General features: G+C 43.7%; 1 protein-coding gene across 1 annotated transcript; it reads left to right on the top strand.

Moving 5' to 3' along the window:
- Positions 1–28,906: 28,906 nt before the first annotated feature.
- LOC123407892 (2,3-bisphosphoglycerate-dependent phosphoglycerate mutase 1-like) lies at positions 28,907–32,063 on the top strand. Its single transcript, XM_045101132.1, has 9 exons — positions 28,907–29,164; positions 29,489–29,724; positions 29,819–30,042; positions 30,131–30,249; positions 30,338–30,494; positions 30,824–30,925; positions 31,025–31,144; positions 31,698–31,745; positions 31,841–32,063. The coding sequence occupies exons 2-8, from the start codon at positions 29,490–29,492 to the stop codon at positions 31,740–31,742; spliced, it is 1,002 nt and encodes a 333-aa protein (XP_044957067.1). The 5' UTR covers positions 28,907–29,164; position 29,489; the 3' UTR covers positions 31,743–31,745; positions 31,841–32,063.
- The last annotated feature ends 40,026 nt before the right edge of the window (positions 32,064–72,089 follow it).

Raw genomic sequence — 72,089 nt, 5'->3', positions numbered from 1 at the left:
AAATTCGAATCATCTTTAAAAATTAGGAACGTTTTGAAATCCTGAATTATTTGTTAAAAAATGAAAAAAGGGGCAGGCTAACCGACACATGGGACGGGCCAAAGACTCCTTGTCTTTCTAGTTCGGTGCACATGTTTTCCTCTTGGCCGCGAGCTTTTCCCCCTAGTGTCCAGACCTAGGGTTTCGCAGAGCTTCCGGCGTCGGCGCCACAATTTACATACCTCCAAAGGATCGTCGTAACCTTGTTAGGTGCAGCGATCGATCGGGGGCGATGGACGAAGGAGACACATCCTGCACTAGCCGTGGAAAATAAACACCGGAGGAGCTCTTGGCTAGGTTAAATTTATAGGAGGAAGAGGATGACGATTTCATTTGGGAGGAGGAGGTGATGGAGGAAGGATCACCCGCGAAGTGGCTCACAATTGTTCGGGTATATAACTGAGAACTTTTAGTCCTAATGCTCTTTACGCCGACATGAGAAGCACATGGAATCCGACAAGGACAATGGTGTGGCGGAAGGTTAAGGAAAATTTGTTTACTACACAATTCTCGTGCCTTGGGGACTGGAACAAAGCAATGGTTGAAGGCCCTTGGCTCCTCAGGGTCAGTGTGTTGGGGAACGTCACATGGGAAACAAAAAATTTCCTACGCGCACGAAGACCTATCATGGTGATGTCCATCTAGGAGAGGGGATGTGAGATCTACGTACCCTTGTAGACCATACAGCAGAAACGTTAGTGAACGCAGTTGATGTAGTGGAACGTCCTCACGTCCCTCGATCCGTCCCGCGAACCATCCCGCGATCAGTCCCACGATCTAGTGCCGAACGGACGGCACCTCCGCGTTCAGCACACGTACAGCTCGACGATGATCTCGGCCTTCTTGATTCAGCAAGAGAGACGGAGAGGTAGAAGAGTTCTCCGGCAGCGTGACGGCGCTCCGGAGGTTGGTAATGATCTTGTCTCGGCAGGGCTCCGCCAGAGCTCCGCAGAAACGCGATCTAGAGGAAAAACCGTGGAGGTATGTGGTCGGGCTGCCGTGGAAAAGTCGTCTCAAATCAGCCCTAAAACCTCCGTATATATAGGTGGGAGAGGGGGAGCCTTGCCTTGGGGCTCAAGGAGCCCCAAGGGGGTCGGCCGAGCCAAGGGGGGAAGGTCTCCCCCCCCCAAACCGAGTCCTACTTGGTTTGGTGGGAGGAGTCCTTCTTTCCTTTCCCACCTCCTCCTCTTTTTTTTCTCTTTGATTTTCTTCCTATGGCGCATAGGGCCTTCTTCGGCTGTCCCACCAGCCCACTAAGGGCTGGTGTGCCACCCCCAAGGCCTATGGGCTTCCCCGGGGTGGGTTGCCCCCCCGGTGAACTCCCGGAACCCATTCGTCATTCCCGGTACATTCCCGGTAACTCCGAAAACCTTCCGGTAATCAAATGAGGTCATCCTATATATCAATCTTCGTTTCCGGACCATTCTGGAAACCCTCGTGACGTCCGTGATCTCATCCGGGACTCCGAACAACATTCGGTAAACAACCATATAACTCAAATACGCATAAAACAACGTCGAACCTTAAGTGTGCAGACTCTGCGGGTTCGAGAACTATGTAGACATGACCCGAGAGACTCCTCGGTCAATATCCAATAGTGGGACCTAGATGCCCATATTGGATCCTACATATTCTACGAAGATCTTATCGTTTGAACCTCAGTGCCAAGGATTCATATAATCCCGTATGTCATTCCCTTTGTCCTTCGGTATGTTACTTGCCCGAGATTGGATCGTCAGTATCCGCATACCTATTTCAATCTCGTTTACCGGCAAGTCTCTTTACTCGTTACGTAATACAAGATCCCGCAACTTACACTAAGTCACATTGCTTGCAAGGCTTGTGTGTGATGTTGTATTACCGAGTGGGCCCCGAGATACCTCTCCGTCACACGGAGTGACAAATCCCAGTCTCGATCCATACTAAGTCAACGAACACCTTCGGAGATACCTGTAGAGCATCTTTATAGTCACCCAGTTACGTTGCGACGTTTGATACACACAAAGCATTCCTCCGGTGTCAGTGAGTTATATGATCTCATGGTCATAGGAACAAATACTTGACACGCAGAAAACAGTAGCAACAAAATGACACGATCAACATGCTACGTCTATTAGTTTGGGTCTAGTACATCACGTGATTCTCCTAATGACGTGATCGAGTTATCAAGCAACAACACCTTGTTCATAATCAGAAGACACTGACTATCTTTGAACAACTGGCTAGCCAACTAGAGGCTTGCTAGGGACAGTGTTTTGTCTATGAATCCACACATGTAAATGAGTCTTCATTCAATACAATTATAGCATGGATAATAAACGATTATCTTGATACAGGAATTATAATAATAACTATATTTATTATTGCCTCTAGGGCATAATTCCAACAGTCTCCCACTTGCACTAGAGTCAATAATCTAGCCCTCACATCATCATGCGAATTACATTGTAATAAATCTAACACCCATACAGTTCTGGTGTTGATCATGCTTTGGCCGTGGAAGAGGTTTAGTCAGCGGGTCTGCTACATTCAGATCCGTGTGCACTTTGCATATATTTACGTCGTCCCCTTCGACGTAGTCGCGGATGAGGTTCAAGCGTCGTTTGATGTGGCTGGACTTCTTGTGAAACCGTGGTTCCTTTGCTAAGGCAATGGCACCCGTGTTGTCACAGAACAAGGTTATTGGATTCAGTGCGCTTGGCACCACTCCAAGATCCGTCATGAACTGCTTCATCCAGACACCCTCCTTAACCGCCTCCGAGGCAGCCATGTACTCCGCTTCACATGTAGAATCTGCTACGACGCTTTGCTTGGAACTGCACCAGCTTACCGCACCCCCATTAAGAATAAATATGTATCCGGTTTGCGACTTAGAGTCGTAAGGATCTGTGTCAAAGCTTGCATCGACGTAACCTTTTACGGCGAGCTCTTCGTCACCTCCATACACGAGAAACATCTCCTTAGTCCTTTTCAGGTACTTCAGGATATTCTTGACCGCTGTCCAGTGATCCACTCCTGGATTACTCTGGAACCTTCCTGACATACTTATGGCCAGGCTAACGTCCGGTCTGGTGCACAACATTGCATACATGATAGAACCTATGGCTGAAGCATAGGGGACGGAGCGCATATGCTCCCTATCCTCATCAGTTGCTGGGCACTGAGTCTTACTCAATCTCGTACCTTGTAAAACTGGCAAGAACCCCTTCTTGGACTGTTCCATTTTGAACCTCTTCAAAACTTTATCAAGGTATGTGCTTTGTGAAAGTCCTATCAGGCGTTTTGATCTATCCCTATAGATCTTAATGCCTAGAATGTAAGCAGCTTCTCCTAGGTCCTTCATAGAGAAACTTTTATTCAAGTAATCCTTTATGCTCTCCAAAAACTCTACGTTGTTTCCAATCAATAATATGTCATCCACATATAATATTAGAAACGCCACAGAGCTCCCACTCACTTTCTTGTGAATACAAGATTCTCCAACCACTTCTATAAACCCAAATGCTTTGATCACCTCATCAAAGCGTTTGTTCCAACTCCGAGATGCTTGCACCAGTCCATAAATGGATCGCTGGAGCTTGCACACCTTGTTAGCATTCTTAGGATCGACAAAACCTTCGGGTTGCATCATATACAATTCTTCCTTAAGGAAACCGTTAAGGAACGCCGTTTTGACATCCATCTGCCAGATTTCATAATCGAAAAATGCAGCTATTTCTAACATGATTCTGACAGACTTAACCATCGCCACGGGTGAGAATGTCTCATCGTAGTCAACTCCTTGAACTTGTGAAAAACCCTTTGTCACAAGTCGAGCTTTATAAACGGTCACATTGCCGTCAGCGCAGTCTTCCTCTTAAAGATCCATTTGTTCTTAATAGCCTTGCGGCCCTCAGGCAGTACCTCCAAAGTCCACACTTTGTTCTCATACATGGATCCTATCTCGGACTTCATGGCTTCTAGCCATTTGTTGGAATCTGGGCCCACCATTGCTTCTTCATAATTTGCAGGTTCATTGTTGTCCAACAACATGATTGATAAGACGGGATTACCGTACCACTGTGGAGCAGCACGTGGTCTCGTCGACCTGCGTGGTTCGACGGTAACTTGAACCGGAGTTTCATGATCATTATCATTAACTTCCTCCTCAACCGGCGTCGCAACGACAGAGGTTTCCCCTTGCCCTGCGCCACCATCCAGAGAGATGAGAGGTTCGACAACCTCGTCAAGTTCTATCTTCCTCCCACTCAATTCTCTCGAGAGAAACTCCTTCTCGAGAAAAGCTCCGTTTTTAGCAACAAACACTTTGCCCTCGGATTTGAGATAGAAGGTGTACCCAACTGTCTCTTTTGGGTAACCTATGAAGACGCACTTTTCCGCTTTGGGTTCCAGCTTTTCAGGCTGAAGCTTTTTGACATAAGCATCACATCCCCAAACTTTAAGAAATGACAACTTTGGCCTTTTTCCATACCACAGTTCGTATGGTGTCGTCTCAACGGATTTTGATGGCGCCCTATTTAAAGTGAATGCAGCTGTTTCTAATGCATAACCCCAAAACGATAACGGCAAATTAGTAAGAGACATCATAGATCGCACCATCTCTAATAAAGTACGATTACGACGTTCGGACACACCATTATGCTGTGGTGTTCCAGGCAGTGTCAACTGTGAAACAATTCCACATTGTCTTAAGTGAGCACCAAACTCGAAACTCAGATATTCACCCCAACGATCAGACCGTATGAACTTGATCTTCTTGTTACGATGCTTTTCAACTTCACTCTGCAATTGCTTGAACTTTTCAAATGTTTCATACTTGTGCTTCATTAAGTAAACATAACCATATCTACTCAAATCGTCAGTGAAGGTGAGAAAATAACGATATCCGCCGCGTGCCTCTACGCTCATCCGACCACACACATCGGTATGTATGATTTCCAACAAGTCACTTGCACGCTCCATTGTTCCGGAGAACGGAGTTTTGGTCATCTTGCCCATGAGGCATGGTTCGCACGTGTCAAGTGAATCAAAGTCAAGTGACTCCAAAAGTCCATCGGCATGGAGTTTCTTCATGTGCTTTACACCAATATGACCTAAGCGGCAGTGCCACAAAAATATGGCACTATCATTGTTAACTCTAACTCTTTTGGTCTCAATGTTATGTATGTGTGTATCACTATCAAGATTTAATATGAACAATCCTCTCACATTGGGTGCATGACCATAAAAGATGTTACTCATAGAAATAGAACAACCATTATTCTCTGACTTAAAAGAGTAACCGTCTCGCAATAAACAAGATCCAGATATAATGTTCATGCTCAACGCAGGCACTAAATAACAATGATTCAAGTTCATAACTAATCCTGATGGTAACTGAAGTGAAACTGTGCCGACGGCGATTGCATCAACCTTGGAACCATTTCCTACGCGCATCGTCACTTCATCTTTCGCCAGCCTTCGTCTATTCCGCAGTTCTTGTTTTGAGTTGCAAATATGAGCAACAGAACCGGTATGGAATACCCAGGCACTACTACGAGAGCCGGTTAAGTACACATCGATAACATGTATATCAAATATACCTGATTTTTCTTTGGCCGCCTTCTTATCTGCCAGATACTTGGGGCAATTACGCTTCCAGTAACCCATACCCTTGCAATAGTAACACTCTGTTTCAGGCTTAGGTCCAGCTTTGGGTTTCTTCGTCGGATTGGCAACAGGCTTGCCGCTCTTCTTTGAATTACCCTTCTTGCCTTTGTCGTTTCTCTTGAAACTAGTGGTCTTATTCACCATCAACACTTGATGCTCTTTACGGAGTTCAGATTCTGCGACGTTCAGCATCGCAAACAATTCGCCGGGTGACTTGTTCATCCCTTGCATGTTGTAGTTCAACACAAAGCCTTTTTAGCTTGGTGGCAGTGATTGAAGGATTCTGTCAGTGATAGCCTCTTGCGGGAGTTCAATCCCCAGCTCAACTAGACGGTTTGAGTACCCAAACATTTTGAGCACTTGTTCAGTGACAGACGAGTTCTCGTCCATCTTGCAAGCATAGAATTTATCGGAGGTCTCATACATCTCGATCCGGGCGTTCTTCTGAAAGATAAACTTCAACTCCTGGAACATCTCAAATGCTCCATGACGCTCAAAGCGACGTTGAAGTCCCGGTTCTAAGCCATACAAGACTGCACATTGAACTACTGAGTAGTCCTCCTTACGTGCTAACCAAGCGTTCTTAACATCCTATCAGCCGTAGCGGGTGGTTCATCTCCTAGCGCAGCATTAAGGACATAATCCTTCTTCCCAGCTTGTAAGATTAGCTTAAGATTACGAGCCCAGTCTACAAAGTTGCTTCCATCATCTTTCAACTTAGCTTTCTCTAGGAACGTATTAAAATTCAGGGTGACTGTCGCGTGAGCCATGATCTACAACACAAATATATTCAAAGTGGACTTTAGACTATGTTCAAGATAATTAGAGTTTAACTTAATCAAATTATTCGCCAAACTCCCACTCAAAAAGTACATCTCTCTAGTCATTTGAGTGGTTCATGATCCACCTACACTAGCTCAAGTCCGATCATCACGTGAGTTGAGCATAGTTTCAGTGGTAAGCATCCCTATGCTAATCATATCATCTATATGATTCATGATCGACCTTTCGGTCTCATGTGTTCCGAGGCCATGTCTGCACATGCTAGGCTCGTCAAGCTTAACCCGAGTGTTCCGCGTGCGCAACTGTTTTGTACCCGTTGTATGTGAACGTTGAGTCTATCACACCCGATCATCACGTGGTGTCTCGAAACGACGAACTGTAGCAATGGTGCACAGTCGGGGAGAACACAATTTCGTCTTGAAATTTCAGTGAGAGATCACCTCATAATGCTACTGTCGTTCTAAGCAAAATAAGGTGCATAAAAGGATTAACATCACATGCAATTCATAAGTGACATGATATGGCCAGCATCACGTGCTCCTTGATCTCCATCACCAAAGCACCTGCACGATCTTCTTTTCACCAGCGCCACACCATGGTCTCCATCAACGTGTCTCCATCGGGGTTGTCGTGCTACTCATGCTATTACTACTAAAGCTACATCCTAGCAAAATAGTAAACGCATCTGCAAGCACAAACATTAGTATAAACACAACCCTATGGCTCCTGCCGGTTGCCGTACCATCAACGTGCAAGTCGATATTATCTATTACAACATGATCATCTCATACATCCAATATATCACATCACATCGTTGGCCATATCACATCACAAGCATACCCTGCAAAAACAAGTTAGACGTCCTCTAATTTTGTTGTTGCATGTTTTACGTGGTGACCATGGATATCTAGTAAGATCGCATCTTACTTACGCAAACACCACAACGGAGATATATGAGTTGCTATTTAACCTCATCCAAGGACCTCCTCGGTCAAATCCGATTCAACTAAAGTTGGAGAAACTGACACTTGCCAGTCATCTTTGAGCAACGGGGTTACTCGTAGCGATGAAACCAGTCTCTCGTAAGCGTACGAGTAATGTCGGTCCAAGCCGCTTCAATCCAACAATACCGCGGAATCAAGAAAATACTAAGGAGGGCAGCAAAACGCACATCACCGCCCACAAAAACTTTTGTGTTCTACTCGAGAAGACATCTACGCATGAACCTATCTCATGATGCCACTGTTGGGGAACGTCGCATGGGAAACAAAAAATTTCCTACGCGCACGAAGACCTATCATGGTGATGTCCATCTAGGAGTGGGGATGTGAGATCTATGTACCCTTGTAGACCGTACAGAAGAAGCGTTAGTGAACGCGGTTGATGTAGTGGAACGTCCTCACATCCGTCGATCCGCCCCGCGAACCGTCCCGCGATTAGTCCCACAATCTAATGCCGAACGAACGACACCTCCGCGTTCAGCACACGTACTGCTCGACGATGATCTCGGCCTTCTTGATTCAGCAAGAGAGACGGAGAGGTAGAAGAGTTCTCCGGCAGCGTGACGGCGCTCCGGAGGTTGGTGATGATCTTGTCTCAGCAGGGCTCCGCCCGAGCTCCGCAGAAACGCGATCTAGAGGAAAAACCGTGGAGGTATGTGGTCGGGCTGCCGTGGAAAAGTCATCTCAAATCAGCCCTAAAACCTCCGTATATATAGGTGGGAGAGGGGGAGCCTTGCCTTGGGGCTCAAGGATCCCCAAGGGGGTCAGCCGAGCCAAGGGGGGAAGGTCTCCCCCCCCCAAACCGAGTCCTACTTGGTTTGGTGGGAGGAGTCCTTCTTTCCTTTCCCACCTCCTCCTCTTTTTTTTCTCTTTGATTTTCTTCCTATGGCGCATAGGGCCTTCTTCGGCTGTCCCACCAGCCCACTAAGGGCTGGTGTGCCACCCCCAAGGCCTATGGGCTTCCCCGGGGTGGGTTGCCCCCCCCCCGGTGAACTCCCGGAACCCATTCGTCATTCCCGGTACATTCCCGGTAACTCCGAAAACCATCCGGTAATCAAATGAGGTCATCTTATATATCAATCTTCGTTTCCGGACCATTCCGGAAACCCTCGTAACGTCCGTGATCTCATCCGGGACTCCGAACAACATTCGATAACCAACCATATAACTCAAATACGCATAAAACAACGTCGAACCTTAAGTGTGCAGACCCTGCGGGTTCGAGAACTATGTAGACATGACCCGAGAGACTCCTCGGTCAATATCCAATAGTGGGACCTGGATGCCCATATTGGATCCTACATATTCTACGAAGATCTTATCGTTTGAACCTCAGTGCCAAGGATTCATATAATCCCGTATGTCATTCCCTTTGTCCTTCGGTATGTTACTTGCCCGAGATTGGATCGTCAGTATCCGCATACCTATTTCAATCTCGTTTACCGGCAAGTCTCGTTACTCGTTCCGTACTACAAGATCCCGCAACTTACACTAAGTCACATTGCTTGCAAGGCTTGTGTGTGATGTTGTATTACCGAGTGGGCCCCGAGATACCTCTCCGTCACACGGAGTGACAAATCCCAGTCTTGATCCATACTAACTCAACGAACACCTTCGGAGATACCTGTAGAGCATCTTTATAGTCACCCAGTTACGTTGCGACGTTTGATACACACAAAGTATTCCTCCGGTGTTAGTGGGTTATATGATCTTATGGTCATAGGAACAAATACTTGACACGCAGAAAACAGTAGCAACAAGATGACACGATCAACATGCTACGTCTATTAGTTTGGGTCTAGTCCATCACGTGATTCTCCTAATGACGTGATCCAGTTATCAAGCAACAACACCTTGTTCATAATCAGAAGACACTGACTATCTTTGATCAACTGGCTAGACAACTAGAGGCTTGGTAGGGACAGTGTTTTGTCTATGTATCCACACATGTAAATGAGTCTTCATTCAATACAATTATAGCATGGATAATAAACGATTATCTTGATACAGGAATTATAATAATAACTATATTTATTATTGCCTCTAGGGCATAATTCCAACACAGTGATCATGGAGGAGTATGATGGATTTAGAGACCCGTCAAATTTTAAGTTGGACAAATTGTCAGTCTGGGCACAAATCCATCGCCTTCCACATAAGTGTTTGAACAAACCAAGTGTACGAGCTTTGGCGTCTCGCATAGGTGTAGTGGAGGAAATTCAACTCAAACTCCCACCCAGCTTCTTTGGAGAATTTGTAAGAGTCAAAGTAAAGATTGAAATTCGTGCCAAGATAAAGCGATTCGTTACAGGGAGAAAAGGGGAAGAAAGAGTGAGATACCAGCTTAAGTATGAAAAGCTTCCATCGTTCTTCTTTAATTGTGGTGAATTTGGCCATTGGCATGAAGAGTGCGGAGATGGAGAGCATGATGAGACCACATTTGAGTGGGGAGAATTCGATCTAGCAGAAACTGCTATGTCTAGAAACACTGGAAGAGGAAACTTTGGAGCCCAGAGAGGCCGGGGGGTGATGCCTTTGGGAGGGGACGTGGTAGAGGCCGTGAACCATATAACCCAAACCAGAGTTGGAGATTCAATGCTCAACAGCAAAACCAAGCGGGGAGCAGTGACCAGATGGTTGGAAGAGGAGGAAAAGATGATTCCCTGGTGAGAGCTGAGACTCTGCCAACACAGAAGAAGGATGGGGTTCAGGGAAACAAACGTCTTTCGGTGGAAAACTCCATGAGTTTCTCTAAAACTCAGGAGGAAGCTGCGTTGAACAACCAGGCTGAGTACAATAACTCGTTGTTTATATTGGGAGATCAATCGGTGCCTCCTTTGCCACCGGTTTATGTGTCTCCAAGGAAGGACAATAAAAGGCCAAAAAAACTCACGAACAAGGCAGGAGTTTTGGAGAAGGATGATATTTTGGAGATGGAAACTAATCCAGGAGGTAGCGGGAGAGAACATAAGTCAAAAACCCCAATAAAGGCGTCATCCGCGGGTTCCCTCGAGGAGTATCATCGGGCACAATGAGTATCCTCTGTTGGAACTGCCGTGGTGTGGGTAACCCCACGACAGTTCACGAACTTCGTGATCTCGCGAAGAAATTTACCTCGACTGTACTTTGTATTGTTGAAACACAAATTGACAGAGTACGGGTCGAACGATTGAAAGGAGAGTTAGGCTATAATAAGAACTATGTCGTTAGTAGTGATGGCAGAAGTGGAGGTCTAGGTATGTTCTAGAATGATGATATAAATTTACAAGTTTCGGGTTACTCAAGGTACCATGTAGATGGAATGATCCAAAACGCAGGCCCAGTTTCATGGAGGATAACGTGTATCTTTGGAGAAGCTCGAGTCCCTGATAGAATTAAAACTTCTGATACTATGAGAGGACTAGCAGGACAATCAGATAAAACTTCAATGAAGTGCTTCATACCAGAGAACATGATGGAGTTAATTGAAGGAGCCACAACCAGATATAACTCTTCAGATTGGCAGTGAATGATTGTGCATTGATGGACTTGGGTTTCACCGGTTTGCAGTGGAATTTCGAGAAGAGGGTAGCTGGGGGATCCTATACTTGAGTTCGACTGGATAGAGCGTTGGCTTGTGCTGCATGGCGAGCAATTTTCTCCCAAGCACAGGTGGGGCATCTTTCGGCTGGGGCATCGGACCACCAACCTATCTTACTTCGGATGCAACCTGGAGATCATATGCCAAGGGAGAAGTTGTTTAGTTATGAGTATATGTGTGAGTCCCATTCATACCTGCATGTTATAGTAGCCGATGCATGGGGTGGATAACAAGCAGAATCTACTATGGCCATGTCTGAGAAGCTGAAGCATCTGGCTAGTTCATTGAGCGCTTGGGACAAGCAGACCTTCGAAAGTGTACGTCGTGGTATCAGAAATTTAAAGCAAGAGTTGGAGTACCTCAGAAGCGTTCCGGGTCGGATGGAACCTTCTGAGAGGGAAGATGAAATCAAGAATACTCTGTTTGAGCTTTATAACCGTGAGGAAGTGATGTGGAAACAGCGAGCCAGGCTATAGTGCCTTCGGGCGGGTGATAGGAATACACGATATTTACATATGCACGCAAATATGAGGAAGGCAAAAAACAGAATTAAGTCTCTTCTTTACCCGGGCGGATCTAATACAGATGATGTGTTAGAAATGAAAGAGCTGACTAATACTTTTTATAACACCGTGTATTCCTCCGATGGAACGGATGATATGGAAGTTGTTCTTGAAACAATTCCGAGGAAAGTGACGGACCAAATGAATGAGATGCTGAATGCGGCCTATAGTTCAGAGGAGGTGAAGAAGGCACTTTTCCAGATGGCTCCGCAGAAGTCACCATGACTTGATGATTTCCCAACTCAATTCTTTCAGAAACATTGGGATATTTGTGGTGAGGCGGTCACTAAGTTGGTATTGAGAATAGTGAAAGGGCTGGAGAATGCAAAGGATATCAACAATACTATCCTAGTTTTGATACCCAAGGTAAAAACTCTGATGTTACTCTCTCAGTTCCGACCTATAAGCTTGTGTAATGTCCTATATAAAATCAGCTCTAAGGTCGTAGAAAATTGTCTGAAGATTCTGCTACCTGAGATAATATCTGAGGCGTAGTCGGCTTTTGTTCCTCGTCTTTTAATCACTAATAATATTATTGTTGCTTATAAGTGTCTACATTTTATGAAGAGGAATAAGGCTCCGAAGCATAGATATTGCGCGCTAAAATTTGATATGATGAAAGCTTATGATACCGTCGAATGGAGTTATCTAAAAGCTATTATTTTGAAGTTGGGCTTTACACAGAGATGGGTTGATATTGTGATGGGAATGGTTTCGTCTGGCTCTTTTTCTATTCTTTCCAATGGAGAGAAACTTGATGATTTTGCTCCAACTCGTGGTATCCATCAGGGGGATCCAATCTTACCTTACCTCTTTTTGCTGGCAGCAGAGGGCCTTTCGTGCCTTTTAAAATCCAGAGTTCAGTCATCCAATCTTGGAGGAATACAAGTGGCTTCAACGGCTCCACCGATCAACCATTTGTTGTTTCTAGATGACAGACTGCTGTTTTTTAAAGCGAAAAATGAGGGAGCAGAGGAGGTGTCCCTTTTGTTGGAAATTTGTGCAAGAGCCTCGGGTCAGAGAATAAACAAGGAAATTTTTTCTATCTTTTTAGCAAGGGCTGTCCAGAGGAGATTCGGGTGGTAATAAAAAATGTTCTTGATGTTCCTAATGAACAACTAAATGAGAAATACCTAGGTATGTCGTATGATGTGGGAAGCTCGAAGAATGGTGCTTTTAAATATCTCAAGGACAGACTGTGGAGCAAAATTCAGGGATGGATGGAGAAATTATTGTCACGAGCTGGTAAAGAGGTGCAAATTAAATCAATAGCTTAAGCTATTCTTGTGTACTCAATGGCTTGTTTTAAGATTCCAAGAGGACTATGTAAGAGCCTCACTTCCATGATTAAAGCCTTTTGGTGGGGAAGTAAAAGGGGCCAGCGTAAGCCATACTAGCTCTCTTGGGACTGTCTGAGTATGCCAAAGTATATGGGAGGTATGGGCTTTAGAGATTTTGAGATCTTTAATTTGTCTCTTCTAGCTAGGCAGGCTTGGAGAATCCTACAAAATTCAGAAACTTTGAGTGCTAGAATCCTTTAGATTGTTTACTACCGGGGGGGTTTCCTGTCAGCTGAGCTGGGCAACAATCCTTCCCAAATATGGAGGTATGTTGTGGAAGGCAAAAATACATTAAAATTGGGTTTGATTCGAAGGGTGGGCAATGGACAGACTACAGAGAATTGGAATATGAACTGGATTCCAACGAAGGAAAATATGCGGCCTATTATGTCTTTGACAGCCCAACCACCACAATTAGTCTCAGAACTATTGGATTGGAGCAATGCTTGTTCGAATGCAGGAGTGATAAGACAGGTTTTCTTGTCAGGCGATTGTTGGGGAACGTCGCATGGGAAACAAAAATTTTCCTACGCGCACGAAGACCTATCATGGTGATGTCCATATACGAGACGGGATTTCCGATCTACGTACCCTTGTAGATCGCACAACAGAAGCGTTAGTGAACGCGGTTGATGTAGTGGAACATCCTCACGTCCCTCGATCCGCCCCGCGAACCGTCCCATGAACCGTCCCGCGATCCGTCCCACGATCTAGTGCCGAATGGACGGCACCTCCGCGTTCAGCACACGTACAACTCGACGATGATCTCGGCCTTCTTGATCCAGCAAGAGAGACGGAGAGGTAGAAGAGTTCTCCGGCAGCATCACGGCGCTCCGGAGGTTGGTGATGATCTAATCTCGGTAGGGCTCCGCCCGAGCTCCGCAGAAACGCGATCTAGAGGTAAAACCGTGGAGTTATGTGGTCGGGCTGCCTTGGAAAAGTTGTCTCAAATCAGCCCTAATTGCTCCATATATATAGGAGGAGGGAGGGGAGGCTTTCCTTGAGGCTCAAGGAGCCCCAAGGGTTGCGCCACCAAGGGAGGAGTCCTCCTCCTCCAATCCTAGTCCAACTAGGATTGGAACGTGGAGTCCTTCTCTCCTTTCCCACCTCCTTTTTTTTCTTTCTCTTTGATTTTCTATCCTTGGCGCATAGGACCATCTTGGGCTGTCCCACTAGCCCACCAAGGGCTGGTGCGCCACCCCCAAGGCCTATGGGCTTCCCCGGGGTGGGTTGCCCCCCCCGGTGAACACCCGGAACCCATTCGTCATTCCCAGTACATTGCCGGTAACTCCGAAAACCTTCCGGTAATCAAATGAGGTCATCCTATATATCAATCTTCATTTCCAGACCATTCCGGAAACCCTCGCGATGTCCGTGATCTCATCTGGGACTCCGAACAACATTCGGTAACCAACCATATAACTCAAATACGCATAAAACAACGTCGAACCTTAAGTGTGCAGACCCCGCGGGTTCGAGAACTATGTAGACATGACCCGAGTGACTCCTCGGTCAATACCCAATAGTGGGACATGGATGCCCAGATTGGATCCCACATATTCTACGAAGATCTTATCGTTTGAACCTCAGTGCCAAGGATTCATATAATCTCGTATGTCATTCCCTTTGTCCTTCGGTATGTTACTTGCCCGAGATTCGATCGTCAGTATCCGCATACCTATTTCAATCTTGTTTACCGGCAAGTCTCTTTACTCGTTCCGTAATACAAGATCCCGCAACTTACACTAAGTCACATTGCTTGCAAGGCTTGTGTGTGATGTTGTATTACCGAGTGGGCCCCGAGATACCTCTCCGTCACACGGAGTGACAAATCCCAGTCTCGATCCATACTAACTCAACGAACACCTTTGGAGATACCTGTAGTGCATCTTTATAGTCACCCAGTTACGTTGCGACGTTTGATACACACAAAGCATTCCTCCGGTGTCAGTGAGTTATATGATCTCATGGTCATAGGAACAAATACTTGACAAGCAGAAAACAGTAGCAACAAAATGACACGATCAACATGCTACGTCTATTAGTTTGGGTCTAGTCCATCACGTGATTATCCTAATGACGTGATCCAGTTATCAAGCAACAACACCTTGTATATAATCAGAAGACCCTGATTATCTTTGATCAACTGGCTAGCCAACTAGAGGCTTGCTAGGGACAGTGTTTTGTCTATGTATCCACACATGTATATAAGTCTTCATTCAATACAATTACAGCATGGATAATAAACGATTATCTTGAAACAGGAATTATAATAATAACTATATTTATTATTGCCTCTAGGACATAATTCCAACAGTCTTCCACTTGCACTAGAGTCAATAAGCTAGCCCTCACATCATCATGTGAATTACATTGTAATAAATATAACACCCATACAGTTCTGGTGTTGATCATGCTTTGCCCCTGGAAGAGGTTTAGTCAGCGGGTCTGCTACATTCAGATCCGTGTGCACTTTGCATATATTTACGTCCTCCCCTTCGACATAGTCGCGGATGAGGTTGAAGCGTGGTCTGATGTGTCTGGTCTTCTTGTGAAACCGTGGTTCCTTTGCTAAGGCAATGGCACCCGTGTTGTCACACAACAAGGTTATTGGATTCAGTGCGCTTGGCACCACTCCAAGATCCGTCATGAACTGCTTCATCCAGACACCCTCTTTAGCCGCCTCCGAGGCAGCCATGTACTCCGCTTCACATGTAGAATCAGCTACGACGCTTTGCTTGGAACTGCACCAGCTTACCGCACCCCCATTAAGAATAAATACGTATCCGGTCTGCGACTTAGAGTCGTCCGGATCTGTGTCAAAGCTTGCATCGACGTAACCCTTTATGGCGAGCTCTTCGTCATCTCCATACACGAGAAACATCTCCTTAGTCCTTTTCAGGTACTTCAGGATATTCTTCACCGCCGTCCAGTGATCCACTCCTGGACTACTCTGGAACCTGCCTGCCATACTTATGGCCAGGCTAACGTCCGGTCTAGTGCACAACATTGCATACATGATAGAACCTATGGCTGAAGCATAGGGGACGGTGCTCATATGCTCTCTATCCTTATCAGTTGCTGGGCACTGAGTCTTACTCAATCTCGTACCTTGTAAAACCGGCAAGAACCCTTTCTTGGACTGTTCCATTTTGAACCTCTTCAAAACTTTATCAAGGTATGTGCTTCGTGAAAGTCCTATCACGCGTTTCGATCTATCCCTGTAGATCTTAATGCCTAGAATGTAAGCAGCTTCTCCTAGGTCCTTCATAGAGAAACTTTTATTCAAGTAATCCTTTATGCTCTCCAAAAACTCTACGTTGTTTCCAATCAGCAATATGACATCCACATATAATATTAGAAACGCCACAGAGCTCACACTCACTTTGTTGTAAATACAAGATTCTCCAACCACTTGTATAAACCCAAATGCTTTGATCACCTCATCAAAGCGTTTGTTCCAACTCCGAGATGCTTGCACCAGTCCATAAATGGATCGCTGGAGCTTGCACACCTTGTTAGCATTCTTAGGATCGACAAAACCTTCGGGTTGCATCATATACAACTCTTCCTTAAGGAAACCGTTAAGGAACGCCGTTTTGACATCCATCTGCCAGATTTCATAATCGAAAAATGCAGCTATTGCTAACATGATTCTGACAGACTTAAGCATCGCCACGGGTGAGAATGTCTCATCGTAGTCAACTCCTTGAACTTGTGAAAAACCCTTTGCCACAAGTCGAGCTTTATAAACGGTCACATTGCCGTCAGCGTCAGTCTTCCTCTTAAAGATCCATTTGTTCTTAATAGCCTTGCGGCCCTCAGGCAGTACCTCCAAAGTCCACACTTTGTTCTCATACATGGATCCTATCTCGGACTTCATGGCTTCTAGCCATTTGTTGGAATCTGGGCCCACCATTGCTTCTTCATAATTTGCAGGTTCATTGTTGTCCAACAACATGATTGATAAGACGGGATTACCGTACCACTGTGGAGCAGCACGTGGTCTCCTCGACCTGCGTGGTTCGACAGTAACTTGAACCGGAGTTTCATGATCATTATCATTAACTTCCTCCTCAACCGGCGTCGCAACGACAGAGGTTTCCCCTTGCCCTGCGCCACCATCCAGAGGGATGAGAGGTTCGACAACCTCGTCAAGTTCTATCTTCCTCCCACTCAATTCTCTCGAGAGAAACTCCTTCTCGAGAAAAGCTCCGTTTTTAGCAACAAACACTTTGCCCTCGGATTTGAGATAGAAGGTGTACCCAACTGTCTCTTTTGGGTAACCTATGAAAACGCACTTTTCCGCTTTGGGTTCCAGCTTTTCAGGCTGAAGCTTTTTGACATAAGCATCACATCCCCAAACTTTAAGAAATGACAACTTTGGCCTTTTGCCATACCACAGTTCGTATGGTGTCTTCTCAACGGATTTTGATGGTGCCCTATTTAAAGTGAATGCAGCTGTGTCTAATACATAACCCCAAAACGATAACGGAAAATCGGTAAGAGACATCATAGATCGCACCATCTCTAATAAAGTACGATTACGACGTTCGGACACACCATTACGCTGTGGTGTTCCATGCGGTGTCAACTGTGAAACAATTCCACATTGTCTTAAGTGGGCACCAAACTCGAAACTCAGATATTCACCCCCATGATCAGACCGTAGGAACTTGATCTTCTTGTTACGATGATTTTCAACTTCACTCTGAAACTGCTTGAACTTTTCAAATGTTTCAGACTTGTGCTTCATTAAGTAGACATAACCATATCTACTCAAATCGTCAGTGAAGGTGAGAAAATAGTGATATCCGCCGCGTGCCTCCACGCTCATCGGACGCACACATCGGTATGTATGATTTCCAATAAGTCAATGGCACGCTCCATTGTTCCGGAGAACGGAGTTTTAGTCATCTTGCCAATGAGGCATGGTTCGCACGTGTCAAGTGAATCAAAGTCAAGTGACTCCAAAAGTCCATCGGTATGGAGTTTCTTCCTGCGCTTTACACCAATATGACCTAAGCGGCAGTGCCACAAAAACATGGCGCTATCATTGTTAACTCTAACTCTTTTGGTCTCAATGTTATGTATATGTGTATCACTACCAAGATTCAATATGAAAAATCCTCTCACATTGGGTGCATGACCATAAAATATGTTACTCATAGAAATAGAACAACCATTATTCTCTGACTTAAAAGAGTAACCGTCTCGCAATAAACAAGATCCAGATATAATGTTCATGCTCAACGCAGGCACTAAATAACAATTATTCAAGTTCATAACTAATCCCGATGGTAACTGAAGTGAAACTGTGCCGACGGCGATTGCATCAACCTTGGAACCATTTCCTACGCGCATCGTCACTTCATCTTTTGCCAGCCTTCCCTATTCCGCAGTTCCTGTTTCGAGTTGCAAATATGAGCAACAGAACCGGTATCGAATACCCAGGCACTACTACGAGAGCCGGTTAAGTACACATCAATAACATGTATATCAAATATACCTGATTTTTCTTTGGCCGCCTTCTTATCAGCCAGATACTCGGGGCAGTTGCGCTTCCAGTGACCCATACCCTTGCAATAGTAGCACTCTGTTTCAGGCTTAGGTCCAGCTTTGGGTTTCCTCGTCGGATTGGCAACAGGCTTGCCGCTCTTGTTTGAATTTCCCTTCTTTCCTTTGCCGTTTCTCTTGAAACTAGTGGTCTTATTCACCATCAACACTTGATGCTCTTTACGGAGTTCAGACTCTGCGACTTTCAGCATCGCAAACAACTCGCCGGGTGACTTGTTCATCCCTTGCATGTTGTAGTTCAACACAAAGCCCTTATAGCTTGGCGGCAGTGATTTAAGAATTCTATTAGTGATAGCCTCTTGCGGGAGTTCAATCCCCAGCTCAGCTAGACGGTTTGAGTACCCAGACATTTTGAGCACATGTTCACTGACAGACGAATTCTCCTCCATCTTGCAAGCATAGAATTTATCGGAGGTCTCATACCTCTCGATCTGGGCGTTCTTCTGAAAGATAAACTTCAACTCCTGGAACATCTCATATGCTCCATGACGCTCAAAGCGACGTTGAAGTCCCGTTTCTAAGCCATACAAGACTGCACATTGAACTACTGAGTAGTCCTCCTTACGTGTTAACCAAGCGTTCTTAACATCCTGGTTAGCCGTAGCGGGTGGTTCATCTCCTAGCGCAGCATTAAGGACATAATCCTTCTTCCCAGCTTGTAGGATCAACTTAAGATTATGAGCCCAGTCTACAAAGTTGCTTCCATCATCTTTCAACTTAGCTTTCTCTAGGAACGTATTAAAATTCAGGGTGACTGTTGCGTGAGCCATGATCTACAACACAAATATATTCAAAGTGGACTTAGACTATGTTCAAGATAATTAGAGTTTAACTTAATCAAATTACTTGCTAAACTCCCACTCAAAAAGTACATCTCTCTAGTCATTTGAGTGGTTCATGACCCACTTACACTAGTTCAAGTCCGATCATCACGTGAGTTGAGTATAGTTTCAGTGGTAAGCATCCCTATGCTAATCATATCAACTATATGATTCATGATCGACCTTTCGGTCTCATGTGTTCCGAGGCCATGTCTGCACATGCTAGGCTCGTCAAGCTTAACCCGAGTGTTCCGCGTGTGCAACTGTTTTGCACCCGTTGTATGTGAACGTTGAGTCTATCACACCCGATCATCACGTGGTGTCTCGAAACGATGAACTGTAGCAACGGTGCACAGTCGGGGAGAACACAATTTCGTCTTGAAATTTTAGTGAGAGATCACCTCATAATGCTACTGTCGTTCTAAGCAAAATAAGGTGCATAAAAGGATTAACATCACATGCAATTCATAAGTGACATGATATGGCCATCATCACGTGCTCCTTGATCTCCATCACCAAAGCACCGGCACGATCTTCTTGTCACCGACGCCACACCATGATCTCCATCGGGGTTGTCGAGCTACTCATGCTATTACTACTAAAGCTACATCCTAGCAAAATAGTAAACGCATGTGCAAGCACAAACGTTAGTTTAAAGACAACCCTATGGCTCCTACCGGTTGTCGTACCATCGACGTGCAAGTCGATATTATCTATTACAACATGATCATCTCATACATCCAATATATCACATCACATCGTTGGCCATATCACATCACAAGCATACCCTGCAAAAACAAGTTAGACGTCCTCTAATTTTGTTGTTGCATGTTTTACGTGGTGACCATGGGTATCTAGTAGGATCGCATATTACTTACGCAAACACCACAACGGAGATATATGAATTGCTATTTAACCTTATACAAGGACCTCCTCGGTCAAATCCGATTCAACTAAAGTTTGAGAAACCGACACTTCCCAGTCATCTTTGAGCAAAGGGGGTTACTCGTAGCGATGAAACCAGTCTCTCGTAAGCGTACGAGTAATGTCGGTCCAAGCCGCTTCAATCCAACAATACCGCAGAATCAAGAAAATACTAAGGAGGGCAGCAAAACGCACATCACCGCTCACAAAAACTTTTGTGTTCTACTCGAGAAGACATCTACGCATGTACCTAGCTCTGATACCACCGTTGGGGAATGTCGATGGGAAACAAAAAATTTCCTACGCGCACGAAGACCTATCATGGTGATGTCCATCTACGAGAGGGGATTTCCGATCTACGTACCCTTGTAGATCGCATAGCAAAAGCGTTAGTGAACGCGGTTGATGTAGTGGAACGTCCTCACGTCCCTCGATCCGCCCCGCGAACCGTCCCACGAACCGTCCCGCGATCCGTCCCACGATCTAGTGCCGAACGGACGGCACCTCCGCGTTCAGCACACGTACAACTCGACGATGATCTCGGCCTTCTTGATCCAGCAAGAGAGACGGAGAGGTAGAAGAGTTCTCCGGCAGCGTGACGGCGCTCCGGAGGTTGGTGATGATCTAATCTCGGCAGGGCTCCGCCCGAGCTCCGCAGAAACGCGATCTAGAGGTAAAACCGTGGAGTTATGTGGTCGGGCTGCCTTGGAAAAGTTGTCTCAAATCAACCCTAATTGCGCCATATATATAGGAGGAGGGAGGGGAGGCTTTCCTTGAGGCTCAAGGAGCCCCAAGGGCTGCGCCACCAAGGGAGGAGGAGTCCTCCTCCAATCCTAGTCCAACTAGGATTGGAAAGTGGAGTCCTTCTCTCCTTTCCCACCTCCTTTTTTTTTCTTTCTCTTTGATTTTCTATCCTTGCTGCATAGGGCCCACTTGGGCTGTCCCACCAGACCACCAATGGCTGGTGCGCCACCCCCAAGGCCTATGGGCTTCCCCGGGGTGGGTTGCCCCCCCCCCCGGTGAACACCCGGAACCCATTCGTCATTCCCGGTACATTCCCGGTAACTCCGAAAACCTTCCGGTAATCAAATGAGGTCATCCTATATATCAATCTTCATTTCCGGACCATTCCGGAAACCCTCGTGATGTCTGTGATATCATCCGGGACTCCGAACAACATTCGGTAACCAACCATATAACTCAAATACGCATAAAACAACGTCGGACCTTAAGTGTGCAGACCCTGCGGGTTCGAGAACTATGTAGACATGACCCGAGTGACTCCTCGGTCAATACCCAATAGCGGGACCTGGATGCCCATATTGGATCCCACATATTCTACGAAGATCTTATCGTTTGAACCTCAGTGCCAAGGATTCATATAATCCCGTATGTCATTCCCTTTGTTCTTCGGTATGTTACTTGCCCGAGATTCGATCGTCTGTATCCGCATACCTATTTCAATCTCGTTTACCGGCAAGTCTCTTTACTCGTTCCGTGATACAAGATCCCGCAACTTACACTAAGTCACATTGCTTGCAAGGCTTGTGTGTGATATTGTATTACTGAGTGGGCCCCGAGATACCTCTCCGTCACACGGAGTGACAAATCCCAGTCTCGATCCATACTAACTCAAGAACACCTTTGGAGATACCTGTAGAGCATCTTTATAGTCACCCAGTTACGTTGCGACGTTTGATACACACAAAGCATTCCTCCGGTGTCAGTGAGTTATATGATCTCATGGTCATAGGAACAAATACTTGACACGCAGAAAACAGTAGCAACAAAATGACACGATCAACATGCTACGTCTATTAGTTTGGGTCTAGTCCATCACGTGATTCTCCTAATGACGTGACCCAGTTATCAAGCAACAACACCTTGTATATAATCAGAAGACCCTGACTATCTTTGATCAACTGGCTAGCCAACTAGAGGCTTGCTAGGGACAGTGTTTTGTCTATGTATCCACACATGTATATAAGTCTTCATTCAATACAATTACAGCATGGATAATAAACGATTATCTTGAAACAGGAATTATAATAATAACTATATTTATTATTGCCTCTAGGGCATAATTCCAACAACGATGCACATGCTATCATCCAAGTCCGTGTACGTACAAGAAATATGGATGATTTCTGGTCGTGGGGTTTTGAAAAGAATGGACTCTTCTCGGCCAAGTCAGCATATAAGATGATGTTTAAATAAAGAAGAGGAGGGAAGACTGGTTAGAAGGGCGACCAGGGGCGTCTGATGTTAACAGTATGAGCAAAGCTTGGGTCTCTCTGTGGAAGGTTATGGTTCCTGCTAAAATCAAGTTGTTTCTTTGGAGGCTAGCCAAGAATTATATCCCAACATAAGATGTGAGGAAGAACAGGAATATATCGACGAGAGATGTATGTGGGGTGTGTGGTGCCCAGGACTCTTGGTGACATAGCCTGCTTGAATGTACAATGGCGCGATGTGTTTGGGCACTGGTCGATCCGGGGCTGCTGGAACACATGATTGAAATTACAACTGAGGTCTGCTAAGGCATGGTTGTTTGCTATGATGGACGTACTGAAACATGAAGATTTTATTCGAATGGCTCTCACTTTGTGGGCAGTTTGGTACGCAAGGAGGTAACTGATCCATGAGGATATTACTCAAAGTCCTTATGAAACATAGGCTTTCGTCCAGAGATTTCTCTCAGAACTTGACCAATTGGACAATGGTACAAAAGGCCATGCAATAATAGACCGGGGAGTAAGATCAGATCATAGGAGATGGATTTCAGTGTCAACACATCACAATATGGGAGCGGCAACGACTGTATGTAGGAGTCGGGAAGGAAAGTTTCTTGGCTCCTGAGTGCTCACAATACAAGGATTAGTCGATCCGACAATTCTTGAAGCTGTAGCGTGTAGAGAAGTTATTGCATTAGCTCAAGACCTCGGATTGCAAAGAGTTCGGACGGCTTCACACTCCCAGGGGTGTGTGAAGCATATACCCAATGAGGAAGGAGAAGATGGAGGCATAATAAAGGAAATCTTAGTTAATCGTCAAGCACTTAAGTCATGTAATTTTTGTTTTGAACCTCGAGCAACTAATGTTGATGCTCATAGACTTGCTATGTTCGGTGTGTCACTCCTTCCTTGGAGGCACATTTGGTTAGGTTTTCCTCATGATCCGGTTGTAGTTCTTGTAAACATTCTGGTCAATCTATAAAGATCGCCGGTTTTGCTAAAAAAAAGTATTTTCCTCTTGACGACTTTTCTGTTTGGTTCTTCTTTTTTTTTTAAAAAAAAACTGGCTGGTGATTTTTTGATAGATTTACAAATAATGTATTGGTGCGAGATTGTAGATGCATTAAAAGTCTTGTGGGATTGTGAGACATCTTGTCGCAATGAACGCCAAGTTGGACTTCCTCCCTCACCCACTTGCCGCTGTCGAGGTAACGAAGGGACCACCATAGAAGTCTCACGTTTCAAACCCAAAAAAATACATTCTCGGCCTCGCGGCATTGTGAGCAAGCTAAAAATTGATCGCAACTGTGTGTTCTTAGAAAGTGGGGCGTAAAAATTAAATGATTTACGAAACAAAAGCGGGAGCAGATTTTTTTTCCACAAAACATAAACAAGACCGTACATGCTCAAGTATATTTTTATTACTTGTCTACATATAGCCTATGTACACATTTTGGCCAGCTCCATCATATCCAACTAAAAAGTACTTCCTTTGTCTCAAAATAAGGGCTCCTTCGATTCAAAGAAATTCTATAGAATTTTTAAAGGATTCGAATTTTCCCTACATTGATCCTTTGATTCATATGATTGGATCAAAAAAATAAAATTCTATGAAATCTTTTGTACTGCATTTTATAGAAAATCTAACATCCATTTCAACCTTTTTTTACGATTCCTTTGTTTTTCCTGTAACATCAAACACTCCTTGTTGATCCTATAGGATTCAAATGGACATACCATTCCAACCCTCTACTTTTCTTGTTCCCGCGTTTTTAAAATCCTGCAAATCAAAGAGGTCCTAAGTGTCTCATTTTATACTAACTTCAATATAAAATTATACTAAGTTTAAAATACTTATTTTAAGACGAAGCAATAGCTAATACACTCTCTCATAATGCTTCTCTCTCACAGACCATACAAATCGTCGTTTGACCCATTTCACTGTTGAAAGTTCGCGGCGATTTATGTGCTTGTAGCCAACGTTCCCTAATTGCCTCATCAATTGAACGAGTTTGTTAGCTTGGTTGAGTTTTTGGGTATGGGTCAGTGGTTTTATAGACCCTGTATATTTTCCCTTTGAACCTGTGTTTGTAATCGTATTTGTGATAAAAAAAAACTACAACACAACGCCTCAAACGATACCTCATACGTCCGCAAACATGTCCAGTCAATGATCGAACAGAAGAGAGAAAAAAAATGATCCAATCAGATCCCTCGTATCATCTCTATACGTTCGGACTATTCGCAAATTTTTATATCCATCTCAAATATAGAAAGAGTATGAGGTTGAGGACGCGCACGGATGGGCCTGGTCAGTCTACCACGTAAGACCCGACCTCATCCCAGACCATTTTTTCCTTTTCTTTATTTATTCATTTTTTTACTCCTCCTCTTCACCAATCAGGTAAAAGTGATCGGACATATTAAAAATAAAATAAAGAATGTAGCTACGCGAACAGACAAATAAAAGACATATTCGGTCATTGACGGGATGTCCGCATGTAGATGCTTTAACAGTCTACGATAGTATATTCATTTTCCAAGATTTCATACTTCTTTTCTCTTATGCAAAAAGATACAACGAAATGTGACAATGCTCCCACTTCGTTTCATTTCCAACCCGGTCTCTCCATTTTCAAGTTTATTACAGATATAAGACTTTTAAAGGCAAACCATGGTCTTTTAGAAAAGAGCCGGTGATCCTCAATTCTCCGTTCGCGCAGCCCATTCTCACTTCTTCGCCCAACCTAACACCATCTACAGCCGGACTGAATAAATCCGTCTTCTATATGTTCGCGGATGCGTTCAGATACGTCTGCGGATGCATTCAAATAATCGCTTATATTTCGTTTCGTGCATTCAGATACCTTTATACAAAGTCATGCACGTTGATCATCCGATATAAATTATCTAAATTTAATAGTAAAAAGAAACAAATGATATCATAGTTCAATCAAACGGACATGCCAAAATGAAATGAATGTTCGACCGACAAGTGATGTCAGATCACTGGCTGGACGAGTTCGTCCATGCCCCCTGCTTCGCCAGGGCATCCATCTCGGCCTCCATCCGCACTGCCTCCTCCGCCTGCATCCTGGCAACGATCGTCGCGTGCATCCGGGCTGCCTCCACCGCCTGCATCATGGCCTCATGCTCCGCTACCGCAGCCGTAGCCGCCTCAAACGCTCTACGGTCGTTGATCTCCTTCTTCCTATCCATAAGTCATTTTGGCATGTTCATTCAAAGTGGGTTCATCCGCGAGCATGATTTTTTGCATCCTCCGCGTCACGTGAGAGTTGCAACCTCTCGAGCTCAGTGTCTCCAAATGTCCTGTCCTTCTGGAGTTTCTATTTGATCGCGACCTCTTGCTTCTCCAATTCGATCTTCTCCATCTGAATTTCAAGCCACCTCTCTGCCCTTGTCCGATACAACTCCATCCTCTCTGTCGTGTTTTTTGTCACAGCAGATGTCCTCGTGAACGGACTTACTGATGAGGCCATCGTCGCGGTATGGTGACTCGAAGGGTTGATTGGGGACGAGATACGGATTTACCCAGGTTCGGCCCCTCCAATGGAGGTAAAAGCTTACGTCTTGTTTTTGTATCTATATTGATGGGAATATCGATTAAAGGATGCAGAATCGCTAACCTAGCTCTCGAGGATTTTCTTACTTGATTTCTTTGGCTCGGGGGCTCCCCTTTATATATAGGTAGAGGCCCGAAGTTTACAACAGAGTCCGGGTCGAACTAACACCCATGACCTATTACAAATCTAGCATATCTTTCTTCCCAAGTTAGGAAAACTTCTAGCGTCTTCTGCTCTCTGGGTCTTAAGTCGCCGTTTGGTCTTGGGCCATAAGGCGGTTTGAGTCACAGCCCTTGGCAGCCCACCTTTCAGCTACTCCATACGTGCTCCCCTTTTGCTCGATGCCACTTATTGGATCCAATGTTGTGTTCAGCCCAGATTTGACCAACACGATGTCCTCATATCTTGAGAAAGCAATCCCTCTTGCCTTCGTCGTCTTGCCCTTCTTCTTCTTCTTCTTGGTAGGATTGGGATCGGATGTTGCCCCAATCACAAATGCGCCCGTCTCCTTCATTTCCTATTCCACATGAGCCGGATCTTCATTCTCATTTATCATACTTGACAAGTATGTCTCCTACACTTTCATGGTTTGCAAGCAATCATCTTGTGCGAACTAGTGAACCATACGAAACATTAATCATTAGATCGGACATGAGCAAACATACTCGGTCTTGTTGAGACATTTCGTCGAACATGTCGAGTGCAGGCCGGGCGGTGGGGTTGAACGTGCTCACCCGTTCCCGAACGAGTTGTGGGGACTCACACTCATGGACCGACGGCTGCTGCGTGGCCGAAAAGCTCTCCGAAAGGGTCCAGCTGGCCGTCTCATCCTCCTCCTCCTCGGTCTCGACGGTGCCGGACAACACAATCCGCGTCGGCGCTTGCATGGATGGGGTGAGGGGAGCCCGACGCGCCGGGGGAGACACCTCGTTGACGACGCCTGCTTGTACATGTGTGGCCAACCCCCTCTGTCGCTGCCGACGACAGTGCAGCTTACGTGCAATGTCCTCCGGCTTGCAAGATGAAGCGTAGGAAGGGCCACCAATGAACGAGGCGGACTGCGTCTCCGTCGCGGCGGTCGGGACGAGGTGGAAGACATCACGGCAACAGATCAGGGCAGGTGGTAAGGATGGAGAGCAAGGGCACCGGATGTCGAGGGGTCAGGTGCGGAAAATGTTGACGGGTGGCGAGAGGAGGAGGAATGGTTTGGGGATTTGATGCAATTTGAGGTAGGGTCGGGGTGTCGAGTCCGACGTGGCGGGCATACTCAGGCTCCCCATATCCGTCCATATTAAGGTTGAAAATGTGATCTCGGTCAGCCTGCGTGTTTAAACCGACTTAAGAGACCCATTTGGGTCGGATTTTTATGACCTAACAACCTGTTTGGATGTTTTAAAAAGGTTTGAAAGATTGGGCTGTAGATGTTCTCGTCCAGTCTGGTCACCGTTGGAGGCCAGCCATGTCAAAAGCTCGAAAGCTTGTGACATGTGTGCACGCACGACCCAATTTCGGAACGCCACAAGTTGCAGGTGCGCTCCCCGAATCTTCGGGAAATAGGAGAATATCCGTGGGATAGGAAGAATGGAACAGGTTGGCAGTTGGTGAACCAAGAGATGCTGGTCATGGGAAATGGCTCGAGCTGGAGCACACGTCCAGCTGCGCAGCACAACTCACAAAGCTGGTGGTGGTTCCGCGGATAAACAAGGCGAGGGAGAGCATCTCAAATTCTGAATAATCTAGTGGGTCTTCATTTTTGAGCTCGTGTTCAGATGCATACATAGCTCGTATCGTATCATACACGTACACCCTCCTCTCTGTCCAACTTAAAATTGAACGAAGATTCCATTAAAGAAAATATTGAACGAAGATACTGCGAATTCAATAACAGCTCAAAGACCGTTGTTTCTGAAATAGGCTTTTGTCCTGTTTTATACGTATAACACAAACACGAGGTAAGACTGAACGATACAAGGTATGAGGAGACCCTCGTACAAACAGATCCTAGGATAATCGGGCAACGTAAACACACGCGACTACGTTGTCGAGGAATTGCATAACCCAAATACTCGCTGTTTGGATGGTTGAGAAATTCAAATATTAAATCTAACCTTGATATCGAACAGGTTTTTGCCTCATGCTATTGCGTGCAGACGATCAGGTACCATCGGCCTCATCCACATGAATGGTGAAGGATGTATTGAGTTCGGGGCAAGCTTGTAGGTGCTTGAAGCAGAGGAGGGTATCGTCATGCAAGCCGTTGAGGTTGTCACACAGCAAGCAAGCCCATGCCCGATGCTCCAAGTCGATACTATGGTTGAAGTAAGTCCAACAACGCTTGCAATGCAGAAAGATGGTCACTGCAGCTACACGGATGGTTGTCGATCGTCCAAACTTATCGCTCGTAGCGAAGGGACATCACGGAGGTGTCCTACTAAATGTTGCACTCGTGCAACACTGCACGCGTCATGGGAAAATGGATGACCATAGCACGCACCACATGGCGACGAGTCCGAAGCTCCGGTTGAGATCAACAAGATTGGAACGAAGGAGGCGAGAGGCACACGAGAAGATGATTCCACCTTCACCGACCGCCACGGGCATTGCCCGGCGGTGTCACTACGGCGGCAAGGGTGATAAGGAGGAAGGTGTGGTGACCATGACGACGCGGTTAATGCCATTTTTTTAAAGGATAACAAAGCCACTGGTTGGTTCCACGCGGTTCACGTGGTAATAGCAACCCTAACACGGTCGTTGCCAGTTTGCTCCAACCCCTATTTTCCCATTGTCCCTCCCAACAGGGCAATGCCCGTTTCTTCCTCCTTCAAATAACCAGAACCAGCGAGCCTCCCCCCTCGATCTACACAAGACAGAACCAAACAAGCCCACGCGCCTGCGCAAACAAGAACTGAAGAGCGCGCGGGGACAGGCTTTTCCTCGATTTTCTCATTGCTGTCCTCGGCCCTCTCGCCCCCGCCGCCCTAGATCTCTCCGACGACCTCCCCTCCACTTGGTTTCGCCGAGCCCGTCAATTCCAGCGCTCCAGCGAGGCCTCCACATTGGGTTCTTGAGGTGCGCTTACTTGAGGTCCCGGTTCCTTCTTTCTGAAAGCTTTCTTTATCTCGGGCCTTGGGGCGGTCTGTTCTTTCTGAAAGCTTTCTTTATCTCCGGCCTTGGGGCGGTCTGTTCTTTCTGAAAGAACTGCGGCTGAAGAAGAGGTTCATTGCTATTGTTTTGGGCTGCACAGTTTGAGCTGTGATTTATTGCGTCAATTTGTTCATCCAAGAATTGCTCGCTTCAGAAAGAAAAATCAAGAATTGCACAATCCTAGCTGCGAATCAGGTATACAGATGCAGCCGACTGATGAATTGTTTGCTTGTATTTTGCTGGAATCAGAATGGCAGCGGCTACATCTCACAATGCCATAGTGTCCACACAATCCCACCGGTGGGACGGCAAGAGCTCTAGATTGGACAAGGGAAGAGCCAATGTGCGTCTGGTTTCAGTTGGAAGTTGCTGCTCAGGCAACAGAAAGTTGGGTCTGGTTTGTGCATCGGGCTCCCAGTCTTCAGTCATTGACCCGGTTCACCTACCCTCGAATGGCAAGGGTGCCCACAGCCCCAAGAAATCAAGTAATTCTCACGAGTTTATTGTTAGAATAGACTTTTTTTTCAGCACATAGATGCAGTTCCATAAAGCTGTTATCCTTTTGTTTTCTGAATGTAGGTGAGAGTTCCCTTATATTGATCCGGCACGGTGAGTCGATGTGGAACGAGAAGAATCTGTTTACTGGCTGCGTCGATGTGCCCCTGACACCGAAGGGCGTGGAGGAGGCCATCGAGGCGGGTAAGAGGATATGCAATATTCCAATCGATGTAATATTTACGTCGGCGATGATTCGTTCTCAGATGACTGCAATGCTTGCCATGATGCAGCATCGGCGCAAGAAGGTTGTTTGTCTTTGCTTTAATAAAAGTGACATATATATATCCACTGTCATGGGCAATTGTACTGAGGGGACTGTTTATGTTTCTGCAGGTTCCAATCATCACGCATAAGGAGAGCGAACAAGCTCAAAGTTGGAGTCAGATATACAGTGAAGATACAAAAGAACAGTCCATTCCTGTCATAACAGCTTGGCAACTGAACGAACGGATGTAAGAGTTTCTCCCCTGTTATTATGCTCTAGTTTGCCAATCAGGTAATGTGCATAGCAACTTAAAACGACCACATGGCATTTTCCAGGTATGGTGAATTGCAAGGTCTCAATAAGCAAGAAACTGCAGACAGGTTTGGCAAAGAACAAGTTCATGAATGGCGCCGTAGTTACGACACTCCTCCCCCTAATGGTGAGAGCCTAGAGATGTGTGCAGACAGAGCCGTTTCCTATTTCAAAGATCAGGTAAGGATGTCTACACTGTGCATATTCACTCTCTATGCGATGATATGAGCCTTAAAGAAAGAAAAATAAGTTGAATCACGAACATCAAAAGCTATGCTGAAGACTATAATGCAATATATGTTGTTAATTTCGTTTCTATTTGTTAGAACTTAGAACTGCCCAACCTGATATCAAATATTTGACCAAACAAGTATTAGTACAAAGTTGAGTCACTTTTGAGTCACTTATTTTGGGACGGAGGGAGTATTAAACTGATTTTTGTAGTTTGTTTTGTACTTTGCAACTGTTGTTATACTTCCTACCTAATCTTTGAAGTGGTTGTCTAATAGGTTGTTCCCCATCTCACGGCTGGAAAGCATGTGATGGTTGCTGCACATGCAAACTCGCTTCGATCAATCATAATGCATCTAGACAAATTGACTTCTCAGGAGGTGATCTATTCTTGTATAAATAGTTTGTATTCCACCCCCCTTTTGATTTGGCTTCTCATTGCATTATGCTGAAATTGGGGTCGACACTCTTCGCTCTAGGTAATCAGCCTCGAGTTGTCAACAGGCATTCCTATGCTCTACATATTTAAGGAAGGTGAGTTTATTAGACGGGGGAGCCCAGTGGGACCTTCTGAAGCAAGTGTTTATGCTTATACAAGGGTAAGGGTCTTCTCCATTTCCCATCCCTCCATAAAACAATTTGTATCTGCAGTATATACTAAAACAAACTGATTGACACCAATATATGTATATAACTGCCCTAGTGGCTGGATCTGAATAATCTCAAGCGACATGATTTCAATCAGACATCAAGTTGACTATAAAGTTGATTTGATACATTATTCAGTGTAAGCATTGTGATTGATGGCATTGTTTATTTTAAAATGTAAAACCAAAAGGCGTAGAAGCATTTGGTTGAAGTAAGGTCTGCCTTAACATTTGATGCCGATAAGTGATAGCTTCCATTTCTGCACGAAAACTTTCTAATAGCATTTTATTGTCACTCTTGCTTACACTGTTAACCTTAATATAGAAGACGTACTAACCTTTATATAGAATCTTCAGTTGCAGTACATATCTCCTGCATTATATATAAGTTTGGTATTAAGTTCATACCCGATGACTGTTTAATTTTAAGGCTTCTATTTTTCTGAATTTTTCTTTAGCTTTGTAGTGTTTTTATATGTGTGTTTGAAACTTGGCTCTTATGCAGAACTTGGCTACGTACAGAGACACGCTTGATAGTATGGTTCAGTGAAAGGTCAGTAAGTTGTAAGAATGTGATGCTTGACTACCAATGAGTATTCCAATATGGCTATCTGCTAATTTTGTGTTTTTCAACTGCTGTATTTTCAGGCCTTATAGATTACCGTGACATGATATTTGTCGAATATGCCATTACTTAGCTGAAAACCGGTTAGGGGGGTATCAGATTACAAGCATTCTTTTTGCTAGGAGCTAGAAGGGGAAGGTCACAATCTGAAAACTTTCTTCTGTAACACTGAAATCCATGTAACTGATCTACAAAGGGGGTAACCGAAGGCCCCCATGTTTGTATATGTCAAATGAATTTATTGGAGAGGGGTTGCATTCCCTTTGAGCCGTCTTAATATGTGTTTGATGAGTGGGCTCATGCATGGCCCTCATCACCATTGGTACGCAGGCTCCTGCAGAGGGCACCTTCTCCGTTGTCAGGGAGGGGGAGGCGCCGCCTAGGGATGCAGAGCGGCGCCCGATCCGCCCCGCTTTCAGTTCAAAACGAGAAAAATATGTTTTAGCTGGACCAGAGTGTGTTAGAGTAATTCGTACTAGCTGGGTGCTTTTGCGAGACTTCGCAGGACGCTGCTCTACACCCCTAGCGCCCCCTGCTGCCGTGCGGATGTGGTTATATATGCTCCTTCGTCGCCTGGGTCAGGCCTTGCGCCTCCGTGGGTCTCGCCGCCGGCTGCACGACCCCGACACACGCCATGTTTGATACCTCGTCGGGGAATGTGCACGAAGCATCTCCAGTTGCCACACCGGTGACCTTGCGCGGGGTTGCGGGCTGCACTGCTCGCACCCTGGTATGGGTGATTGCTTTTGTATTGAGCATTGTCAATGGGAGGTGGTATTAAGCCCGGGCGTTTGGTCTTATTGGTTAGCTCGGTTCGGTTTATTATTCTTTTTGGTCTTTTAAGAATTTTGTTTTCAATAATTGACGACCGGAATTATTTCGGTTCTTGGTTCTCACTACTCGATCTTTGGTCTTTACACGATGGTGTCTGGCTCCAACTAAATGAACTAAATTTCGTTACAGTACATGCTTACGCAAGTAGAATTCGGACAACAGGTATGTGTAGTTTTTTTTTTTTTGACAGTGAGGTATGTGTATTTGTTTATGCAACTAAAATTCAGAGTTCAAACATGTGCATGTAGTAGGTGTATTCAACAACAATTGTGTCATAAACATATAGAGAATTGTGCTAATTCGATTTATCTTGATTTTTTTTAAAAGAACAGGGAACCTTTTCTCACCGGTTCCTTTTCATCAATGAAACCACAACGTTATAACATCAACCCACTAAGAGGGGTAGTTCAGCAGAAAAGCAAAGGAAAACAAACTTTTATCTGAAGTTATTACATCCAACGAATCTAACTAAGACAGACAGGAAATGAAAAAAGCAAATCACACAACAAAGGCATGTTGGAGTTGGGATGGCTTCACAATCTTCACTGGGGCGTCATCACAGCTTGTGGAGACCAGCAAACATCCAGGGTCGACACTGGGCTAAATATTGTCATTTCACCCCCAACATCGCATTTGTTCGTTGGTGGTGTAGCGCAGCCATCATTGAAGGTCTGAATTTGGCACCTGGGGTCTTCAGCGGCATCATCAGCAGTGTTTGAGCTTAGCCACTGGTGAGCAGGAGAGGACGTTGAAGAAATTTGGCTAATTGGAGTGAGAAGGCTTCGAGTCTTGCACCACTCAGCTTGGGGGACAGGATAATCCATGATTTTAACATTCTCAAGATCAGCCTCAAGACCTGTTTAACAGAGGTCCAAAGAGTATTGTCAAAGATCATAGAATTTCTAAATTTCCATAGCCCCCATAAAGCATTAGAAGTAACAGTGTTTAAAGCGGATTTTTTGTTGTTGAAGACCCAAAATCTAGCTACAGATTCAAAGTTTCCCCAACATCAACCTGGAACTGTTCTTTGATAAAAGACCATACAAATTTTGCCACCACATACTCAAAGAAGAGATGTGTGATGGATTCATGCTCCTTACAGAAAACACAATCAAGAGGTTTGATAATGTGTCTTTTCCTAAGATTATCTCTAGTCATTAGTTTATTATGATAAATAATCCAGAGGAAGACATGAATCTTGGAGGGACTCTTAAATTACAGACACTAGGAATGAAGACTGGCTACACCCCCGTGAAATTGATAACATAGTACAAAGAACTAGTAGAGTATTTGCCATTATTTTGAAGTTGATAGACTAAGGAGTCAGGGTTAGCATTGAAGGTAATGCTACCATCAATTTCAACTAATTGGTACCATTGTTCCATCATTTTACTATCAAAGTTTCTTCTAAAAGAAAGTTTCAGCCGGTGACCATCCCACACCTCATTAACACACTTAGTGGAGTCATTACAAATAGTGTAAATAGGCCATAATTGAACTGCTAGGGGGGGGGGGAGGTGCCAAGCCAGGTGTCTTCCCAGAATCTAATTTTTTCACCAACACCAATCTTCCATTCGTATCCAAATTTAAGGCATGAAAGATAGATTGCAGACCTTTCCAGAATTTGGATGTAGCATGGTTAGGATTTGGGAAGAAGAGGTTAGGTTTAACATCCATGTACTTATGATCAACGATCATTTTCCAAGGTTTTCCCTCTCCCTCATAGTATATTTTAATCCAGGAGCCTAAGAGGCAAAGGTTGATATCTTGAAGATTAGCAATTCCTAAACCTCCAAAATCTTTTTTGATACAAACTAGTCTCCAGTTAGCAAGGTGAAGTTTCATGTGTCCCTCAAATCATTCCAAAGGCAGTGGGCCATCTGAGAGTTGAACATCTCAATGGCCCATTTGGGGAATTTGAAGAAGGATAGAAGGTAAATAAGAATACTAGCAAGACACGCTTGGATAAGAATAACTGTGCCTTTGTAAGAAAGAAGCTTACCTCTCCAGACATCAATCCTTTTCATAATTTTGTCAATAAGAGGTTGTATATCTTCTCTCCTAAGCCGGTCATAATGCAGTGGGATACCTAGATATTTAATAGGGAAGAATCCTCCACTGCAAGCAAGAACAGTGAGGAAGAGCTGAAACCTATCACTATCCATATCGATAGGGAGCAGTTCACTCTTAGAATAATTGATCCTCATACCAGAGACTTGTTCAAAGTAGGTTACAATTATTTTAAGGTTCTCTGCATGAGTGACATCATCATCCAAGAGTAGGATGGTGTTGTCTGCATATTGGAGGCAAATGATGCCCCGAGGACAGACCTCACGACAGACACTAGCAATTAAATTGCTATTGGCAGCTTTAGCAAGCATCCTGGTAAGGACATCCACTACTAAATTGAAAAGAAGGGGGAAATGGGATCTCCCTACCCAAGCCCTTTTATCTAGATTATTCAATCATCTAGAGAAGGAGACCGCCCCGATTAAATTTAATTGGGTCTTGTAGTTTTGACAAGCTATTTTAGTTCGGTTTATACGGTCCAGGTTTCGATCTTTGGATTTTATGGTCGGGCTTAGGTGGGATGATGGGACCGGTGGATGATGCAGGGGAATGCCAACATGACAATAGACCTGCTGTCGTGAATAGTGGCGAATCTAGCAAGAAAATGAATGGTGTGCTCAGTTATAATAAAAAAACTATATAGCCTTTTAAAGAGCAAAACTATTATCTCAAACTTTCACACATTACTACTAAAAACATGTACCGGCTCCCATTCAAAATTTAACTTAGTTAGTTTAAAACTGCCACGGTTATTATGGATCGGATGAAGTACTATTTAATAGAACTTTTATAAATGTTTTGAAAATATATCAATTTTGAATTAAAAATCAGATATGTCTAGCTAAATAGTCATTGTTTCTCAATCCTTTTGTCCATAAACTAAATAATTCCCTAATTGCTACTTAAAGCATGTAATATCTAATACTTAGATTGATGGATGTTTTTAAAATATCAATTTTTGAACGAAAGTTTGGATCTAGGCATTATCTCTCAAGAGTTTTACCCAAATATACTTAAAATTTCCCGAATTACTACTTGGAACACGTATATCTACTCGATTTTTACCGATTTTCAAGAACAGGGAGGGCGCCATAGCCCGGGCGTGGGCGTGGCCGCATGGGGCGCATGACACTGCCTTGCTGGCCGCTAGCTGCAACTTGCTACATGTCTACTCGCTAGGATTGGAGGTCCGTGGTACAATCCCCGTGTTCACTCCTCCTGGCGGCTATGCATGTATGTGTGTGACAACCGTGGAAATGTGGAGCATATGGGTTGAGACATGAAAGCTTGACTAAGTGTCTGAGTAAAAATGGTACTAGTAAAAACAATTGGGCTTATGGAGGGTAGGCTTCAGCCTGTTGAAGTCTCCCCAATAGACTCTCCACTCGTCGTGAACCTTGTGGTACAAACCCTATTAGGGTAAGATTTGGAGAAATGCATACTTATGGAATTATAAATGGGAAAATTATATTCATTGGGTAAGCTAGGAATGGATAGGGGAAGGCAATACCCATACGTCGCGTACCTGCATACTCGTATACTAATTCTGAAAGCACATATGCTCCCTTGGTGGTTTTGATAATTCATGAAAACATACATTGTCTCTTGGACTAACACTTTTACCTAGTATATTTCAGGTATAGTCCACAGAGAGCCTTGGCTTAAGGATTGTGAGGAGAAGCCCCTTGATGAAGGAAGGAATAGGATTGGCTCAAGCTTCAAGCAAGAAGACTCTTCATTTTATACTTTGTGAGAAATCACTTTGAGTCCATAGAAAAGACAATACTATTAAAAGGCGATGAGGTATTATGATGAATTGGTTGCTCAAGTGCTTAGAAGTAGCCACCAAAATACTCAGCCATTCTCCCACAAAATATCTCTGTCCAAACCCAAACCATCAAAATCGATGCCACCAACAATTACCATTCGTCCCTACCGATTTTACACTTGATAGAACCTATGCCAAACCCTACCATCTCGGTACCACCAACATTCCTATCGGTGCCACCGAGATTCAGTGACCAACTTTTTGTTGAGAAGATTTCAAGAATCAGAATTTCTGGGTTTGAAATCGGTCTCATCGAGTTTTGGAAACTGGTCTAGGACACCCATATTGGTACCACCGAGATTTACATATCGGTCTCACCGATAATTCAAAAGTTGCCACATTTAGTGCAACTCGGTACCACCGAGATTCATTTCGGTGTCACCGAGTTGGGCAATAATGTTGTAACAGTTGGATTCTGGGGGATGCCTATATATACCCCTCCACCTCCTCTCATTCGTAGGGGAAGCACTGAGAACCCACTTACACTTGCCAGATTCATTTTTTCTAAGAGAGAGTCACCTATTCATGTGTTGAGATCAAGAGATTCCATTCCAACCATTTGAACCTTGATTTATAGCCTCTCCAAGTTGCTTTCCACAAGATAAATCTCTCCTACCCCTGCCAAATCTGTGAGAGAGTGATTAAGTGTTGAGGAGACTATCTTTAGAAGCACAAGAGCAAGGTGTTCATCGTTCTACTACATCTATTACCTTTTGGAGGGTGGTGCCTCCTAGATTGGTTAGGTGTCGCTTGGGAGCCTCCTACTCCGTGTTGTGGAGTTGAACCAAGAAGTTTGTATGGGAAAGGAGATCGCCTACTTCGTGAAGATCTACCGTGAGTGAGGCTAGTCCTGTGTGGACGGAAGTTGTGGTGGAATAGACGAGGCCGCTTCTTCATGGACCCCTTGTGGGTGGAGCCCTCTGTGGACTCTCGCAGCCGTTATCCTCTGTGGGTTGAAGTCTCCACTAACATGGATGTACGATAGCGCCACCTATTGGAACCATGCAAAAAATCCCCGTGTCAATTTCTTCACATTTGATCTTCCTAAACTCTACTCCTTACTACATGTGCAAAGTCTTTACTTTCCGCTGCCATATTTGTTGACTAGCATGTGTAGGGTGCACTAGACTTGTTAGAATTGCTAAAATTTGCCAACCACTAAATCGTGAAAAGGCTAGGATTTCAATTCTATGCAAGTAGTCTATTCACCCCCTCTAGACACCTCTTCTATCGATCCCAAAATTGGTATCAGAGCAAGGTCTCAAAAACCTTGGTTTAAACACCATTGGAGGAAGATGGATGTGCCTAGTTTGGGGAATATTAGTTGTAGAGTGCCTATTCTTGATGGGGAATATTATAGACAATGGAAAGATGAAATGCTTGATATATTTGATAAATTCCATTTGCGCAAGTATGTTGAATATCCCTATGAGCATTCCATTGATCCCTTACATCCTTCTCATGATGAAGAACTTGATATGCTTGGTAATCTTAAAACTGTAAATCTAATCATTAGAGGACTGCCAAGAAATGTGCTTAATCAATTGAAGTTTTTTGAGTGTGCTTATACTTTGTGGAAATACAAAGAGAAAAGATATCCCGACTATTAACTGAAAAATCTTGAGATCATTTTCAATAAATGCATTGCCTTTCACAAAATGAAGCCAACCGATCCTAATTTTGATAAATGTCTATTTGAGCTTCGTGACCTCATGTGTGCTAAAGGAGATGTCATTACCATTAACAATGTCATTATGGAAGCCATTCACATGCATAAATATGAATATTGTCATAGTCAAAATTCTTATGAAATTCTTGTTTCTTATGACGAGGACATTTCGTCCGACGATGACAATGTGGAGCATGGCTACTACGAAGAATATGAGGAGTTTGACATCGAGTATGAGAAGACCATGAGAAACCTTAGTCTTATGGCGAACCTTAGAGACTACATGGCCGGAGGAAAGGAGTGGGTTCTTGATAGTGAATGCACCGATCACATAAATGGAGATAAAGACATGTTCCATGAGATGACACCAAACCCTGGACCTCGAAGGTATGTGACCTTTGGAGAACTCCAAGGGTGAGTTACTTGGTCTTGGTAAGGTGTCCATATCTCATGATAGTTCTATTCAAAATGACATGCTTGTTAAATCTCTTGGCTACAATCTTCTTTCCGTATCTAGACTAGCAGACTTTGGTTTCAATGTGCTATTTACGAAAGTTGACTGCCAAGTGTTTCGTCGTGATAACTATAACATGGTCTTTACTGGTTTTCGTAGAGGTAATCTATACATTGTTGATTTCACTAAAAAATCCAAATCATGTACATGTCTTATTGCTAAATCTTCTAATGGTTGGTTATGGCATAGAAGGTTAGGACATGTAGGTATGCGTAACCTTGACAGGCTTATCAAAGTTGATCATATTATTTGTGTTAAAGATGTTATCTTTGATAAAGATAGACTTTGTAGTGCATGTCAAGCAGGAAAGCAAGTTGGTGGAAGTCATCCGTGAAGGACATCATGACTACAAGAAGGCCACTCGAGCTGCTTCAGATGGATCTTTTTTGGTCCCAACGCTTACAAGAGCCTCGGTAGAAATTCTTATGGTCTAGTCATTGTTGATGATTTTTCCAGATTTACGTGGGTATTCTTTCTGGATGATAAGTCGTGGGTACAAAATATCTTCAACAACTTCGCTTGGAAAGCCCAAAATCAATTTGAAGTGAAGATCAAGAAAGTTTGAAGCGATAACGGAACGAAGTTCAAGAACACTAATGTGGATACCTTTCTTGATGAAGAAGGTATCTCACATGAGTTGTCAGCGACGTACACAGCTCAACAAAATGGAGTTGTTGAGAGTAAGAACCGAAATCTCATAGAGATGGCTGATACGTCTCAAACGTATCTATAATTTTTTATGGATTCACGCTCTTATCTTGTCTTCTTTGGTTGTTTTATGTACCTTTTATATCTTTTTTGGGACTAACTTATTAATTCAGTGCCAAGTGTCAGTTCCTGTTTTTTCCGTGTTTTTGACTCTTTTCAGATCTGATTTTGGAACGAAGTCCAAACGGAAGAAAAACCCCGAAATGATTTTTTCCCGAAAGGAAGAAGACCAGGGGGCTTTTGGGCCAAGCCAGGTGGGCTCCAGGGAGCCCACAAGCCCCCACTCCACCAACAGGGGGGAGGCGGCGGTGGGCAGGCTTGTGGCCTCCCTGGCCACCCCCTGACCTAGGTCTTTGGCCTATAAATTCCCAAATATTCCGCGAAAAATCAGGGGAGCCTCGAAAATACTTTTCCGCCGCCGCAAGCTTCCGTTTCCGCGAGATCTCATTTGGAGACCCTTCCGGGCACCCTGCCGGAGGGGACTTTGGAGTTGGAGGGCTTCTTCATCATCATCACCGCCCCTCCAATGACTCGTGAGTAGTTCACTTCAGACCTACAGGTCCGTAGTTAGTAGCTAGATGACTTCTTCTCTCTCTTGGATCTTCAATACAAAGTTCTCCATGATCTTCATGGAGATCTATCCGATGTAATCTTCTTTGGCGGTGTGTTTGTCGAGATCCGATGAATTATGGATTTGTGATCAGATTATCTATGATATATATATTTGAGTCTTTGCTGATTTATTATATGCATGATTTGATATCCTTGTAAGTCTCTCCGAGTCTTGGGTTTTGTTTGTCCAACTAGATCTATGGTTCTTGCATTGGGAGAAGTGCTTGGTTTTGGGTTCTGCCATGTGGTGACCTTTCCCAATGACAGTAGGGGCAGCAAGGCACACATCAAGTAGTTGCCATCAAGGGTAAAAAGATGGGGTTTTTATCATTGGTTTGAGATTATCCCTCTACATCATGTCATCTTGCTTAAGGCGTTACTCTGTTCTTATGGACTTAATACACTAGATGCATGCTGGATAGCGGTCGACGTGTGGAGTAATAGTAGTAGATGCAGAAAGTATCGGTCTACTTGTTTCGGACGTGATGCCTATAGAAACAATCATTGCATAGATATCGTCACGACTTTGCACAGTTCTATCAATTGCTCGACAGTAATTTGTTCACCCACCGTCTACTTGCTTTCATGAGAGAAGCCACTAGTAAACACTACGGCCCCCGGGTCTATTCACATCCATCGTTTACACCTCTGCTTTTACTTTGCTTTGTTACTTTGTTGCTTTCAGTTCTCACTTGGCAAACAATCTATAAAGGGTTGACAACTCCTTCATAGCGTTGGGAGCAAGTTTTTGTGTTTGTGCAGGATCTTGAGATACTCCTCCACTGGATTGATACCTTGGTTCTCAAATTGAGGGAAGTACTTACCACCGCTACGCTACATCACCCTTTCCGCTTCGAGGGAACACCAACGCAAGGCTCCAAGGCCACGGGGGAAATCCTTTGCATACTTGCCTAGGAAGTCCCTTAAGGCGTAGCCGCAGCTGAAGGATTCCTGGTGCCGTTGCTGAGGAGTATCAAGCAACACTCCTATTTCTGGCGTCGTTGGAAGGTGTTTTGTTGCAGTAGCAGAAGTATTTCTGGCGCCGTTTCCGGGGAGGAGAAAACAAGATCTATCCAAGTAGGTCTCACAAACTCTTCTCTTGCATTTACTTTTGTTGCGAGTTGCCTCTCGTTTTCCTCTCCCCCACTTCACATTTTCCGTTTTCATTTGCCTTTTTCCGTTCGCCCTTTTCTCTCGCTTGCTTTCTGTTCGCTTGTGTACCATGTGCCCTCAATATGCTTGCATCTTCGCTTGCTGAAAATCTACTGATATGGATCCTCATCCACTTGCTAGTCTCTTTAAGAGACCCACTCGTGTGGAACAAGTTGCTATTGAGTTGAGGGCAATTGACTATTTCTTTGGAGTTTTGTGTAAGATGCGTGAATCTGAAAATTGTGAGGAAGAAATTCATGAAGTGATTCACGAGGGCTCCTTGGATGAAAAGCATGATTGCAATGATTTCACTATAAATCCTATTAGTGACAATCATGCTAAAAATATGCAAAACCCTAAGCTTGGGGATGCTAGTTTTGCTTTGTCCACTACTTGTTGCAATAATCATGATTGGGGTGATGATCTTTCTTATGATCTTGAAAATTTGTTCAAACCTCATGATGAATATGATATTTGCAACAATACTGAAAGTGGGATTGGAGAAGTCATGACTTTAGTTGATGATAATCCCACTATTTTTGAAGAGCGTCAACTTTGCATGCATGTGGATCATGAAAAGAATATCCTATGTGATAGTCACATTATTGAATTTGAATATGATCCCACATGTAATTGCTATGAGAGAGGAAAATATTTTGGTAGAAACTTTCATGTTACCAAATCACCTCTCGTGATGTTGAGATTGCTCTTGTCTCTTTCTTCTTCCTTGCATATGGTAACTATTGGTTGTCTTGACAATCTGTTTTCCTATAAAAATGCCTATGCATAGGAAGTATGTTAGACTTAGATGTGGTTTTCACATGCTTTAGGATGCTCTCGTTGTACTTCAATTCTTGTCTTTTGTGAGAGCATCATTGAATGCCTAGCTAAGAGCGTTAAACAAAAGCGCTTGTTGGGAGGCAACCCAATGAATCTATCATTTTTCTTTATGTTTTGTGTTTTCCACACTTTCATAATTCTGTTATGATTGTGTTTTTTGTGTTTCTTTTTGCGTTTGTGCCAAGCAAAACCGTTATGATTAGTCTTGGGGGTGATCGTTTGGTCATGCTGGAAAAGACAGAAACTTTCTGCTCACGAAAAGAATTTTCTTTTTTTTCTGTAAGAGCTTTTGAGTTGATTCTTTTTGATGCTGATTTATACGCAAATTATTCAGACTGTAGTAATGTTTCAGAATTTTTGAAGTACCAGAGGTATACGAAATATACAGATTGCTATAGACTGGTCTGCTGTTAATATATTCTGTTTTTGTTGTGTTGGTTGCTTATTTTGATGAAACTATGGATAGTATCGGGCGGTATTAGCCATGGAAGATTGAAAGTACAGTAACCCTACATCAGCACAAGTAGAATTTAAGTTTGGTACAGTACCTAAGGAAGTGGTGGTTTGCTTTCTTGTACTAATGTTATCACGAGTTTTTGTTTAAGTTTCGTGTTGTGAAGTTTTCAAGTTTTGGGTGAAGTTCTTATGGACAAAGAGATAAAGAGTGGCAAGAGCTCAAGGTTGGGGATGCCCAAGGCACCCCAAGAGATTCAAGGATGCCGTAAAAACCTAAGCTTGGGGATGCCCCGGGAAGGCATCCCCTCTCTCGTCTTCAATCCATCGGTAACGTTACTTGGGGCTATATTTTTATTCACCACATGTTATGTGTTTTTGCTTGGAGCGTCTTGTATCATAGGAGTGTTTTATTTTTTTTGTGTCACAATCATCCTCGCTGCACACATAGAGAGAGAGAGACATGCACACACTGTGATTTTGTCGAGCTTCACTTATATCTTTTGGTAGACAATTCAGCTCACATGTGCTTCACTTATATCTTTTAGAGCGTAGCGGTGCATGGCTTGGTAGTTGATCTATGCTTTGAAAATAGTCTCAAAAGGGTTAGTTATCCAAAGGGATACGAAAAATTCCGCCTTCATGTGCATTGAATAGTTAGAGAAGTTTGATTCATCTCAATTAGTTTTGAGTTGTGGTTATGGTAATACTGAAGTCATGCTAGTAAGGTGTTGTGGATCTAGAAATACTTGTGTTGAAGTTAGTGATTCCCGTAGCATGCACGTATGGTGAACCGCTATGTGATGAAATCTGAGCATGATTAGTATATTGATTGTCATCCTTTGCGTGGCGGTCGGGATCGCGTGATGGTTTATACCTACCAACCCTTCCCTAGGAGTATGCGTTGAATGCTTTGTTTCGATTACTAATAAAACTTTTGCAACAAGTATAGGAGTTCTTCATGACTAATGTTGAGTCCATGGTTTATATTCACTTTCACCTTCCACCATCACTATCTTCTTTAGTGCCATGCAACTTTCGCCGGTGCACAAAACCCACCATTAGCCTCCCTCAAAACAGCCACCATACCTACCTATTATGGCTTTTTCAAAGTCATTCCGAGATATATTGCCATGAAACTACCACCATGATATGTGCCACCACGTTTACATTGCCATTGCATGATCGTAAGATAGCTAGCATGATGTTTCCATTGATGTCTATGCCATGCTAGATCATTGCCACGGTACACTACCGAAGGCATTCCATATAGAGTCATCGTTACTCTAAGTTTTGAGTTGAAAGTGTGATGATCATCATTAATGGAGCATTGTCCCATGTGAGGAAATAAAAGAGGCCAAAAAAGCCCACAAAAAAAGAGGCCAAAGAGCCCACCAAATAAAAAAAATGAGAGAAAAAGAGAGAAGGGACAATGCTACCACTTTTTCCACACTTGTGCATATTGAGCACCATGATCTTCATGATTGAGGGTCTCTCGTTTTGTCACCACCATATAGCTAGTGGGAAATTTTCATTATATAACTTGGCTTGTATATTCCAATGATAGGCTTCCTCAAAATTGCCTTAGGTCTTCGTGAGCAAGCAAGTTGGATGCACACCCACTAGTTTTCTTTAAGAGCTTTCACATACTCGTAGCTCTAGTGCATCATTTGTATGGCAATCCCTACTCATTCACATTGATATCTATTGATGAGCATCTCCACAGCTCATTGATATGCCTAGTTAATGTGACTATCTTCTCCTTTTTGTCTTGCAACCTCCACTACATTCCACACCATCTATAGTGCTATAACCATGGCTCATGCTCATGTATTGCGTGAGAGTTAAAAATGTTTGAGAAAGTAAAGGTGTGAAACAATTACTTGGCCAATACCGGGGTTGTGCATGATTTAAATTCGTTGCGCAATGATGATAGAGCATAGCCAGACTATATGCTTTTGTAGGGATAACTTTCTTTTGGCCTTATTATTTTGAAAGTTCATGATTACTTTGCTAGTTTGCTTGAATTATTATTGTTTCCACGTCAATAGAAAACTATTGTTTTGAATCTAATGGATCTGAACATTCACGTCACATAAGAGGAATTACAAAGGACACATATGCTAGGTAGCATGAAAGCATCAAAAATTCATTCTTAATCACTTCCCTACTCGAGGACGAGTAGGAGTTAAGCTTGGGGATGCTTGATACGTCTCAAACGTATCTATAATTTTTGATGGTTTCACGCTGTTATCTTGTCTTCTTTGGTTGTTTTCTGTACATTTTTTATATCTTTTTTGGGACTAACTTATTAATTCAGTGCCAAGTGTCAGTTCCTGTTTTTTTCCGTGTTTTTGACTCTTTTCAGATCTGATTTCGGAACGGAGCCCAAACGGAAGAAAAACCCCGAAATGATTTTTTCCCGAATGGAAGAAGACCAGGGGGCTTTTGGGCCAAGCCAGGTGGTCTCCAGGGAGCCCACAAGCCCCCACTCCGCCACCAGGGGGGAGGCGGCGGTGGGCAGGCTTGTGGCCTCCCTGGCCGCCCCATCACCTAGGTCTTTGGCCTATAAATTCCCAAATATTCCGCAAAAAATCAGGGGAGCCTCGAACATACTTTTGCGCCGCCGCAAGCTTCAGTTTCCGCAAGATCTCATCTGGAGACCCTTCCCGGCACCCTGTCGGAGGGGACTTTGGAGTTGGAGGGCTTCTTCATCATCATCATCGCCCCTCCAATGACTCGTGAGTAGTTCACTTCAGACCTACGGGTCCGTAGTTAGTATCTAGATGGCTTCTTCTCTCTCTTGGATCTTTAATACAAAGTTCTCCATGATCTTCATGGAGATCTATCCGATGTAATCTTCTTTGGCGGTGTATTTGTCGAGATCCGATGAATTGTGGATTTGTGATCAGATTATCTATGATATATATTTGAGTCTTTGCTGATTTCTTATATGCATGATTTGATATCCTTGTAAGTCTCTCCGAGTTTTGGGTTTTGTTTGGCCAACTAGATCTATGATTCTTGCAATGGGAGAAGTGCTTGGTTTTGGGTTCTGCCATGTGGTGACCTTTCCCAGTGACAGCAGGAGCAGCAAGGCACACATCAAGTAGTTGCCATCAAGGGTAAAAAGATGGGATTTCCATCATTCGTTTGAGATTATCCCTCTACATCATGTCATCTTGCTTAAGGCGTTACTCTGTTCTTATGGACTTAATACACTAGATGCATGCTAGATAGCGGTCGACGTGTGGAGTAATAGTAGTAGATGCAGAAAGTATCGGTCTACTTGTGTCGGACGTGATGCCTATAGAAACAATCATTGCATAGATATCGTCACGACTTTGCACAGTTCTATCAATTGCTCGACAGTAATTTGTTCACCCACCGTCTACTTGCTTTCATGAGAGAAGCCACTAGTAAACACTACGGCCCCCGGGTATATTCACATCCATAGTTTACACCTCCGCTTTTTCTTTGCTTTGTTACTTTGTTGCTTTCAGTTCTCACTTGGCAAACAATCTATAAGGGATTGAGAACCCCTTCATAGCGTTGGGAGCAAGTTTTTGTGTTTGTGCAGGATCTTGAGATACTCCTCCACTGGATTGATACCTTGGTTCTCAAACTGAGGGAAGTACTTACCACCGCTTTGCTACATCACCCTTTCTGCTTCGAGGGAACACCAACGCAAGGCTCCAAGGCCACGGGGGAAATCCTTTGCATACTTGCCTAGGAAGTCCCTTAAGGCGTAGCCGCAGCTGAAGGATTCCTGGTGCCGTTGCTGAGGAGTATCAAGCAACACTCCTATTTCTGGCGCCGTTGGAAGGTCTTTTGTTGCAGTAGCAATGGCCAGGACAATGCTTGACGAATACAAGATGCCGAGACACTTTTGGGAAGAAGCCACGGAAACAGCTTGTACGCCATAAACCGAGTCTACTTGCACAAGCTTCTAGGTAAAACAACATGCAAGCTACTCACCAGTAACAAACCCCAAGTTGGATACTTTTGAGTATTCGGCTCCAAGTGCTACATTCTTGATAAGCATCGTCATTCTAAATTTTCTCCTAAATCTCATGAAGGTTTCCTACTCGGTTACGAATCAAACTCTCACACTTACCGTGTCTACAATAGCTTCACTCGAAAAGTTGAAGAGACGATAGATGTGAAGTGTTATGAATCTAATGGTTCACAAGTCGAACCATTTCCAAATGATGTAGGAGATAAGGAACCTTCAGAAGCCATCCAAGATTTACCTATCGGCAAGATTCGTCCCATGGAAGTGAAGGAAAGTACTTCATCAATTCAAGTGGAAGCTCCTACTTCGCGTCAAGACGAACCACAAAATGACATGGAGGCATCCACAAGCGGTACATGACATGATGAAGAAGAGGAAGAAGTACATCATGGTGATCCACCTCAATCTTCGTCAACACCACCTCAAGGAGATGACACTGTCAACGACATCGTGCAAGAATATGATGATGAATAAGCTCCACCATCCAACAAGAAGAAGTTGTCACGAGTTCGACCAAGAGTGGACAAAGATCATCTGTTGAATAAAATCTTCGATGACATACAAACCGGGAGAATCACTCGCTCTAAATCTCGTTTAGCTAACTTTTGCAAGCATTACTCTTTCATCTCTAGCATTGATCCGTTGAAGGTAGAAGAAGCTCTTCAAGACCCAGATTGGGTAAATACCATGCACAAAGAGCTACACAACTTCGAGAGGAATCAAGTGTGGACACTTGTTGAAAAGCCTGAAGATAAGCACAACATCACCGGTACAAAATGGTGTTTCAGAACAAGCAAGATGAAGATGGTCAAGTTGTACGCCACATGGCGCGTCTCGTAGCCCAAGGATACACACAAGTCGAAGGTATGGACTATGGTGAGACTTATGCCCCCATTGCTAGACTTGAAGCCAATCGCATTCTTATCGCTTATGCCAATCACCATGATATTACTCTTTACCAAATGAATATCAAAAGTGCTTTTTCTATATGGTGAAATTGAGGAGGAGGTTTATGTCAAACAATCTCCCGGCTTTGTGAACCCCAAGAAACCTAATCATGTTTACAAACTTCGTAAAGCTTTATATGGTCTTAAACAGGCCCCTAGAGCTTGGTACAAATGCCTAACAAAGTTTTTCATTGAAAAGGGTTTTGAGAATGGTAAAATTGATGCAACCTTATTCACTAAAAGAGTTAATGGTGAACTATTTGTGTGCCAAGTATATGTGGATGATATTATCTTTGGTTCTACTAACCCACATTTTAGTGAGAAATTTGGAAGGTTGATGTCAGAGAAGTATGAGATGTCTATGATGTGCGAGCTGAAATTCTTCCTTGGATTGAAAATCAAACAATGGTACGTTTATCTCTCAAACCAAGTACACTAAGGACTTAATCAGGAAGTTTAATATGCAAGAGTGCAAAGGTATGAGAACACCCATGCCTACTAGTGGACATATTGACCTCACTAAGGAGGACAAACTGGTTGATCAAAGAGTTTATCGATTAATGATTGGTTCATTGCTATATCTATGTGCCTCCCGTCCTGATTTCATGTTGAGTGTTTGTATGTGTGCCCGATACCAAGCGGCACCTAAAGAATGCCATCTATTGGTTGTTAAAATAATCGGAGATACCTGATACATACACCAAACTTTGGCATATGGTATCCCAAGGGATCTTCTTTTAATCTTGCTGGCTATTCCGACTCGAACTATGCCAGAGACAAGGTTGATAGAAAATCCACCTCGGGTACATGTCAAATTCTTGGGAGATCTCATGTGTCTTAGTCATCTAAGAAACAAAACTCGGTATCTTTATCTACTACCGAAGTTGAATATATTGTTGTAGGATCATGTTGTGCGCAATTACTATGGATGACTCAAACTCTTAAGGATTATGGAATTCATGTTAAAAATGTTCCATTATTGTGTGACAATGAAAGTGATATTAAAATTGTCTTTAACCATGTGCAACATTCTCGAACAAAACATATTCAAGTGTGACATCACTTCATTCTTGATGATGTTGGTAAAGGAGATATAGATCTTAAGCATGTTCGTACCGACAAACAATTAGCTGATATATTTACCAAACCACTTGATGAGAAAGTGTTTTGTAATTTGAGGAGTGAGTTGAACACCATTGATGCTTCAAACTTGATCTAGACTCACTCGGATGCATCCAAGGCATGAGCTTGATTGTCTATTCCATGTTGCTATTGATTTGACACCATCTTATATCTTGGAAACTATGATCCCTTGTATTGCATCTAACCTTTTGTAGGTACTTGGAAGAAATAAACTCCACAAGATTGCCATCAACAAAGATCAAAAGCAATCTTGACATAGCCAAGTATCAACAATCTCTTTCTTCGGAGATGGAGGAAGAAGACACCAAAATCGTAACCTTGACGATTATATGATGATGAAATTCACTCATGTTATTTGGATATATTATGTTCTTCCTTGCATGACTAACCATGCAGGTGAAAAGTGAACCAAAACTACATGGATAGCTCCCAACTCAAGATGATCTTCATCAACTTTGAGCATCCACAACTAGTTCACCTACATGTCACGTCATCTACATCATTCGAAGGTATGTACTCATATCCTTGATAAAGCTTTGGACCAAGACATGAGGTAAAGAAACTCAAGTGATATGAATACATTAAAAGCTTAATCAAAAATTGGTAACCCCACTTTGCGCTTAACAGTGAGTATGACCTATGATCAAGCATTCTTGCTTGACTCCTCAAGTCAATATACTCTAATATAGGTGACCTAGTCACCGCCCAACATCTAGATGGATATTCTTGTATGGTTCCATTTTGACTGCATGCTTTCTTGGAACCATTCAACTCTCATCTATATGTATGTATATATTTCCAAAAAAAATATGTTCTCTCTTATTTCCTTTTTATCTTTGGAAAGTTTCTTTTTCAAAGTTTGTGGATATTTTCTATCTATTTTCACATAAGGAGTTGATTTTCATTGCAACTTGGTCTCACCGATCTGGGAAACTCAGTCTAACCGATTTCTCCCACAAGCTTGCTATCATTCTCGGTTGTACCGAACCATACTGCCTCGGTGACTTTGAAATTTATCACTGCATATGATTTTCATATATTTTCCGGATTTTTGCCTTAGGGGGAGAAAGATTATCAATGATCCAAAATTTTATTACCTCCTAAGATCTTATTGAACATTTTAACTTTTGCCAAAGGAGGATCTTATTTCCCATAATTATTCGAGGGGGAGAAATCCTCAGTGATCCCATATAATATAAGAGGGAGAAACATCTAGGATCCCAAACATAGGGGGAGATAGTTTGAGGAATTCTTATTTATTCTTAAGGGGGAGGATAGTCAAATTGAAGGAACCCTTATCAAAGAGGGAAGAATCAAGGATCCCTTTCTCTCAATGAGGCCTTACCCTCTGACCTTTTTGGAAATTAATGTCAAAGGGGGAGAAATATCAAAGCTTCGAAGCTTCCAATAAGCTTACATTACATAAATGGGGAGAAGTATCACCAATAAGCCTACATAAAGGGGGAGATATATGTTCCTAAGGGAAGGTCTGCCTAAGAGGAGATCTACCAAAGAGGAGATGTATCAAACCTTACATATTAAGGGGGAGAGAGATAAAATTGTTTGTGATATCATTGCTTTACTATCACTATCTTTGGATTGAACTTGTCTTACCCTACCTACTCCCAATATCTACATGATATGATTTAGGGGAGAGGTGATGACCCACAAGTATAGGGGATCTATCATATCCCTTTCGATAAGTAAGAGTGTCAAACCCAACGAGGAGCAGAAGGATCTGACAAGTGGTTTTCAGCAAGGTAATATCTGCAAGCACTAAAATTATCGGTAACAAGTAGTTGTGTGGTGAGATGATTCATAGCAAGTAGCAAGTAACACAAGTAACAACGGTGCAGCAAAGTGGCCCAATCCCTTTTGTAGCAAGGGAGAAGCCTGGACAAAGTCTTATAGGAGGTAAAACGCCCCCGAGGACACATGGGAATTTCTGTCAAGCTAGTTTTCATCATGTTCATATGATTCACGCTCGTTACTTTGATAGTTTGATACGTGGGTGGACTGACGCTTGGGTACTGCCCTTACTTGGACAAGCATCCCACTTATGATTAACCCCTCTCGCAAGCATCGCAACTACGAAAGAAGAATTAAGACAAAGTCTAACCATATCATTAAACTAGTGGATCCAAATCAGCCCCTTACGAAGCAACACATAAACTAGGGTTTAAGCTTCTGTCACTCTAGCAACCCATCATCTACTTACTACTTCCCAATGCCTTCCTCTAGGCCCAAATAATGGTGAAGTGTTATGTAGTCGACGTTCACATAACACCACTAGAGGAAAAACAACATACAACACATCAAAATATCGAACGAATACCAAATTCACATGACTACTTATAGCATGACTTATCCCATGTCCTCAGGAACAAAAGTAACTACTCACAAAGCATAATAATATTCATGATGAGAGAGGTAATGAGTAGCATCAAGGATCTGAACATAAACTCTTCCACCAAGTAATCCAACTAGCATCAATTACAAAGAGTAATTAACACTACTAGCAACCTTACAAGTAGCAATCGGAGTCGCGAGACGGAGATTGGTTACAAGAGATGAACTAGGGTTTGGAGATGAGATGGTGCTGATGAAGATGTTGATGGTGATGAGTCCCCTCCAATGAGAGGAGTGTTGGTGATGACGATGGCAACGATTTCCCCCTCCGGGAGGGAAGTTTCCCCGGCAGGATCGTCCTGCCGGAGCTCTAGATTGGTTCTGCTCAAGTTCCGCCTCGTGGCGGCGGAGAATCCTCCGAAAAGCCTCCTCTTGATTTTTTCCAGACCGAAACCCTTCTTGTAGCAAAAGGGGGGAGCCAGAGGGCCAGCTGGGAGCCAACAAGCCCCCTAGGCGCGGCCAGGGGGGTGGCCGCGCCTAGCAGGCTTGTGGCCCCCTGCTGGCGCCCCTCCGGTACTTCTTCGGCCCAATATTTTTTATAAATCCCAAAAAATAATCCATGTTGATTTTCACGACTTTTGGAGTTGCGCAGAATAGGCATCTCAAACTTGCTCCTTTTTCAGGCCAGAATTCCAGGTGCCGGCATTCTCCCTCTTCATGTAAACCTTGCAAAATAAGAGAGAGAAGGCATAAGTATTGTACCGTGAAGTGAAATAACAGCCCAAAAAGTGATAAATATGAACATGAAAGCATGATGCAAAATGGACGTATCAACTCCCCCAAGCTTAGACCTCGCTTGTCCTCAAGCGAAAGCCGAGCTCAATAAATATGCCCACATGTTTAGGGAGAGAGGTGTCGACAAAACAAGATACGAACATGCAGGCATCATGATCATGATCAGAACAGCAATACCATCATATGAACTCTTATGCTAAAGTGACAATTCCTTCACAAAGTAAAGCATGGATCAAGAACCTTACCGAGAATTAACAACCGATAGCCTTTAGTCATTGAAGCAATTGCAATTTATCACAACATCAGAAAGAGTCAAATAAGAGCTTGTAAAGCAAATCCACATACTCAATCATCCTTTCGTTCTCTACAATTGCTACAACTTACATGGTACTCATGAGATCAAAGTTTCAGCTGGACAGAGAGAAAGATAGGGGCTTATAGTTTCGCTTCCCAACCATTTACCTCAAGGGTAATGTCAACAATAATAATTCATCAATACTTACTTCCAAGTTGACATATGAATATAGATCTTTCCCTAGCATATGACGTTAGCCAAGATAAAGGCGAAATAAGGAATTGGTGAAGATCACCATGACTCTTTCAAGGGCAAAAAGTAAAGGTACAAGATAGGCCCTTCGCAGAGGGAAGCAGAGGTTGTCATGCGCTTTTGAGGTTTGGATGTGTGTCCTCTTAGTGTGGAGGAACATCACTTTATATTGCCTCCTGTGATAAAGAACTTTATTATACAGTCTGTCGCTTTTATGTCTTCCTCATCACAGGTTTGTACAAAGCTTATTTTCCACACACTAATAGATCATACATATTAGGGAGCAATTTTTATTGCTTGCACCAATGACAACTTACTTGAGGGATCTTATTCAATCCATAGGTAGGTATGGTGTACTCTCATGGCAAAACTGGGTTGAAGGTGTGTGGATGCACAAGTAGTATCTCTACTTGGTGCGAGAGTTTTGGTTAATATGAGGTGGAAGCAATCGTCACATGCTAAGGGATCTCTAGTCATATAACATTGTTCGGAACCAAGCAAACACAATTCATTATGTTGTCTTCCTTGTCCAACATCTACTTCTAAGCATGCAATAGTTTAGTGAGTGTTCACAATCATAAATGGTGTCAAAGATGATATATTTATATGTGAACCACTCCTTCTTTATCCCTTCCTATTAATTGCAACAATGACCAAGGTCTACGTTTGTCTACCCTCAACAAGTTTCAATCATCATCCTTTTTATATGTGAAGCCATCACTTTCCATAAGATCATTACATGATCTTTCATGCTTTTGTTCTTTTCTCACTATTTTGATCATGGCAAGAGGCAAAGCCCTCAACTAAGACACTCTTTATTATATGGCTCACGAGCTTGAATACATCGCGGGTGACACAAAGCAAAACTCAAGACTAAAACACTAAGACTTTTATTCTACTATAGAAAGAGAAAACTGAAAAGAAACAAACTAAAACAAAGGTAAAGGCAAAAGATGTGATGGTGATACGATACCGGGGCAACTCCCCCAAGCTTGGGACAAGCCAAGGGGATTGTTGATACGTCCATTTTGCATCATGCTTTAATGTCATTATTTATTGCTTTTTGGGCTGTTATTTCACTTCATGGTACAATACTTATCCCTGTTCTCTCTTGTTTTGCAAGGTTTACATGAAGAGGGAGAATGCCGGCAGCTGGAATTTTGGCCTGAAAAGGGAGCAAGTTTGAGATGTCTATTCTGTGCAACTCCAAAAGCCGTGATAATCAACGTGGATTTTTTTGGAATATATAAAAAATACTAGGCCGAAGAAGTGCTAGAGGAGCGCAACCAGGGGGCCACAAGCCTGGTAGGCGCGGCCACCCCCCTGGCCGCGCCTAGGGGGCTTGTGGGCTCCCTGCTGGCTCACTGGCTCCCCTCTTCTGCTATATGAAGGGTTTCGTTCCGAAAAAAAATCAGGAGGAGGCTTTTTGGAGGATTCACCGCCGCCACGAGGCGGAACTTGAGCAGAACCAATCTAGAGCTCCGGCAGGACGATCCTGCCGGGGAAACTTCCCTCACGGAGGGGGAAATCATCACCATCGTCATCACCAACACTCTTCTCATCGGAGGGGACTCATCACCGTCAACATCTTCATCAGCACCATCTCATCTCCAAACCCTAGTTCATCACTTGTAACCAATCTCCGTCTCCCGACTCCGATTGGTACTTGTAAGGTTGCTAGTAGTGTTAATTACTCTTTGTAGTTGATGCTAGTTGGATTACTTGGTGAAAGAGTTTATGTTCATATCCTTGATGCTACTCATTCCCTCTCTGGTCATGAATATTATTATGCTTTTTGAGTAGTTACTTTTGTTCCTGAGGACATGGGATAAGTCATGCTAATAGTAGTCATGTGAATTTGGTATTCGTTCGATATTTTGATGTGTTGTATGTTGTTTTTCCTCTAGTGGTGTTATGTGAACGTCGACTACATAACACTTCACCATTATTCGGGCCTAGAGGAAGGCATTGGGAAGTAGTAAGTAGATGATGGGTTGCTAGAGTGACAGAAGCTTAAACCCTAGTTTATGCGTTGCTTCGTAAGGGGCTGATTTGGATCCACTAGTTTAATGCTATGGTTAGACTTTGTATTAATTCTTCTTTCGTAGTTGTGGATGCTTGCGAGAGGGGTTAATCATAAGTGGGATGCTTGTCCAAGTAAGGGCAGTACCCAAGCGCCGGTCCACCCACATATCAAACTATCAAAGTCACGAACGCGAATCATATGAACATGATGAAAACTAGCATGACAAAAATTCCCGTGTGTCCTCGGGAACGTTTTCCTCCTATAAGACTTTGTCCAGGCTTGTCCCTTGCTACAAAATGGATTGGGCCACTTTGCTACACCGTTGCTACTCTTGTTACTTGTTGCTTGCTACAAATCATCTTGTCACAAAACCACTTGTTACCGATAATTTCAGTGCGTGCAGATATTACCTTGCTCAAAACCACTTGTCAGATCCTTCTGCTCCTCGTTGGGTTCGACACTCTTACTCATCGAAACGACTACGATAGATCCCCTATTGTTGTGGGTCATCAAGACTCTTTTCTGGCGTCGTTGTTGGGGAGTGAAGCGCCTTTGGTAAGTGGAACTTGGTAAGGAACCATTCATATAGTGTGCTGAAATTTATTGTCACTTGTCACTATGGAAACTAATCCTTTGAGGGGCTTGTTCGGGGTATCTTCACCTCGAACGGAAGCACAAAAAGTTGCTCCTCAACCTGCTGCACCTACTGAAAATATTTGCTTTTAATTTCCTTCGGGTATGCTTGAGAAACTGCTGGCTAATCCTTTTACAGGAGATGGAACATCACATCCAGACTTGCCTCTAATCTATGTAGATGAAGTTTGTGGTTTATTTAAGCTTGCAGGTTTCCCGAGGATGAGGTCAAGAAGAAGGTCTTTCCCTTATCTTTGAGGGATAAGGCGTTGACATGGTATAGTCTATGTGATGATACTGGATCATGGAACTACAATCGGTTGAAATTGGAATTTCATCAAAAGTTTTATCCTATGCATTTAGTACATCATGATCGGAATTATATTTATAATTTTTGGCCTCGTGACAGAGAAAGCATCTCTCAAGCTTGGGGGAGGCTTAAATCAATGTTATATTCATGCCCCAACCATGAGCTCTCGAGAGAAATTATCATTCAGGACTTCTATGCTTGGCTTTCTCATGATGATCGCACCATGCTTGCCACTTCTTGTACCGGTTCTTTTATGAAGAGAGATATTGACTTCAAATGGAATTTATTGGAGAGAATTAAACGCAACTCTGAAGATTGGGATCTTGATGAAGGTAAGGAGTGAGGTATAATTTCAAGTTTGATTGCGTTAAATCCTTTGTTGAAACAAATACCTTTAGTATGGACTTGACTTTGAGATAGTAGCTTCATTGTGTGAATCATATTTTGCTCATATTGATCTCCCCAAAGAGAAGTGGCTTAAATATCCTCCTCCTTTAGAAGTCAATGTAGTTAAACCCAATCCGGTTGAAGAGAAAGTCATTGCCTATAATGATCCTATTGTTCCCAGTGCTTACATTGAGAAACCACCTTTCCCTGTTAGGATAAAGGATCATTCTAAAGCTTCAACTACGATACGTAGAGGCTACATTAGAACACCTACACCCCCTGAGCAAATTAGAGTTGAACCTAGCATTTCTATTATCAAAGATCTCCTGTCTGATGATGTTGAGGGACATAATATTCACTTCTGTGAAGATACTGCTAGAATTGCTAAACCTCACGCTAGAGATAAACATAGGCCTGTGTTGACACGCCTGTTGTCTCTGTTAAGATAGGAGATCATTGTTATCATGGTTTATGTGACATGGGTGCTAGTGTTAGTGCAATACCTCAATCCTTATATGATGAAATCAAAGACGAGATTGCACCTGTTGAGATAGAGCCTATTGATGTCCCTATTCAGCTTGCCAATAGAGATACTATCTGCCCTCTGGGAATTGTTAGGGATGTTGAAGTCTTGTGTGGTAAAACAAAGTATCCTGCTGATTTCCTCGTTCTTGCTACCGCACAAGATAGCTTTTGACCCATCATATTTGGTAGACCTTTTCTCAATACCGTCAATGCTCATATTGACTGTGAGAAGCAAACAGTCACCGTTGGCTTTGAAGGTGTGTCACATGAGTTCAATTTCTCCAAGTTTGGTAGACAACCTCATGAAAAAGAGTTGCCCATTAAGGATGAAACTATTGCCTTGGCTTCTATTGTCGTGCCTCCTACTGATCCCTTAGAGAAATACTTGCTTGAGCATGAAAATGATATGCATATGGATGAAAGGGATGAGATAGACAGGGCTGTCTTAGAACAATATCCTATTCCTAAGAATAATTTGCCTGTTGAACTGCTTGGGGATCCACCCCCACCAAAGGGTGATCCTGTGTTCGAGCTTAAACAGTTGCCTGATACTCTTAAGTATGCTTATCTTGATGAAAAAGAGATATATCCTGTTATTATTAGTGCTAGCCTCTCAGAGCATGAAGAAAAGAAGTTACTAAAAACTCTGAGAAAGCACCGCGCTGCTATTGCATATACTCTTGATGATCTTAAGGGCATTAGTCCCACTCTATGCCAGCACAAGATTAAAACTAATCCTGATTCCAAACCAGTTGCTGATCATCAAAAGAGATTAAATCCTAAGATGAAAGAAGTAGTGAGAAAAGAAATACTAAAGCTCCTGGAAGCAGGTATCATCTATCCTGTTGCTCACAGCGATTGGGTGAGTCCGGTGCATTGCGTCCCTAAGAAGGGAGGCATTACCGTTGTCCCTAATGATAAGGATGAATGATCCCACAGAGGATTATTAATGGCTATAGGATGACGGTCGATTTTAGGAAATTGAATAAGGCCACTAGGAAAGATCATTACCCTTTGCCTTTTATTGACCAAATGCTAGAAAGAATGTCTAAACACACACACTTCTGCTTTCTAGACGGTTATTCTGGTTTCTCCCAAATACCACTTGCACAATCTGATCAGGAGAAAACCACTTTCACCTGCCCTTTCGGTACCTTTCCTTATAGACGTATGCCTGTTGGCTTATGTAATGCACCTGCCACCTTTCAAAGATGTATGATGGCTATATTCTCTGACTTTTGTGAAAAGATTGTTGAGGTTTTCATGGATGACTTCTCCGTTTACGGGTCTTCCTTTGATGATTGCCTCAACAAGCTTGATCGAGTCTTGCAGAGATGTAAAGACACCAATCTTGTCTTGAATTGGGAGAAGTGCCACTTTATGGTTAATGAAGGCATCGTCTTAGGACATAAAATTTCTGAAATAGGTATTGAAGTCGATAAGGCTAAGGTTGATGCGATCGAGAAAATGCCATACCCCACAGATATCAAAGGTATAAGAAGTTTCCTTGGTCATGCTGGTTTCTATAGGAGGTTCATTAAAGACTTCTCTAAGATTTCTAGGCCTCTTACCAATCTCTTGCAAAAGGATATTCCTTTTGTTTTTGACGATGATTGTGAGGAAGCCTTCGAAATACTTAAGAAGGCTTTGATAACTGCACCTATTGTTCAACCACCTGATTGGAACTTACCTTTTGAAATCATGTGTGATGCTAGTGATTATGTTGTTGGTGCTGTCCTAGGGAAAAGAGTTGATAAGAAGTTGAATGTTATTCATTATGCTAGTAAAACTCTAGACAGTGCCCAAAGAAACTATGCTACTACGGAAAAGGAGTTTTTAGCAGTCGCGTTTGCATGTGAAAAGTTCAGGTCTTACATAGTTGATTCCAAAGTCACTATTCACACTGATCACGCTGCTATTAAGTACCTCATGGAGAAGAAGGACGCTAAACCTAGACTTATCAGATAGGTTCTCTTGCTACAAGAGTTTTATTTGCACGTTGTCGATAGGAAGGGTGCTGATAACCCCGTAGCAGATAACTTGTCTAGGTTGGAGAACGTTCTTGATGACCCACAACCTATTGATGATAGCTTTCCCGATGAGCAACTGAATGTCATCAATGCTTCACGTAGTACACCGTGGTATGCTGATTATGCAAACTATATCGTTGCCAAATATATACCACCTAGTTTCACGTACCAGCAAAAAAAGAAATTCTTCTTTGACTTGAGACATTACTTTTGGGATGATCCTCACGTTTATAAGGAAGGAGTAGATGGTGTTATTATACGTTGTGTACCTGAACATGAACAGGGACAGATCCTACAGAAGTGTCACTCCAAGGCCTACGGAGGACACCATGCAGGAGATAGAACTGCACACAAGGTATTGCAATCAGGTTTCTATTGGCCCACTCTCTTCAAGGATGCCCGTAAGTTTGTCTTGTCTTGTGACGAATGGCAAAGAGTAGGTAATATCGGTAAACGTCAGGAAATGCCTATGAACTTTCACTTGTCATTGAACCATTTGATGTTTGGGGCTTTGATTATACGGGATCTTTTCCGAAATCCAACGGGTATACTCATATCCTAGTTGTTGTTGATTACGTCACTAAGTGGGTAGAAGCTATCCCCACTAGTAGTGCTGATCACAACACTTCTATCAGGATGCTTAAAGAAGTTATCTTCCCAAGATTTGGAGTCCCTAGATATCTAATGACCGACAGTGGTTCACATTTCATTCATGGTGCTTTCCGTAAAACGCTTGCTAAGTACGATGTCAACCATAGAATTGCGTCCCCCTATCACCCTCAGTCCAGTGGTCAAGTAGAGCTAAGCAATAGAGAAATTAAACTAATTCTTCAAAAGACTGTCAACAGGTCTAGAAAGAATTGGTCTAAGAAGCTCGATGATGCACTATGGGCTTATAGAACTGCCTATAAGAATCCCATGGGCATGTCTCCGTACAAAATGGTGTACGGTAAAGCATGTCATTTACCTCTTGAGCTAGAGCATAAAGCTTATTGGGCAATCAAAGAGCTCAACTTTGATTTCAAACTTGCTGGTGAGAAGAGGTTATTTGATATTAGCTCGCTTGCTGGTGAGAACTCAGGCATATGAGAATGCCAAGTTGTTCAAAGAAAAGGTTAAGAGGTGGCATGATAAGAGGATACAAAAGCGTGAGTTCAATGTAGGTGATTATGTCTTGCTATATAATTCTCGTTTAAGATTTTTTGCAGGCAAGCTTCTTTCGAAATGGGAAGGTCCCTATATTGTTGAGGAAGTATATCGTTCCGGTGCTATTAAGATCAACAACACGGAAGGTAATTGTCCGAGAGTTGTAAATGGGCAAAGAATCAAGCATTATATCTCAGGTACTCCCATAAATGTTGAAAGCAATATTATCAATACCATAACTTCGGAAGAATACCTAAGGGATATTTATCAGGCTGTTTCAGACTCCGAAAACGAAGAGGTATGTGATTCGGTAAGAAAACAGACTCCAAAACTTTTCCAGTAGGAATTTTTCTCCGTTTTGGAATATTTTAAAAAATAGAAAAAATGGAAGTAGTACGGAAAGCGCGCGAGGAGGCGACAAGCCTGCCAGGCCCGGGCCCACCCCCTGGCCGCGCCTGGGGGGCTTGTGGCCACCTCATGTGCCTCCCGAACTCCGTTTTCATGTGGAGTACTCCTTCTGGTCTGGAAAAAATCATTATATATTCTCCGGAAAGGTCTGACCCTCGTATCACGCAGATTTCCTTTGTTTTCGTTTCGAGCCTATTTCTGTTGCAGATCTGGATTGCTATGACGTCCCCAAAAGCTCCGAAGGACAAGATCTTCGAGAAGGTCATCAATCCCTACCTCACGGGAGTGCTGCAACACCCTCAATCTATCGAGATGCGTGAGGGGATGTTGCACATCCGTGATGTTGAGGGGACCAAGAAGACCGGAAGCGTGGAGGCGAGGCTCGAAGCAATGGAGCAACAAGTCTTCAAGTGCCAAGGGATGGTGGAGCGTGGACTCAACGCCAACCACATGATGATCACGGAGTTCACCAGCAAGCACAGGATCGATGCCAATGACATTGGGAAGCACCTCTCCAGGCTCTATGACATGATTGATCACCTCCAGGCCCAGATCTATGACCTGCAGAACCAAAACTGTGAGTATGAGTATAGATTTAAATCAATACGGTTGGCTGCAGATTTGAGGATTCCGGAGACTCGTTCATCTTTCCATGATGGAGCACCTATGCCTTGGAAGACGGAGGATCAAACCCATGTTGCAACAACTCCACCACCATCACCTCCAAAGGAACACAACTAAGATTGGGGGAGTTGCCCCGGTATCGTATCACCATCACATCTTTTTATCTTTACCATTGTTTTAGTTTGTTCCTTTTCAGTTTTCTTTTTCTCTAGTAGAATAAAAGTCTTAGTGTTTTAGTCTTGAGTTTTGCTTTGTGTCACCCCCGATGTATTCGAGCTCGTGAGCCATATAATAAAGAGTGTCTTAGTTGAGGGCTTTGCCTCTTGCCATGATCCAAAGTGTGAGAAAAGAACAAAAGCATGAAAGATCATGTAACGATCTTATGGGAAGTGATGGCTTCACATATAAAAAGAATGTTGATTGAAACTTGTTGAAGGTAGACAAACGTAGACCTTGGTCATTGTTGCAATTAATATGAAGTGATAAAGAAGGAGAGGTTCACATATAAATATATCATCTTTGACACCATCTATGATTGTGAATACTCACTAAACTATCACATGCTTAGAAGTAGATGTTGGACAAGGAAGACAACATAATGAATTGTGTTTCCTTGGTTCCGAACAATGTTATATGATTAGAGATCCCTTGGCATGTAACGATTGCTTCCACCTCATATTAGCCAAAACTCCCGCACCAAGTAGAGATACTATTTGTGCATCCATAAACCTTCAATCCAGCTTTGCCATGAGAGTCCACCATACCTACCTATGGATTGAATAAGATCCCTCAAGTAAGTTGTCATCGGTGCAAGCAATAAAAATTGCTCCCTAATATGTATGATCTATTAGTGTGTGGAAAATAAGCTTTGTACGAACCTGTGATGAGGAAGACATAAAAGCGACAGTCTGCATAATAAAGTTCTTTATCACAGGAGGCAATATAAAGTGACGTTCCTCCGCACTAAGAGGACACGCATCCAAATCTCAAAAGCACATGACAACCTCTGCTTCCCTCTGTGAAGGGCCTATCTTGTACCTTTACTTTTTGCCCTTGAAAGAGTCATGGTGATTTTCAAGAATTCCTTGTTTCGCCTTTATCTTGGCTAACGTTATATGCTTGGGAAAGATCTATATTCATATGTCAACTTGGAAGTAAGTATTCATGAATTATTATTGTTGACGTTACCCTTGAGGTAAATGGTTGGGAGGCAAAACTATAAGCCCCTATCTTTCTCTGTGTCCAGCTGAAACTTTGATCTCATGAGTACCACGTGAGTTGTAGCAATTGTAGAGAAGGAAAACATGATTGAGTATGTGGATTTGCTTTACAAGCTCTTATTTGACTCTTTCTGATGTTGTGATAAATTGCAATTGCTTCAATGACTAAAGTCTATCGGTTGCTAATTCTCGGTATGGTTCTTGATCCATACTTTACTTTGTGAAGGAATTGTCACTTTAGCATGAGAGATTATATGTTGGTGTTGTTGTTCTGATCATGATCATGATGCATGCATGTTCGTATTTTGTTTTGTCGAAACCTCTCTCCCTAAACATGTGGACATATTTATTGAGCTCGGCTTTCGCTTGAGGACAAGCGAGGTCTAAGCTTGGGGGAGTTGATACGTCCATTTTGCATCATTCTTTCATGTTGTTATTTATTGCTTTTTGGGCTGTTATTTCACTTCACGGTACAATACTTATGCCTTTTCTCTATTATTTTGAAAGGTTTACATGAAGAGGGAGAATGTCGGCAGCTGGAATTCTGGCCTGAAAAGGGAGCAAGTTTGAGATGCCTATTCTGCGCAACTCCAAAAGCCGTGAAAATCAACGTGGATTTTTTTTGGGAATATATAAAAAATACTGGGCCGAAGAAGTGCCAGAGGAGCGCAACCAGGGGTGATCCTGCAATCTCAGGCGTTAGCTAGACGAATGCTTATGACAACAAACCTTCTCTTGCAACGGCACCAGAAGAATGCTGAAAGCACTCCCCAGTAATGAGGCTAGAAGAATGTTGTTGATGGCCCACCAACGTGTGGGTTCGCAACAGTTTTCGCTGGTAGGGTATTCGACCCAATTTGTTGATAAGCTAGTTGGGAGGTGAGAGAATACTCTCGGGTATTAGCAGCTCAATTTGTCAGATTCAACCACACCTGAAAGATTAGTATCTGCAAGCACAGTAGTAACAACAAAGTAGTATGATAACAACGGTGTCGGAAATGATCTGTCGACGACAGACTATTCCTAACAATTGTATCAATGGCGCGTTCGTTGCCGCGTTGACGGAAGTTGACAATTCCCGTCAACGGTGGGTGAACCAACAGTGTAGCAGGTAGCAGGAGTGTAACGAGCAATAGCAGTGGCAAGGAACAACAGTAGTGACAGCAGTAGCAAGTAGCAAGAGTAGCAAGCGACAGTAGTAGCAACAGTAGGAGCAGAGCAGGACAAGTAATAGCAGTAGCAACAGTAGTAGTAGTAGCAGCAGAGCAAGACAAGTAACAGCAGTAGCAACAGTAGTAGCAGCAGTAGGACAAACTCGTAGGCAATGGGTCGGTGATTTGTTTGGATGATATTCATCATGCAATAGCTATAACACGGAGAGATAAGTGGCTAGCTCCCATTCGTCAATGTGATGTAGGCATGCATTCCGTGTGTCGTCATGCGTGCTTAGGGAAAAGAACTTGCATGCCATCTATTGTCCATCCCTCCCATGGCAGCGGGGTCCAAAAATGAAACTACGAGATATTAAGGTTCTCCTTTTAATAAAGAACCGGACCAACGCATTAGCACTTGGTGAACACATGAACTCCTCAAACTATGGTCATCACCGGGAGTGGTTCCGGTTATTGTCACTCCGGGGTTGCCGGATCATAACACATAGTAGGTAACTACAACTTGCAAGATCGGATCTAAAACACACATATATTGGTGAAAACATAATAATTTCAGATCTGAAATCATGGCACTCGGGCCCTAGTGACAAGCATTAAGCATGGCAAAGTAGTAGCAACATCAATCTCAGAACATAGTGGATACTAGGGATCAATCCCCATCAAAACTAACTCGATTACATGATAGATCTCATCCTACTCATCACCGCCCAGCGAGCCTACGAATAGATTACTCACGAACGACGAAGAGCTTCATGGAATTGGAGAGGGAAGAAGGTTGATGATGACGATGGCGATGATTTCCCCTCTCCGGAGCCCAAGACGGACTCCAGATCTGTCCTCCAGATGAAGAATAGGTGGTGGCGGCGCCTCCGTATCGAAAATGCGACGAAAACTTCTCTTTTTTATTTTTTCTGGGACGAAAGGCAACTTATAGAGCTGGAGTTGGGGGCGGCAGGTGCCTGTGGGCCCCACAAGACTGCCCACCGCCACCAGGGGGTGGTGGAGGGGCAGGGGCTTGTGGCCCACTGGCCCACCCCCTGAGGTGGAGCTTGGCGCATATATTTTTGATATTTTCCAAAACTGCTCCCCGTAAATTTTCAGGACGTTTGGAGAACTTTGATTTCTACACAAAAATAACACCAAGGCAATTCTGCTGAAAACAACGTCAGTCCAGGTTAGTTCCATTCAAATCATGCAAATTATAGTCCAAAACAAGGGCAAAAGAGTTTGGAAAAGTAGATACGTTGGAGACGTATCAACTCCCCCAAGCTTAAAACCTTGCTTGTCCTCAAGCAACTCAGTTGACAAACTGAGAGAGAAAGAAAAACTTTGACAAACTCTGTTTGATCTTGTTGTTGCAACTATGTCTAACTCATAACCAGAATTTCAGCAAGATCACAAGTTAACCACATAAGCAAATGACACAAAGGTCTCACGGTAAACTAATATCAATGGCGTAATTGTTGGGGAACGTCGCATGGGAAACAAAAATTTTCCTACGCGCACGAAGACCTATCATGGTGATGTCCATCTACGAGAGGGGATGAGTGATCTATGTACCCTTGTAGATCGTACAGCAGAAGCGATTAGAGATCGCGGTTGATGTAGTGGAACGTCCTCACGTCCCTCGATCCGCCCCGCGAACAATCCCGCGATCAGTCCCACGATCTAGTACCGAACGGACGGCACCTCCGCGTTCAGCACACGTACAGCTCGACGATGATCTCGGCCTTCTTGATCCAGCAAGAGAGACGGAGAGGTAGAAGAGTTCTCCGGCAGCGTGACGGCGCTCCGGTGGTTGGTGATGATCTTGTCTCAGCAGGGCTCCGCCCGAGCTCCGCAGAAACACGATCTAGAGGAAAAACTATGGAGGTATGTGGTCGGGCAGCCGTGAGAAAGTCGTCTCAAATCTGCCCTAAAAGCCCCATATATATAGGAGGAGGGAGGGGGACCTTGCCTTGGGGTCCAAGGGAACCCCAAGGGGTCGGCCGAGCCAGGGGGGAGGACTCTCCCCCCCCAAACCGAGTCCTACTTGGTTTGGTGGGAGGGAGTCCTTCCCCCTTCCCACTTCTTCCTTTTTTTTTCTTTCTTCCTTTGATTTTTATTCCTTGGCGCATAGGATTTGGTGGGCTGTCCCACCAGCCCACTAAGGGCTGGTGTGACCCCCACAAATACCTATGGGCTTCCCCGGAGTGGGTTGCCCCCCTCCGGTGAACTCCCGGAACCCATTCGTCATTCCCGGTACATTCCCGGTAACTCCGAAAACCTTCCGGTAATCAAATGAGGTCATCCTATATATCAATCTTCGTTTCCGGACCATTCCGGAAACCCTCGTGACGTCCGTGATCTCATCCGGGACTCCGAACAACATTCGGTAACCAACCATATAACTCAAATACGCATAAAACAACGTCGAACCTTAAGTGTGCAGACCCTGCGGGTTCGAGAACTATGTAGACATGACCCGAGAGACTCCTCGGTCAATATCCAATAGCGGGACCTGGATGCCCATATTGGATCCTACATATTCTACGAAGATCTTATCGTTTGAACCTCAGTGCCAAGGATTCGTATAATCCCGTATGTCATTCCCTTTGTCCTTCGGTATGTTACTTGCCCGAGATTCGATCGTCAGTATCCGCATACCTATTTCAATCTCGTTTACCGGCAAGTCTCTTTACTCGTTCCGTAATACAAGATCCCGCAACTTACACTAAGTTACATTGCTTGCAAGGCTTGTGTGTGATGTTGTATTACCGAGTGGGCCCCGAGATACCTCTCCGTCACACGGAGTGACAAATCCCAGTCTTGATCCATACTAACTCAACTAACACCTTCGGAGATACCTGTAGAGCATCTTTATAGTCACCCAGTTACGTTGCGACGTTTGATACACAAAAAGCATTCCTCCGGTGTCAGTGAGTTATATGAGCTCATGGTCATAGGAATAAATACTTGACACGCAGAAAACAGTAGCAACAAAATGACACGATCAACATGCTACGTCTATTAGTTTGGGTCTAGTCCATCACGTGATTCTCCCAATGACGTGATCCAGTTATCAAGCAACAACACCTTGTTCATAATCAGAAGACACTGACTATCATTGATCAACTGGCTAGCCAACTAGAGGCATGCTAGGGACGGTGTTTTGTCTATGTATCCACACATGTAAATGAGTCTTCATTCAATACAATTATAGCATGGATAATAAACTATTATCTTGATACAGGAATTATAATAATAACTATACATTTATTATTGCCTCTAGGGCATAATTCCAACAGTCTCCCACTTGCACTAGAGTCAATAATCTAGCCCTCACATCACCATGTGAATTACATTGTAATAAATCTAACACCCATACAGTTCTGGTGTCGATCATGTTTTGGCCGTGGAAGAGGTTTAGTCAGCGGGTCTGCTACATTCAGATCCGTGTGCACTTTGCATATATTTACGTCCTCCTCCTCGACGTAGTCGCGGATGAGGTTGAAGCGTCGTTTGATGTGTCTGGTCTTCTTGTGAAACCTTGGTTCCTTTGCCAAGGCAATGGCACCAGTGTTGTCACAGAACAAGGTTATTGGATCCAGTGCACTTGGCACCACTCCAAGATCCGTCATGAACTGCTTCATCCAGACACCCTCCTTAGCTGCCTCCGAGGCAGCCATGTACTCTGCTTCACATGTAGAATCTGCTACGACGCTTTGCTTGGAACTGCACCAGCTTACTGCACCCCCATTAAGAATAAATACGTATCCGGTTTGCGACTTAGAGTCGTCCGGATCTGTGTCAAAGCTTGCATCGACGTAACCTTTTACGGCGAGCTCTTCGTCACCTCCATACACGAGAAACATCTCCTTAGTCCTTTTCAGGTACTTCAGGATATTCTTGACCGCCGTCCAGTGATCCACTCCTGGATTACTCTGGAACCTACCTGCCATACTTATGGCCAGGCTAACATCCGGTCTAGTGCACAGCATTGCATACATGATAGAGCCTATGGCTGAAGCATAGGGGACGGAGCGCATATGCTCTCTATCTTCATCAGTTGCTGGGCACTGAGTTTTACTCAATCTCGTACCTTGTAACACTGGCAAGAACCCTTTCTTGGACTGTTCCATTTTGAACCTCTTCAAAACTTTATCAAGGTATGTGCTTTGTGAAAGTCCTATCAGGCGTTTTGATCTATCCCTATAGATCTTAATGCCTAGAATGTAAGCAGCTTCTCCTAGGTCCTTCATAGAGAAACTTTTATTCAAGTAACCTTTTATGCTCTCCAAAAGCTCTACGTTGTTTCTAATCAGTAATATGTCATCCACATATAATATTAGAAACGCCACAGAGCTCCCACTCACTTTCTTGTAAATACAAGATTCTCCAACCACTTGTATAAACCCAAATGCTTTGATCACCTCATCAAAGCGTTTGTTCCAACTCTGAGATGCTTGCACCAGTCCATAAATGGATCGCTGGAGCTTGCACACCTTGTCAGCATTTTTAGGATCGACAAAACCTTCGGGTTGCATCATATACAACTCTTCCTTAAGGAAACCGTTAAGGAACGCCATTTTGACATCCATCTGCCAAATTTCATAATCGAAAAATGCAGCTATTGCTAACATGATTCTGACGGACTTAAGCATCGCTACGGGAGAGAAAGTCTCATCGTAGTCAATTCCTGGAACTTGTGAAAAACCCTTTGCCACAAGTCGAGCTTTATAAACGGTCACATTACCGTCAGCGTCCGTCTTCTTCTTGAAGATCCATTTGTTCTGAATAGCCTTGCGGCCCTCAGGTAGTATCTCCAAAGTCCACACTTTGTTCTCATACATGAATCCTATCTCGGATTTCATGGCTTCTAGCCATTTGTTGGAATCTGGGCCCACCATTGCTTCTTCATAACTTGCAGGTTCATTGTTGTCTAACAACATGATTGTCAAGACGGGATTACTGTACCACTCTGGAGCAGCGCGTGATCTCGTCGACCTGCGTGGTTCAACAGAAACTTGAACTGGAGTTTCATGATCATCATCATTAACTTCCTCCTCAACCGGCGTCGCAATCACAGGGGTTTCCCCTTGCCCTGCGCCACCATCCAGAGGGATGAGAGGTTCGACAACCTCGTCAAGTTCTATCTTCCTCCCACTCAATTCTCTCGAGAGAAACTCCTTCTCGAGAAAAGTTCCGTTCTTAGCAACAAACACTTTGCCCTCGGATTTGAGATAGAAGGTGTACCCAACTGTCTCTTTTGGGTAACCTATGAAGACGCACTTTTCCGCTTTGGGTTCCAGCTTTTCAGGCTGAAGCTTTTTGACATAAGCATCACATCCCCAAACTTTAAGAAACGACAACTTTGGCCTTTTGCCATACCACAGTTCGTATGGTGTCGTCTCAACGGACTTCGATGGTGCCCTATTTAAAGTGAATGCAGCTGTTTCTAATGCATAACCCCAAAACGATAACGGCAAATCAGTAAGAGACATCATAGATCGCACCATTTCTAATAAAGTACGATTACGACGTTCGGACACACCATTACGCTGTGGTGTTCCAGGCGGTGTTAACTGCGAAACAATTCCACATTGTCTTAAGTGAGTACCAAACTCGAAACTCAGATATTCACCCCCACGATCAGACCGTAGGAACTTGATCTTCTTGTTACGATGATTTTCTACTTCATTCTGAAATTGCTTGAACTTTTCAAATGTTTCAGACTTGTGCTTCATTAAGTAGACATAACCATATCTACTCAAATCGTCAGTGAAGGTGAGAAAATAACGATATCCGCCGCGTGCCTCCACGCTCATCGGACCACACACATCGGTATGTATGATTTCCAACAAGTCACTTGCACGCTCCATTGTTCCGGAGAACGGAGTTTTAGTCATCTTGCCCATGAGGCATGGTTCGCACGTGTCAAGTGAATCAAAGTCAAGTGACTCCAAAAGTCCATCTGCATGGAGTTTCTTCATGCGCTTTACACCAATATGACCCAAGCGGCAGTGCCACAAAAATATGGCGCTATCATTGTTTACTCTAACTCTTTTGGTCTCAATGTTATGTATATGCGTATCGCTATCGAGATTCAATATGAACAATCCTCTCACATTCGGTGCATGAACATAAAAGATGTTACTCATAGAAATAGAACAACCATTATTCTCAGATTTAAAAGAGTAACCGTCTCGCAATAAACAAGATCCAGATATAATGTTCATGCTCAACGCAGGCACTAAATAACAATGATCTAAGTTCATCACTAATCCCGATGGTAGTTGAAGTGACACGGTGCCGACGGCGATTGCATCAACCTTGGAACCGTTTCCTACGCGCATCGTCACTTCGTCTTTCGCCAGCCTCCGTCTATTCCGCAGTTCCTGTTTCGAGTTGCAAATGTGAGCAACAGAACCGGTATCGAATACCCAGGCACTACTACAAGAGCCGGTTAAGTACACATCAATAACATGTATATCAAATATACCTGATTTTTCTTTGCCCGCCTTCTTATCTGCCAGATACTTGGGGCAATTACGCTTCCAGTGACCCATACCCTTGCAATAGAAGCACTCTGTTTCAGGCTTAGGTCCAGCCTTGGGTTTCTTCGGCGGATTGGCAACAGGCTTGCCGCTCTTCTTCGAATTGCCCTTCTTGCCTTTGCCGTTTCTCTTGAAACTAGTGGTCTTGCTCACCATCAACACTTGATGCTCTTTACGGAGTTCAGACTCTGCGACTTTCAGCATCGCAAACAACTCGCCGGGAGACTTGTTCATCCCTTGCATGTTGTAGTTCAACACAAAGCCTTTATAGCTTGGCGGCAGTGATTGGAGGATTCTGTCAGTGATAGCTTCTTACGGGAGTTCAATCCCTAGTTCAGCTAGACGGTTTGAGTACCCAGACATCTTGAGCACATGTTCACTGACAGACGAGCTTTCCTCCATCTTGCAAGCATAGAATTTATCGGAGGTCTCATACCTCTCGATCCGGGCGTTCTTCTGAAAGATAAACTTCAACTCCTGGAACATCTCAAATGCTCCATGACGCTCAAAGCGACGTTGAAGTCCCGGCTCTAAGCCATACAAGACTGCACATTGAACTATTGAGTAGTCCTCCTTACGTGCTAGCCAAGCGTTCTTAACATCCTGATCAGCCGTAGCGGGTGGTTCATCTCCTAGCGCAGCATTAAGGACATAATCCTTCTTTCCAGCTTGTAAGATTAGCTTAAGATTACGAGCCCAGTCTACAAAGTTGCTTCCATCATCTTTCAACTTAGCTTTCTCTAGGAACGTATTAAAATTGAGGATGACACTTGCGTGAGCCATGATCTACAACACAAATATATTCAAAGTGGACTTAGACTATGTTCAAGATAATTAGAGTTCAACTTAATCAAATTATATGCTAAACTCCCACTCAAAAAGTACATCTCTCTAGTCATTTGAGTGGTTCATTATCCACTTACGCTATCCCAAGTCCGATCATCACGTGAGTCGGGAGTAGTTTCAGTGGTAAGCATCCCTATGCTAATCATATCATCTATATGATTCATGATCGACCTTTCGGTCTCATGTGTTCCGAGGCCATGTCTGCACATGCTAGGCTCGTCAAGCTTAACCCGAGTGTTCCGCGTGCGCAACTGTTTTGCACCCGTTGTATGTGAACGTTGAGTCTATCACACCCGATCATCACGTGGTGTCTCGAAACGACGAACTATAGCAACGGTGCACAGTCGGGGAGAACACAGTTTCGTCTTGAAATTTTAGTGAGAGATCACCTCATAATGCTACCGTCGTTTTAAGCAAAATAAGGTGCATAAAAGGATTAACATCACATGCAATTCATAAGTGACATGATATGGCCATCATCACGTGCTTCTTGATCTCCATCACCAAAGCACCGGCACGATCTTCTTGTCACCGGCGCCACACCATGATCTCCATCATCATGATCTCCATCAACGTGTCGCCATCGGGGTTGTCGTGCTACTTATGCTATCACTACTAAAGCTACATCCTAGCAAAATAGTAAACGCATCTGCAAGCACATATGTTAGTATAAAGACAACCCTATGGCTCCTGCCGGTTGCCGTACCATCGACGTGCAAGTCGATATTTCTATTACAACATGATCATCTCATACATCCAATATATCACATCACATCATTGGCCATATCACATCACAATCATACCCTGCAAAAACAAGTTAGACGTCCTCTAATTTTGTTCTTGCATGTTTTACGTGGTGACCAAGGGTATCTAGTAGGATCGCATCTTACTTACGCAAACACCACAACGGAGATATATGAGTTTCTATTTAACCTCATCCAAGGACCTCCTCGGTCAAATCCGATTCAACTAAAGTTGGAGAAACCGTCACTTGCCAGTCATCTTTGAGCAAAGGGGGTTACTCGTAACGATGAAACCAGTCTCTCGTAAGCGTACGAGTAATGTCGGTCCAAGCCGCTTCAATCCAACAATACCGCGGAATCAAGAAAAGACTAAGGAGGGCAGCAAAACGCACATCACCGCCCACAAAACCTTTTGTGTTCTACTCGAGAAGACATCTACGCATGAACCTAGCTCATGATGCCACTGTTGGGGAACGTCGCATGGGAAACAAAAATTTTCCTACGCGCACGAAGACCTATCATGGTGATGTCCATCTACGAGAGGGGATGAGTGATCTACGTACCCTTGTAGATCGTACAGCAGAAGCGGTTAGAGATCGCGGTTGATGTAGTGGAACGTCCTCACGTCCCTCGATCCGCCCCGCGAACAATCCCGCGATCAGTCCCACGATCTAGTACCGAACGGACGGCACCTCCGCGTTCAGCACACGTACAGCTCGACGATGATCTCTGCCTTCTTGATCCAGCAAGAGAGACGGAGAGGTAGAAGAGTTCTCCGGCAGCGTGACGGCGCTCCGGAGGTTGGTGATGATCTTGTCTCAGCAGGGCTCCGCCCGAGCTCCGCAGAAACACGATCTAGAGGAAAAACTATGGAGGTATGTGGTCGGGCAGCCGTGAGAAAGTCGTCTCAAATCTGCCCTAAAAGCCCCATATATATAGGAGGAGGGAGGGGGACCTTGCCTTGGGGTCCAAGGGAACCCCAAGGGGTCGGCCGAGCCAGGGGGGAGGACTCTCCCCCCCCAAACCGAGTCCTACTTGGTTTGGTGGGAGGGAGTCCTTCCCCCTTCCCACTTCTTCCTTTTTTTTTCTTTCTTCCTTTGATTTTTATTCCTTGGCGCATAGGATTTGGTGGGCTGTCCCACCAGCCCACTAAGGGCTGGTGTGACCCCCACAAATACCTATGGGCTTCC

This window comes from Hordeum vulgare, chromosome 7H, assembly GCF_904849725.1.
Source record: "Hordeum vulgare subsp. vulgare chromosome 7H, MorexV3_pseudomolecules_assembly, whole genome shotgun sequence".
Taxonomy (NCBI): Eukaryota; Viridiplantae; Streptophyta; class Magnoliopsida; order Poales; family Poaceae; genus Hordeum; species Hordeum vulgare.
This window is presented reverse-complemented; position numbering and strand designations above follow the sequence as displayed.

Bases quoted from the DNA above. Each gene is read 5' to 3' on its own strand.
- LOC123407892 (XM_045101132.1), top strand. From the start codon at position 29,490: ATGGCAGCGGCTACATCTCACAATGCCATAGTGTCCACACAATCCCAC. The intron at 30,926-31,024 runs GTGATCTATTCT...TCTTCGCTCTAG, and splicing joins ACAAATTGACTTCTCAGGAG to GTAATCAGCCTCGAGTTGTC. The intron at 31,145-31,697 runs GTAAGGGTCTTC...GCTCTTATGCAG, and splicing joins GTGTTTATGCTTATACAAGG to AACTTGGCTACGTACAGAGA.